This window comes from Diadema antillarum, unplaced genomic scaffold (genome assembly GCF_040938485.1).
Source record: "Diadema antillarum isolate AM-2024a unplaced genomic scaffold, OU_Dant_1.0 seq00001381_RagTag, whole genome shotgun sequence".
In the NCBI taxonomy this organism is placed as follows: Eukaryota; Metazoa; Echinodermata; class Echinoidea; order Diadematoida; family Diadematidae; genus Diadema; species Diadema antillarum.
Window position 1 is genome coordinate 75,570 of NW_027272139.1, and position 72,089 is coordinate 147,658.

The following is a 72,089-nucleotide window of genomic DNA, read 5'->3' on the forward strand; positions in this document are numbered from 1 at the left end:
TTTATGTGAGCGACGGAATCTTACCAAAAGAAAGAAAAACACATAGGCCCTAGACCCTAATTCAGACTCAATCAGAGCTTTTGAGTGCGTTTAACGTGGTTAGACACTAATTAAACTTTACGTTTTATTGCCATTGGCAGTTGTTCCAACTAGTTCCAACCTTCCTAGTTCTTGGATCTATAAGTCATTTCATGTAATTTAATTTATAGATCTAATTTAGGCCCTACTACACTAGTACTTAGTAGATTAGATCTAACTCTAGGATTTGAACTCATGTCAGTCATACAAGGAACGTATTAAACCCCAAACAAAGTTCTGGTACGCCTGCAAAAGTTGTCAAATTTTGCTCTAAAATGTGAACGTATGCCTAGGAAATGTGCGGAATAACGCTGTAATAACAAGGTATTCGATGGGTAACGACGAAAATGGGAAATATTAACCAAAAACGTTCAGTCTCAGAACTTACCCGAATGGGGTCAGGCTAGACTCGGACTCGGGGATAACTCGGCCTCGCTTTGCTTGACGGCGGGATGAGTTGTATTGGTTGTCCCTCTGGATTGTACAGTGTTGTACTATGCATATGTGAGCAGCCTGTATAAACTACATTGTAGCATTCTGGCTACTCGCAGTAACGGTCCGAATGTTTCAACGCGCGCATCAAAAACCTCTTTGGCGCGCATGCAAAATTAATGTGCACCTCTAAAAACAATCAAAGACGCTTGATGAACAACAACAAAAACTTCAAAGACCGCATGTCTCAGCAACTGAGGTGATGTGCGTATACTAGCAGGCTTGAGGACCGCGCGCTGTCCATTTGTTTTGTACAGGATTAGCACGCACTTTCCTGTCTGCTCAGTAAGGCCTCGTTTGGTACTCGTAGTATTATAGAGTACTGATAAACATGGCGATCACGAACTGTGTTTAAATTGTCTGAAATAGGGTCGAGTTTTCCCTGAGACCGAGTTAGTCTGGAGCCTTCTGGAATGAAAGTCGGTCTACCGACTTCTATTATTTTTCTCAAAATACTCCAAAATGACTCATTATTCCGGCAAACCGCGTCAGCCAGGTAAGTTTCTTTGTAGACTCTTTTGATATATTGCAAGCAAATATGAAATGGTGCCAGACGGATTCTCAAGCCCTTACCAGAACTTTGTTTTCACTTTAAAGCAAGCTGCCCATAATTTGACCAAAACCTTGGACCCGTTGCTTTATTCTTAGATCCAAAAAACCGGCACCAAGGTTCAACATCCTGTGCCAAGGTTCCACCGTGCGCAGTAGCATAGGTTTTACATGGACATGATGACTAGCTCTTTATATTAAATGTAGTCTACAGTCAAATTTTGAACGGTGTTCAATATGGCTGAATCATGGGTGGTTTGCTTTAGGCGTAATTAAACATGTAAAATTTAATGAAAAGGCAATAGCAATCACATTCCTCCTATCCCTTTCTCCTCTCAGGTGAACTAATATACAGTATATTTGTAGCTGGCACACCTATCATCACTACAGTGACAGCGTGCACCCAATTTTTTGTCCAAGATGAGGTTTTTATGTGACATCAAGCGTGTGGTTGCATCGTGTAATAATCCCACGAGAGCCTGTACCTACAGTTTCATCAACAGAACTTACTTCTTTTTACGTCAGAGATGGAAGGCTGTACAGCCCGCATCTCATTTGTCTAATGTTTGTCGTGTGGACGTGGGTCTAGGGACAGCCAGCATGAAACCAAGACTCCAGCAATCGGTTTCCTTACCATCTCCCTCATACATTCAGCGTGAAATCTTAACATATTTTTCCCCGCTGATGTCAGCCAGTGCAAGGCACTTCTCAGCAGGGAGGGGTATGCTGTGCGAATCATCCCTGGACTCAGAATCCCACACTCCCAAGCGGGAAGGGGAGCTACTGAAGCACACCAAACTCCTCCGGAGTCCCAAGCAGCGGTTTGTTCTGACGCCAGGCCTCGCCAGAGTGATTCGAGAAGTGATTTGGCCGGACGAGAGCTTGCGGGAGGAAACGGCGACCATCATCACTGCAAATGAAGGTGCGAACTCGAGCAAATATCTTCTCTATCAAGTTCTCTGACCGTAATGAAATCTAGTATTGTATATTGAAAGATGCTGGGTTAGACCTGATTATGTGTGTATGCTGTCATAAAAACAAGGTTGCTATAATTTTAGAAGACCAGTGAGGTGTTTGGATGATACAAATAGGCATGTAAGAGTCAAGGTGTACATTTTGCTCTTTTAGTATTTTCTAGAGAGGACCCCTTATATTTTCAATTCACCAGGCCAGGCACCTTGTTAAAACAAAACAAATAAAAAGAAAAAAAAGGGGGGGGGGGGGTGAGTGCACCCTCCTTTAATTTTGTAAAGGCGCCTCGCCTTTACAGACTTCCTGGATCCGCCCCTGCAATTGGCATACACTTTAAAGATCCAAGGAAAGCAAGGATGATATGTTCAAAGTATTACCTTTCTCTTCTAATCATAGGCATTTGTCATTACAGAAGCAATATGGAAAACATTTGGCATCCAAGAAAGCCTGATGCTTCATTGTTTTAGAAAACACAGATGCTTGACATGATGCAAAATCATCATCTATATCACCTCTTACTAGAGTTAGATTATTCATTAACCCATTGAGGCAGGGGCGGATCTAGCTTTTTATAAAGGGGGGGTTGGGGTCGGTATGCGAGGGAGCGTAGCGACCGAGCCCGAGCGAGCGGAGCGAGCGAGGGGGGGAGGGTGTGGGAGGGGGGTGTCCCCCTCCCACAGTAGGGAGAATTTTTGAAAATCAGTGTGTGAAAATGACGTTTTCTTGCATCTAAAACACCATTTTTTTTGGTATAGAGGTCATTGCCAAATTAACCCCCCATGAAAATTTGTAAAATTTAGTTGCATTTTCCTGCAATGTAAGGCCAGTTGACAACACAGATACAAAGAATTGGGGACCTTGGAATAAGCACTGTCAGCCTAATACTTTTATTATGAACAGCTTGTCACTGATACTCACTGGCAAATCTCAAATAGAAAAAAATAAAATTACAAGTTTAAAAAAGAAGATAAGATTTAAAAATAAATGGTCCCCGGATTTTTTTTTTTTTTTTTTTTTTTTTTTTTGGGGGGGGGTTGCAACCCCCCCCCCCCCCCCTCTAGATCCGCTTCTGTTGAGGATGAGTCCCAAGTATACTCGGGCAAGTGTCTATGGGAAATGCGTGTTGTAGCAAAATTAAACTGTCCTCAAAGGGTTAACAGTACAAATGAGACATTCAGGAAAAAAAAAAAGTAGCCCAGAGTAAATGTGTAGAATCAAACGCGAGTTACAGGGTCTGCATCCAAAGTGCCTCGATTGCATCATATGTTATGTATGATCCTACAATATATTATGAAGTGAAGAATACAGAACAATGCTTTCTATGCTGAAATTTTGCTTGATGTGATATCTTTGCCTTATTGCAGCTTGGAGTGGGGAAATCAGGTCCCACCAATACAAGCCATGTGCAATGGTGGCCTTATCAAATATACTGGCAACCTCCTCCTTTGAATTTGAAAGCGAGTTTGAAAAGCAAATGACAACATTTTATCCATTGAAGATTCCTTTTGCTCTGTCATATGTGCTTGATCCTTAATGCTGCCACTTCCAATTGTTTGTTCCATGAAGGGCCAGGATTCCTGCCCCAGGAGCTCCTTGACAATGGTGCATCCAAGGTCTTGGCCCTGTGCAGGCAGGAGCAATTTGGTCCCGCACTGGAGAGGGTCCGGATGAGTGCACCAGAAGACAGCTTTCAGTGGAGGCATGCCGACATTCACCAAATGCAGTTCACTGGGGACCGGGAGATCCAACCGCCGATTGTCAGAACAGAGGAGGTGTTCCAGGATGTGGATCCAGTGGCCTGGGAAGATGGTAGGAAAGGGGGGGGGGGGGGGGGGGGGAGGATGTCAATTAGTGCTATAGATGCACTAGGTTATTCATCAAACAAATACATTTACCCTTAACCCTAACTAGGCCAGGCTATTTAGGTAGTTGATAGAGCTGGGGGGGGGGCCTCCCAGGCCCCCCTCCAAATCTTGGTCGTCGACCGCGCAATCGCGACGAAAATTGGCACACACATTGCCTATGATGTAATCTAAAATACCATGAAGTTAATTTTTCAAAAAATAGATGCATAATTTATGTGAAATTATGCTAATTTATGCATAACGATGCATGAACACAGACTATTTGATATAAATCACAAAATAAAGCTCAAAACAGGCACATTTTTTGTGTTAATATTCTTTTTAGTGTCCTTAGCAAATGTAAGAGAAAAAAATTGTGATATCAGAAAAAATTCTTAAGTATTTTATTGTTTTTTGAATTTCTTTTGTATTTCTCTGTTTTTTCGACTTTATGTTTTTCATTGTTTTTTCGATGAAATTTGTCCGCGACATCGCTCCGAACAAGAAAATATGTTATTCATTGATTTTAGTCAATAAAACACCAAAATAATCATGCTTTTATGAAATTTGCCTGTAAGCACAGTTTGCATTGAAATTGTACACGAATTCACGTTTTTGAGCAATTTTTGGTCTGATATGCATGTACATATTTATGCGTAACTTTGGAACCGCGCGCCCGGGCGTCGCAAATTTAGTGTCAAAAGATGCGGGACATTCGAAAGAAAAAAGTCATGAAACGTCGCGGCGATAGCTTTTTGCGATTGCGATACATCGCGCGGAACGTCGAGGGGGGGGGCCTCGGAGTAATAATATACAAATAATGCACAGATGAGAGTGCGCTGCATCTTCACTTAGGTCAAAAACTTAAACCTATGCCTTATTTGTTTTATAAAATGGTTTTATGAACAATTTTTCATTTACCTCAAGGGTAAATACCAGTTAGCTACATGTGGCGTGTCCAAAGAAATGTTCCAAACATGCTGAACACAAACATAGTAATTGTTCACCGTGAAGAAGTGATTCAGCACGTGCTTGTAACTGATTGAGTGCATGCTGCTGAAGTATGCAATTGTGACATCAGTGAGGGATATCAAACAAATATAGACAACTCTCTTTGGGGTCATGGTTAAAACCATTTGCCCTTGGTGATTTCTCAACAGTGCTATGCCTCAAGGCTACAGTGCTATGCCCAAAGACTTCGTCTCGAGGCATACATTTGTAGCACTGTTGAAAAACACTTGGGACAAATAGTTTTAACCATCCCCCTTTGAAGCAATCAGTATTTATATATCAGCTACTCCCCCAGTAAAGTACAGCAATCACATGAGAATGCAAGAGATTCTCTTTTGAACTAATTATAAATGAATTGGCCCAACTTGTTTATGTGGGCTTTCAATTTTATAATCAACTTTGCCTACAGTTGACTAACATCCTTCATGAGCTTGCCTGCCTCATTATCTCAGCATGTGACAGAAATATCTCATCGTCTTCATGTCTGTAACCCTTGTCATTATTCATATTGACTTTGTGATGCCCTTGACATTTGAGTTGTGGTCGTGGAAGGAAGAAGAACCCACATTACCAAGACTTTCCCAGAATTGAAACCCGTGCAATAATCCATGTGAAAATTCCACTCTGAAGTTGGCCTGTAGATATCATATTAGTATCATTATGTGCCCCGATGTGCATACCATGTACCAATGTATAAAAATGGTATTTCCTGTATATATGCCAGAATTGCATAGAAATGACTGAAGAAAAAGAAAAAGACTTGAGGGTACTCTATCAACTCAGAGAGTGAGAAAGTTGAGTTGTCAGTCTTTTGCCATCGTTTTCCAAGCCGCAGAAAACAATTCACTTTCAGAGGATCAAGCTTGCAATTGATTAGAGAGGTTAGATGTAGATGGAAAGAGCAATTGTTTTGCTCTAGGGCCTTGCTTACCAAAGTTGGTTTTTGGTCGAGTTTGCTGTACAGTGGTGTGTAACAATGTTATGCTCAATTTCAGATATTCCTGTCAAGGTGATCGGCGCCCTCCCGCAGGACGGAGAGAGGACGCAAGCCTACGTCCTGTCTAGTCTCATCCTTGAGCGGCTTTCCCTCTACAGCTACGGCAGAGTGCAGCTCAACCTCTTCATGAGCAGGAACTGCTACAATGTACGTGGTACAACATATTTTTTCTTTGTTTGTTTGTTTGTTTCATTTTGTTCACTTTGTCAACTTTTTTTTTTGTCATTCATACCAGACATGCAACTGTACAGTAGGAATGATCCTGTGTATTGCACCTTGCCATCTCAATCTTATCTTGCTTCTAATGTGGTGAATTGATTTGAATGACGGTCGAAATATTGGTTATTCTGCATTTTTAGCAGCATCAGGAAATGATGACTCTGTCAAGGCTTTGACTAAGCCAGTGAATTTTTACTGTCCTGTATTAAAGGATCTAGACAATGATCCACACACAGATATTTTGTATATGTATATATGAGATAAATATATGAATATGGTGAATTGCCAATTATGCTGTTTTTAAGCTTCTAGATAAGTGATACAGTCTACTTTGGAACAGATGACCAGGTGTCATATTTATCCTCCCCCCCCCCCCCCCCCACACACACACACAGCACAAATACAAAACTGTTATTTCAGTGAAAGAAATTATTGCACAATATGAATGATTTTGCAAAGTAAGATCAATGAGTTGATTTTATAATGTAGGTGAAGTGGTTGTGCAATTGAGAGGTAAGGAAATAAAAGTTTGCTCTTAGCAGAATATGAGCTTATGAATCTGAATCATTTGAAAGTATCAAAAAGACAATTATCAAAAGAAAAAGTGACATGACAGTTCATCATGAATATCAAGGTCAAATTAGCATACGACAGTAATGCTCTTGGTACCTTTGAAGGGGAAGGAAGATAAGAGGTTTATCAAGAGATGTCAACCACATGATGTTAGAAAGGCTTAGAGCAGTGGACAAAGGACTGTAGAACATAGATGAGTTGTTGATTTGAAGTCACACCGTACTTCTACAATGAATATACATGTTTCTGGTGTTTCAAAAACAGACAATAATACAGCCCCCTGGTAATATGAAAAATTACCGCGCCATTTCTGCCTTGTATCAAGTCTCCTGCGACATCAAGCTTTTGCACAAGGTAAGTGAAAACAACAGTTTCATATTCATCATATTAATACCTTTGATTGTAAGTAAAAACAACAATTTCATATTCATTATATTTAATTTATACTGCTCTTTTTGACATGCTTTTTAGTTTACTGAAGATGATATCATTATTGTTTCTGAGGGGTTTGTTTCCCCAATGGTTGTGGGTATGATTATAATGTCAAATACAATGCTAGTCCTCTTAATTTCTGTCATGTTTTCAATGCCTGCACTTTCTTTGCAATGTTAATTCAAGTGCCTGTTAGTTCAGTACCAATATCCTGGTGCCAATTCCAACAACTGCAAGTCAATTGTCATTGAGAGATTTTATGGGCTCCCTAAAAAGGCTGTCAGTATCTAAACTTTTGTTTGTGGCAGTTTTGTGAACTTTTGATTTTTTTTTTCTCTGTGATAGAGTGAACCTTTCTGTGATGACACTGTTTTAGAAAAGAAACCTCCTGCTTTTGATTAGTCATGGCACCAGTGGGCGATGATTCTCTAAAAGCCTTGGGATTTAACTTACTGCTGCCCACACATATTGCATGGTTTGCAAATAATTATTTCATTGGACTAGTATTCAAACCACTAATTGTCAGCAATAAAAACATTGCTCAGTGATTAAGTGTCGAAGGTGAAAACCAGTTCCAGACTACCATTGGGTTTTCATTTTTGGAACAACTGATTAGAGGCAGGGAAAACCTTTCCCTGAGCATTTACATCTTCAAAAAATTAACTTTATCAGAGCAAAAATGTATTAAAAAAAACAACAAGATGTGAGACTGTTGAAATCCCACAGTTTTCCTATGCTCTGTCTGATGGCAAAGGAACCACTGCCTTTCTGCATGTTTGATTTTGTTCTGTTAAATAATAGTTTACAGATTGGCACTCTAAATTCTGAGAAATATTTGAATGTTTGATATTTGATAATTTTTTTAAAGATAATGATTCACAAGTAAGTGTAGCTGATATTGTCTTTAATCATATGGGCAGACCCATAGATGCCAAGCTTTGTCGCACTCTAGCTTTTATTCCCCCAACCACGTGCTCTGATGCCCAACCCGACCACACCCACTCACACCCAGGAGGATTTAAAAGAGAAGGATTGTTATCTTGAATCAAGAATACTGTTCTTGTGACATCAAAATACATGTAATGCATTATTTCGGGTTGTGATCAGGATTACGACCCAAATTTCCAAACTTCAAAATCATCCGTCCTCATTCCATTGAGGAAAAGCAGAATGACATGAGCTTCGATGCAGCCTCATGTAGACTTAGAGACAGCCCTTAGAAAAGAAGGCAAGGATAACCATTGACTGTAAGAAGTCCACTGTAATGTACATAATGTTTAGGTAGAAGTACTGAAATATTATTTTGTGTCTTCTCCCTCTATTTTCTTCATGGTGTTGCTTTCTTTTTTATATTTGTGTAGGAACCAAAGAGCTCCTTCAAGTTGCCCCCGAAACGGCAAACAAAGATGATGGTATGTGCTTTGTTTGGTTCTCGTGTCTTTCATATTGATGAAGTTCATAGATAGATAGATTGACTGATTGATACAGATACAGATAGGTAGATAGAGAGAGGGCACATATCATATTGATATGTATATACTGTATATATACAAAGGGTGGTACTCTGAAAATCTTCCTAAGTTTCTTCCTAAGTTTCTTCGTAAGTCAGAAAGTTAGAAAGTGCCTAGGAAAGACAGAATTGGTATTCTGAAATTTCTTCCTCGGAACTTCTTAATGCAAATTAGGCCATACTTATCTCTCCCATGTCCTTTCTTAAGCCAATACCAAATACCATATCATAAGGAACCAACCAATGACAATGGCATATTTCTTATGACGTAGGGTTAAATACATGTGTGCGCAGCATGTCCCCTTTCTCATGCCCATTTCGCGCATCAAAGTACATGTTGCGCGCAGTGAATGGCAAGCGCCTATCACAATGTTTTGCAGCTTGCTATATCTTAAAGGGACTTTACAGTACTAGTTGAGGTAGGGATTCATGTTTTGAACATTCCTAAGTGAGATAATGTAAAGCCTCTTATGAAATATGAAAGAGCATGTAATTTTAAGAAGGATTCAACGTTTATTTGATGAAAATTGGTTTTCAGATGGCTGAGATATCCAAAAAAGTGCTAATAATAAAAGGCAACATGCCCCAACTTTATTAGTATCTCTTTCTTTCACCTTGGTTTTTGGATATCTCAGCCATTTCAAAACCGATTTTCATCGAATAAACTTTTGATACCCCTTAGAACTGCATGCTCTTTGACATCTCATAGAGTGGTTTCTGAATATCTCACAAAATGTTAAAAGCTAAATCTTCACCTCGACCAGAACTGTACACACCTTTAACAACGTACTTTGGATAGGGGTGGGGCTTTCCTAAATATCTTCCTAAAATTCTTTCCTAAGTCCATTCTAGAACACCAACTTCTTCCTAAGTCAGAAATTTGCATATCTTCCTTAGTTTCTTCCCAAGTTAAGGAAAAATGTTAGGAGGAAACTTGGGAAGATTTTCAGAATACCACTTAGGAAAAAATCCTGACTTAGGAAGAAATTTCTTTCTAGGAAGGATTTCAGAATACCACCCATAATGTGCACTCCAAAGCTACACCTGCATGGATGCTTCTGTGTTCAACAAAAAGAATCTTCTTCAAATGTATATACATCCTCTATTATGCCTCTGCCATGAAGTGTCGCCAGAGGCACAATATTATCTTCGGGTTGTCCGTCTGTCTAGAATCCATTTTATTGACAGCGTATCCGAAGCACCATTTGAGGTATCCAAATGAAACTTGGCATATGTATGTAAGAATGGACGAAGCTCTGCGTACAAAGTTTAGGTGCACATACTCAAGCGCAAAGGTCATAGGTCAAGGCACGTTCATAAATTTCACCATTTCCCTCTATCTCTACGATGCATGAAGGTATTTTCCTGAAACTTAGTGTATATATGTGTTACCATGCAAGATTCTAGAGAGAAAGTTTTAAGGCCATGGGGTTAAAGGTCAAAGGACAAAGTTTTTTAAAACTTGACCTGAAAATGCAAAAATTTCACTGTCTTCTCCTTATATCAGAAATGGCTCAAGGTAGCTTCATAAAACTTAGTACATGTACATGTATTGCCTGGTGATGATTCTCATGGGAAGTTATTGATCATGAGGTCAAAGATCAAGGGTCAAAGGTCACGTAAAATCGCTAAGATTACATTACTTAATGTTGAAATGACTCTAATTTCTCCTTACAGAAATTTACCTTAAAAACAACTCAACATATATAAATACACTTAATTAAACATGGCATATACATGAATGATGACACACTGATTCTGTAGAGACAGTTGAGCCATGGGGTAAAAGGTGAAGAGGAAATTTCACTATTTTTCACCATATGGTGAGAATAAAAAAATAAAAATATTTTGAAAATGGCTCAGAGTCATGTCATGATAATTTATGTATTGTCAGATAGTCATTATTTGCCAATCATGTGAAACCATTGCCTCACACTGGCAAGATGTTCTGTAGACATAGCTACTGGGAGAATTAATGAGGCATACCAGTTGCCTCATTGACAGTTCTAGTTTTGTTTTGTTTTGTTTTTGTTTGTTTGTTTGTTTGTAAGATGACTTCTTTTCCTCTTGGTCTACTATTGTCAGAGCTCCAAAGAGCCCAAGGAGAGTGATTCCGATGACCTCCTTCTGGTTCAGATCACACCCAAGAGGGAGCTCTTTTCCCGCTACCAGCTGGACCATCAAGTGGCCTTCACCTTTGTCTTCTTCGTCCGGCAAGCATTGGCGAAGAGGAAGGAGAGGCTTAGCAAAGTCATCGAGTGAGTCACGTTTTCATGGTTTTTGACAAACCTCAAGTACCTAAAGTTTCTTTTATTTTTTATTTCTTTTATTTATTTATTTTTTTTTTGGTGATTTTTATTTTAGTTGATATGGGGGTGCTGTGGCATAGTGGATAAGACTCCCCATGTTTTTACCCACAATGTCCCTCTCGACCCAGGTGTATAAATGGATACCTGTCAATGCTAGGGTAATAATAATGGCAGGTCCCTCTGGTAGAAGAGTGGCAACACTGAAGAGGCTACCCTGGATAAAGAAGATGTTGTTGTTGTTGTTGTTATTGTTGTTGTTGTTGTTGTTGTTGTTGTTGTTGGTGGTGGTGGTGGTGTTGTTGTTGTTGTTGTTGTCGTCGTCGTCATCATAGTCATCATCATCATCATTATCATTCACGATGAGAAAGAAGAAATTTGCTTTTTTATTGGGAGGTTCAGCATCAACTTATACACTGTATGATAGCCATAACCGTGACTTCATATGATTTTCACATCCTTGTGGTGTACATGAGTCTGTGCACCAAATATGAAATGGAAATACCCATATAAGGATATAATTTTGTGGCCCTAAGAGGTCCAGTGCCCTTGTTGGTATTTCACACACACTTGTCTCATTTTTACAATGAGAAGGAAAAGGAAAGAAAGAACAAATAGTCACGTCCCTTAATGGCAGCGCTGATTGATTGAAATATTTATAATTGGCGCTCTCTGTTTAAGTTGGCAGTGAAAACTACAGTAACTGATTTTCATGCTTTGCAATCATCGGAAGCACATATCGTGTATGTCTCCGTTTTTGTCTTTTTCTGACATGTGCGCAGAGCCTTTGCACCTGGAAGTGGGGACATCGTTTCCGAGTATGGATACGACAGGAAGACGGTGACAGGGGACGTGACCGGCGACGACCTGCTGGCCATCTTCTGCCGCATCAGCCAGATGGAGAACTTCAATGGGGCGTGGATGGGGGAGGAGGTGATGGGGTGGAGTGCTGTGGGTCGTGCCCAGGATGTGAGCACGTCAGAGCTGAGCCAGGCCTTGGAAGCTGTGGACATCACCACGCCCCATCACACGTCTGGATCATCGTAGCTCCAGATGACAATGACGACGGAGGATCTCCTCTGGTCGAGACATTCGACGGCATTTGCCCAGAACCTTGCCAAGGCCCCATTATATCCCAACACATACAGTAAAAGCTGTTATTTTCCCCATTAAGATATGAAGAGTTCATTGCAAAATGGGCTAAGAACCATTCTTAAACATTTTAAAGTATATTCATCGTCAGATAGAGCAAAATAAAACCTTTTCGATGATATCTCGCTTGTAACATAACAGGGAATATTGTAGACGTTATTAAAGATATCCCTTATTTTCTTCTTATTTTTTTTTCTTTAATCACAAATATCTCAACTTAACAAGAATGGAGTTAGCTCGTTTTGTGATAAAACTCTTCATATTTTCCCGAATGAGAAGGCCACAGACATTTTTGCGAGATGTTGTTTTTGAGGTTTGACACTTGAGGCTGTCTTATGTGCACTAATGCCTGCCTGTTCACTCCGCCACTTTATACGAGCAAGATCAGGTAGCGTGTTCTTAAATTTGCAGTCCAACAGTAATTTGCAACTTTGTGAAGATTAATCCCTCAAAAAACAATAGCTTTTACAGTATTTTTGGGACATTTAACAACCACTGAAAACGTTGATGGTTCCTCCTTGGGCTGGTTTCTGGTAGTCGATCTTGTTTACCCATGACCTTGCCTGTGGCCTGTGTAGCCTCTCCATACTTTTGCCACATTGTAAAACTTAGCAACTTAAAGGACAAGTTCACCTTCATGGACATGTGGGTTGAGTGAATGCAGCAATATTGGCAGAACACATCAGTGAGAGTTTGAGGAAAATCGGACAATCCGTTCAAAAGTTATGAATTTTTGAAGTTTCTGCTCAGTCACGGCTGGATGAAAAGACTACTTTAGCTTGTGATGTCACATGAGTACAACGATATAAAGAAAGAATAAAGAAAAATCAACATTTTTCCATTTTTCTTGCATAACAAAAGAACACTCGACTTCTCTCTTTCAGAAGGCAGGGGGAATAATATTACCCTTAATATACATCAGTAACAAGTCGAAGAAGTGTGCACTTTAATAAAAAAGTAAAGTTTTGTGAAATCCTCTTTTTATTTTCCTTATATCGTTGTACGCATGTGACATCATACACTGTAGTAGTCTTCTCATCCAGCAGTGACTGCACAGATACTTAAAAAGATTCATAACTTTTGAACGGATTGTCCGATTTTCCTCAAACTTTTACTGATGTATTCTACTAATATTGCTGCATTCTCTCAATCCTTATGTATATGAAGGTGGACTTGTCCTTTAACGTGGCTGTCTGCTGACCAGCTAAGTTTTCTATATTTCCTGGTGATGTATTCCTTCTTGAGCTTAACCCAGCTTGACAAAGCATAGACTTATCATTGCTGGTTTGACCAGACCTCATATCTCAATTCGCATATTATTATGTAAAAAACCTATCATTAAAAAAACTTCTAACTCAATTTTGAGTTTCAAAAATACTGATTTGATTTTGAAATATGTCAATTATTAGTGTAAAATGAAACAATGTTTCTACATGATATGACATCAATATTGATATTATTTTGCAAAAAAAAAAAAAATGTTGGAGAAATGAGAACTTTTTTTATTTCACTCCCCAAAATTCAAAATTTTAAGAGTCAAGGTCTTGTCACCCCAGGGACATTATGCCATCCTGTTGTTCATGTGCATTATATTGAACGGCGACATTTACAGCTTTAATATTAAGTCTGGTACAGGGCATTTATTGTTTTCATATATAGACCTCACTTTCTTTCATTGTGTGTGATACTACTGCATGTACATGTGTGCTGATGGTAATCAGATCGTGTAAGTTTACAGTGTTATTTAGAAAACACATGATGATTATCGATCAGTGTGCAGGATAATCGTACCCCTTTCATTATGATGTTGATACATTGGAAAGGGTTTACTGGGATATCTCCATCACCTATCAGGTGTTTTACGCCAATTTCTATGCCATTCGCTCTGCCATCTCTTGTTGCGTGATCTTTTTGTTTGTATATGTGTGTTAGGAGTAGAACTTTCATGTTTGCTGCAGCAATATACTGGAGTTTTATGCATCACAATGCATTCTGGGTATTATAAAGTGAGCTGGGAGAGGTCAAGGGTGGTATCCTGAAAATCTTCCTAATCTTCCTAAGTCAGAAAGTTAGGAAGTGCCTCGGAAAGACAGAATTGGTATTCTGAAATTTCTTCCCAGGAACTTTTAAATGCAAATTAGGCCATCCTTATCCCCGCCCTCTGTTCTTTCTTAAGTCAATAGGAAATGTTGTATCTTGAGGAACCAACCAATTACAATTATATAGCATTATGACATTGGGTTAAATAAACATGTTGTGCATGCTCAGGCCTTGTGCGTGGCATGTCCCACTTTTCATGCCCATTTCTTGAATATTGCGTGCAGTTAATGACAAGTGCCCATCACGAAGTTTTGCATCTTGCTAGGTCTTAGCAACGTACTTAGAACAGGGTTGGGGTTTCCTTAATTATCATCCTAAACTTCTTTTCTAAGTGCATTCTAAGTCAGAAATTTGCATATCTTCCTAGGATTTATCCTCATTTGCATATTTTCCTAAGTTCTGACTAAGGAAAAAAATTCTTCCCGGGAAGGATTTCAGAATACCACCCAAAGTCTTCTTTTCTTGCGAGAATAGTGCACAGATATCATACAACTGTAAAAGTGGATATTTTTGCTCGAGTAATTTGTCGCGCCTGGCCAGGTAAGATGAATTTCGGGTGTTTTTGATTCTGTGGGGTCAAGACATTGATTAGTGGAACATATAACATTCAAAAATATTTGTGTGCGTTTTAATATTTCAATCTAATTTCTTGTCAGCGAAATGCACGAAAATTTCCTCACTGCCAAAATGTCCACTTGTACAGTTGGCCTAATCATATGCTTAAGAAGTCAGTCAGCTGCAGTATATGTAGTCTACGTGGACATCAATGTCATCATATTTATTCTGTGCAATTTTAATCAGACATTGCTATACACAGATTTGTGTCAGTGAACAGGTATACAGTGTCCACAAAAAAAGAAGAAGAAAAGATTCTTTTGAAATTTCATTAAGATTGCATGTAAAAAATACAAATGACTGGATCTTTGCAATCATTTTGACCTGATCCCACATATGCATGATGCGATTATTTTTTTTTTTCATGCCCTGTGTCTTCTCGTGGTATAATGAGAAACAAATAAGCATTGAATTAGCATGCCAATAAACCATCATAATGTGCTTGCAGAGTATTCTCGCCCTGTGACTATTGATACCTGAAACTTTATTCAGAAATCTAATTAAGGATTGCTACGTTCATTCCATCATGTTTGTGCAGAGGAGTCTATCCCACCAATGCACCTTGTGGTGTGGCCTGATTTTGGCTTGATGCTAGCATCACCTCGAGTTGCAAACCCACCAAAGATTTCCAGGGCCCTGTTTTATGAAGAATTAAAATTGATTATAAAGTTGATTTCTATCATAAGTCTATTGCAGCCTGTGTGTGTTAAGGAAATTTAAAATTGATTATATCTTTTGATAAAACAGGTCCCAGGAAAGGCAGTTGTAAAGGACTGAGGATACATGCCATATGGGCAAAGTGCAATAGGATTTCAGCATGCTTGAAAATTGCACATGCCTGAAAGATTTTTCAACATAAATTCAGACTTACAGACCTCTAGTGATACTCCACTTTGGGTAGAAATGATGCAAAAAGGGAAGGAAGACTTTGAAAAACTAACAAACAGATAAGTAAAAATTGCCTTAACCCGTTGAGGACGGATTGATTTTGCTACAACACGCATTTCCCATAGACACTTGCCCAAGTATACTCGGGACTTGTCCTCAACGGGTTAATCAAATGGGAAATAAGGAACTTGTAAATCTGTCAGTTTTATTTTCTCTTAACAAACAGTAATAGTGGTAGCAGCCACACATGCAAATGAGATTAGGCCATGATGTCACAGCTTTACAATTTTCCTGTTGGTTTGTATGATAAAAATAGCAAAGATTTTTTTTTCCCTCAAGAATTTCCCAAAACTCCAACCTCCACCCCCCATAAATTATGTCAATGCTAATTTACAACAGCCCCACAATGATTATGATGCAAAATATGTTTATTCACTCCCTTTGATCTGATTTTAATGGAATGGAAACTTGATGGTGCCATGAATACAGATCACTTGGAGACTCAAGAGACCTCATCATATCTGTAAATTACCTGATTATGTTATCATGAAACAGTTAACTTTAAATTTCATGAAGAGAGGACCTTTTGTCTGATCATTGAAGGGCAAGCTCATCTTCATGTTGATGCAGTTCACTATGAATGGGGCACATAATATGATTGAAGAGAACCGAGACTCTGTCTGCATCAATTGTGAAAATTTTTTAATTGGAGAGCATGACATTAAATGGCACCTTCCCATATAACTGTAACATGGTGTATGACTGTGAAGTCATACTTTGGTAATCACTTAACCTGGCATACCAAAGTATGACAGCACAGTCATACACCATGCATGTTTATGGGAAGGTGCCATTTAATGTCATTCTTCCCAATTGATAAACTTTCACAATTGATGAATACACAGTCTCAATTCTCTTTTATGATATGTGCCCCATTCATAGTGAACTGCATCAACACATGGCATTCATATATGCAAAATAATATCTGTATCAAAAAGGATGGGATTCTTGGATTGAATTAGTTGTGCCTTTGGTTTTCAAAGACAATTGTTTGAATATGCACTGGTATAGATATTTTGTTACATGCGGCAGAGAAATTAATTTTTAATTCCTCAAAAATTGATTGATGAAGGATCGATCTAGTATCCAAACAAGTGAAAATCTATAATTACGATGTTTTCATGTAATTGTGCATTATGTTGGGTGTATTATGAGTGGGCGCTTATGAGCATTGTCTTCACACCCGAGAGTGTGCTACGTGCAGTAAACTTGAAATTAATTTATCAATTTCCCGCTGAGGATGGCATATGCAAGATTATTTCATGAGCAATTTTTTTCAAATTCACCTTCTCGTGTTAAAATTGAAATTGTACAAAAAATATACTTTATATAATTTGTCATTTATAGTATTATATTTTATGTTTCAAGCAATCCCTAACTACATAAAATTAAATGGAAGTATGGATGCTAGTAGGAAAACTAAATCTGATTTTGCAATGACGAAGTCAAGTTTTGTCAGTCTCATATAAATGCTTTTGACGCCATTGTATACTGTTATCTTCTGGGAATAAAAGAGATTGAATATCATGCATAAAAGTGAATCAGATGTCAATGTTGTGTTGTATTTTCCTTTGAAATTTATTACAAAAGTTACGGCATTAAAGCATTTTTTGGCTCGATGTATTCGTGTTGAATTTTTGCAAATGGGCGAGTGTTGACCAACATTTGCAAAATGAAAAACTTGCAAAGATTGCCTCTTGTAACAGAAATGCAGTGTATATATATCATCTTCAGGGTGCAAACCGTGTATTTTTCTTGTGAAAAGGGATGATTCAGTTGTCTTATTTTTCATCCTGTAATTGTGATTCTGGATCACAAGTTCAACCGCTCACACGATTTGCGTCTGTCAAATCTTGATTCACAAAATATTGTGCTTTCATAAAAGGCACGTACACTGTACAGTAATTTTTGAATCCCCCATTTTCACAGTAATGCCAAAAAGTGTAGAAGATTAGAAATCAAAGCTAGAGAGTCGCACATCCAAATTGGTCAGCCACGCTGACCTCATTGACACGCATACTCTGTTTTATTTCTATTTTTACCTCTGCCAAGGGAGGAGGTTATGTTTTCGTTACCATTGGTTTGTTTGTCTGTGTGCAAAACAACTCAAAAAGTTGGGCACAGATTTGGATGAAACTTGCAGGAAAGGCTGAGAATGACACAAGTAACAAATGATTAAATTTCGGATTTTATGAAGGATTTTCGATATTTTGGCAGGTAGGCCAATGAACTTGGGAGTTCAAGCTGCACATTTTTTAGGTTTTCATATGTGCACTAAAGTGCCTGCTCTAGTTTCTGCTAGGGCAAGGCGCGACGTGCAGCTGAGGGTTTATGACATAACAAAGGCTTCTGTATTGGGATTTCGGGCTATTTTTCAGCATGCATAGGTATGGCCTGTGGGTGAAAATCACTGATCTCAATCAAAGAGCAATATCATCGGTGGAAAGTAGCTGCTTTTCTAGTTCTTTCTTCGTTTGTTTGGGGGGGGGGGGGGGCATGGGTATGATCGATTTGAATGTGGCCCAATAGATTTTGACTCCAATTTCTAACAGCGTAGCAGACCTCATGATTCTGCATAGACTTATAAATCTGGCTCTTGTTCGATGGCCTCTTGTAAAATGTACGGTCATTAATATGGTCAGGCCAACCATATTATGACCGTACAATGAACAAGAGGTCATCGAACAAGAAGTAATTTACCAGTCTAGGTTCTGCAAAGCTCTTTGGCAAGTCTGTAGCAAGTCTGTAGTGAATATCAACAGTGATGGACTCTCACTAGATTTTTTTTTTTCTAAGTCAGTTTAAATAGCATTGTGGCAGCAGACATACAAATCCATCAAGTGAAAATACAATTGATTTGTGTTTGTGCTTGCGTGTGAGCATAATGTGTTTCACATGAGAAGTTGATTGATGCATTTTAGCACTGACAATGAAAATTATCCTGGCCATATAAATCACAGTACAACTTGCATAACATTCAACTGCTCTATTAACACACATACACACACACACACACACACACACACACACACACACACACACACACACACACACAATTTGTATCCACGTATCAATTCGAGGACCACAGCAAAACTTGATCATATTGAAGAGGGACACGAATTGATCAATCTACAATAAAAAATGAAAATAAAAAATGTGAGTTCCTGAAATTTGGTCCCCACGTTTTAAAGTGTCTGGCAATTGTTGGTGTTCATGGTTCATGTGTTCATGCATCGGTCCCCACATTGTACCTGTGGAGAGTACATACACACACACACACACACACACACACACTTTTTTTGTTTTATGATATTCTTTATTTGAGTTTCATTCAATATCAAATCCATATTAACAATGAAATTAATATTACCAACAACAAAAAAGCAGCTGTATTCTTCTTTCTTGTGCTGCTAAATCATTTTTCAAGCATACAGTGCAATACATTTGGGTCTTTTTACCAAATCATACCCTGTTTTTATAAGAAAAATGACATGACATTCTGCATAACACACACACACACACACACACACACACACACACACACACACACACACACACACAAATAATATGTCATTAACACAACATCAATATATAATCACGTAGATATCTGAAATGTGATAAAATATGCAATGCAGACTTATCGCTGAAACAGAGAGATATATAGAAAGATAGATACCACAGCAGATAGAGACATTATGCAAAATTATGATATTGGTGAAAGAGGAAAAAAAAAACTGGTTAGGGAGAGAGGTGTATGATCATGTTCATATTTTCTGAAACTGCAACTTATGCAGGAGTGCTACTATTTTTGCATCCTTGAAACAACCAACAGCACAAAAGCAACACATTTGAATTAATATGTGAAATGTTTTATTTCCTCACAACACTGCAAACTGACTATCATTTATGATTATTATGTCAACCTTTATGCCTACTCATAAATAAAAGAGTACCACTAAACTTCTCATGAAACCTACCAATACTGCAAATACTACAGTTCTGGGTTACATGAAATTTCTACCCTGAATACTACAAAAAGGAAAAAATAAACTACTTGTACATGATTTGTATTTTAGTGTCCATTTATACAAAGGACCAAAATAAATCAACAACACAGCTCACAGCAAATGTTACACACATGTATTATAAAAATATATAACTTACTCTAGGTATTAACATGTCTTAAATTCAGTCTCATAGAGACATACCGTCTAAAACTTCTGAGCGAAGAACAAAATGAAAGAGAATTAATTCTCTGTTGTCATGCAGAATTTGCTCACTGCTTTCATATACTAAACTGTACTCTACATCCACACACAAGTCTGAAAAATTAAAAATTGCGAAAGTTCATCATGATTGCCTTTTCTTTTTTCTCATGCAATTGGTCCATTCATTGATCAGAGTGTCAATGACTTCAGACTTAGAAATACGAAGAATCTTGTCACTGGTTATATTCAGTGCTTAAAAAAACAAACAAACAACAACTATACAGCAGAAAATATCAATGTAACTTTAAAAGCATTTGGTTTGAGGGGATGAAGGTGGTTTATTTTAGAAGCCATGAAACTAATCCCTCAATCTCCTTTGCATTAAAAGTATTCACACAGCTGAAATACAGTCTACATCAACAACCTGATCAAATGTCTTCTGTCATAGCCTACGGTCTCATAGAGATTTACTGTACTGACCACAATTCAAAATTATGTAGATTTGTGCATAAGTGACTTAAGGTTCAACAGTTCATCATGGGGAATCCAAGGTATTCCATGTTGTACAATATCTAGTCTGTCAATGAAGGCTATCAAAAATCAAATCTTATGATAGTAGATCACAATCTCTTCAGGTTAACTTCAAGTAAAATGAAAAAAAAAGAAGAGAGAAAACCATACTCTATTACAAATAAAAGGTGGTTGAGACATGGAAAAAAATGTAATAATGTACTGGTACAAACTATGGACTACATACATACTCATATATCCTTTAAAAAAACAACAACAACAAAAGCTCCTCCATAATTACAGGAAGAATTGAATCATGTAGCCAAAAAATAAGGCCTACATACTCTCTGGCAGCGAGATACACAAGGTTCAGCTCAGGGTATTTCATTTGCTACATTGCAGCTTACAACATAATTCTGTCTTGCAAAAGTATATACATACATTTTGTATATTCAAGCATCACATTTTCCAGACGGAAAACATTGCCGTGTCAATTTGACATAAATGAATGAATAAACGACAAATCAGCCAACATCAACGAGACATACTTGATTGTGTCCGACACCACTACGGGACACAAGGATCGGGGGGAAACACAGCCCACTTTACGCTTGAAACATTTACAAATAGAAAAATGAAGAATATTCCCAGTAAATGTCACTGTGCTTTCACAATGTGTCTAGTGGCAATCTCTTCCATGTAGTACACTTAGTTAAATCTGCGACATCACACCGATGTGTCGCAGGTACGATAATTGCTACTAAAATGACTAGCATGCAGAGGGCTGCTTGAGACACAAAATCGACTGTATCAATGGCTGGCAACTATTAATTCGTCTTGCCCTGCAACTCATGAAATTTTTGTATTCTGCTTGTTCTGTTCTGTACAATCTAAACTTGGCATGACTGCAAGAGTTATAAACTATGGTAACAAAATGACCTGCTAGGTTGTATTGTCATTGAAAGACACCACAGAGCAGGGAAATGGATGCTATTTATGGTGACTCCCTTGGTGTGTTCAACATGGAACCTACAAAGATGATGGAATGTTACACTGAAATCCTAACTACTGTAAATGGGGAAACTTTCATGCCCTAAGTTTTTGGCATCATGCCACTCTCAGTGAACTTTACCAGTACTCGTTTACAATTTCACAAACGAGCTCATTTCTATACTTGGCTTAATATCAAATAAAGATTTACGTTCTCGTTTTCTGTACAAGCTCAAAAACGCCCATTGTTCAGTGAAACTTTCACACTACAAAATATTTCACACTTAGAAGTTACTATACTTTATCACAGAATTATTTCAGTGATTATTTTCAAAGAAATAATGAAATCAATAAATACAGATCAGTCATATTAAAGAAAACAGCTGGTCATTCCATTATAACAACAGCTCTTAGTGCATAGTGCCATAAATAACATTTTTTTTTTGTGTTCAAGTCAAGGTTATAAGCTTCATGAGAGTCTCATAGATATACGATACTTGTTTAAATGACATTTGAATACTCTGATTTACATAAGTCAAGGTATATTGGGTACAAGATGATCAACAATGCCGTTTTCTTCATAGTATAAGATGAACAACTCCAGCAAAAAAAGGAGCTGTTGTTCTAATGGGAACTGGACAACCAGGTACCTCACTTGGGTAATGTAGATCACAGAAAAAGTGAACTTTGAGGCACATAACTGGAAATATGAATGGGGTGTGTGCACTACCTTTATAGGCCCTTTTTCCTGGCCAATTGCTGTTATTACCAAACCGCGGGCAGTGTATCACTTCTGGACTAGATAACCCTGAATAATATATATCATATCAATAAATTAGTCTTCAAATGAACAACTTTGGAATAAATATCAAGTTCACACAATGGCATAATACTGCTAATGACCTCCATACTTGCCGTGGATGCATAATAAGGCAGGTTGATTGCATTTCATCAGTACTGTTAAATCATGCACGCTAATTTAATAACTTGATTCTTCAACAATCTATTCATCTACATGCTTCAATCTTGATTGATTTGTTAGGAACAATTCATTATGAATCCATCCAAAATGATTAAATATTATGCAGTGAAATTAGGCTACCTGAACTTCACATCCTCAACTTTGTCACTCCCCAACCCTACATACATATATCACAGTTTATGCAAATATTTAAGTCAGTCAATCATATTCAACAAATAAAATCAAACCAGGAAACCCTATAGACAAGAAGTAACTTATTTTTAGAGACCACTGGTAATTTCTTAGGAGTGGATTCGTTATTTTCATGGGCTGCAGTGAGCAGCTTGAGGTGTCAAACATCATCTAGTTACATGGCTCATTAATGCCTGTGATGTTATCTCCGCAGCACTGGAATAACTGGGAGTACTGCCACAGAGTCTCGCCTCCGCAACAGGTATAGATGCTGCTGTTATAGAGATGTCCACCACAGCAGCCAGTATCAGAATACTGCTTTCTGTGGATCCGCCCATTACAGCACAGGTGCATGTCTGGGTCGCGCACGACTTGAACACCACAGCACTGGCCATTTGCAACATTTAAGTGGAGCAGGCCATCGCAGCAGGTGTGGCGCGTGATGTCGTAATTTCCCTCCTCGCATGCCACGGGGTCCTCATGGTTGGCATCTCGGAAGAGGAAGGACTCACCACGAAGTTTGTGACAGGTGTGAGTAGAGGGGTCGTAGCTAGAGCTGCCACAACACTTGCTGTTACTGCCAATGTTGAAGAGGGAGGTTTCGCAGCAGAGCTTTTCTGTGTCCCTGTACGGGACTCGGCCACAGCACTTCATGTCAGGGCTCGTCTTTTCGTACCTGCACAGGATCACACCAAATATTCAACACTTTAGCTACAAAAACTCTCCAAATTGAAACAGGTACTCCTCCAAACTTTGGGCTTGGCTGCAGGAATCGGACTGATATTGGTACACAAAACTGAATCAGGCCTGACCTTGGCTTCTGAGACAGGAAATTAACAACTGCCCATTAACTGTACTTTAAAAACCAGATGAATGAGTGATGATGTACCATTTCCCTCAACTAATGATTGCAAACATCCAAAACATGAACCATATGGCATCATCTTACCGATGCTTTAAGAGGTAAATTTATTCAAACACTCCAATGGTGTACTTCAAAACATGTTCTGGTGTCTGAAAATATTAGGGCCTGCTGATAATTTAAAAAAAGGGAACACATAATTTGGATTATGCAAAATGTTACGTCTGTTATTGCAGATCAGTACATTTCAACAGCATTGGTACAAATGGCCTCTCTCTTTTTCCTCAGTTGGTCAAAAAGTAAATTCGTTTTAAAGCGACTTAATACATAAGCCTGCTTGATGTAACAATTCATGGAATTCATTAATCATGCTCAAACAAAGAGTGAACTTGCATGCACCAGAATGGCCTGTCAAATAGCACATGGGGAAGCATATTTTTCATTATTTTTCATGAATGTCTTTACAGCATTTTAATTCAATATTGCCAATTACCAGGATTGCTGTCAGGTGGATGTGATGGCAACCGCCATTCGTAAGGACTTCATAAATAATCATAACTGTAAAACCAGAGTAATTGCATTTTGGCCACAAGGTTCATGAAATCAAATTGTACGCGAAAGTTCTTGTCTACACTATATTTATGCATTTAATGCCTGTGGCATTTCACAAAAATTTCACGCCGCAAAACTAAGCCATCAGCTCCAATTCCAGAACATTTCATGCTGCGAATATTTCTGGTATTGGAGAAATATCACATATGCTTCTATCTTGGTGAATTTAAAAAATCCAACATGCCTGTTGGTACGAATGACCTTTTCCCACTCAAGTGACAGGTGGAACTCAGAACTGGCTTATTCCCATGCAATGAACAGTGGACAAAACTCAAGAGGTAACCCACAAATCCCCCATCCACTCACCCTATGCCCTGGCAACAAATCTGCGACGCACTGTTGATCAGACTGCGACCGCAGCACACTCCGTTTGGCCTCGCTGCGTGTTTGACACCATCACACACTACCTCTGAGTGCAGGTGGGCGACGCCGCCTGTGCAAATCAACTCCCGGCCTTCCCGCTTGTAAAGGTTCCCATCACAGCACAGGTCCTCTGAGTTGTTGTACGTTGTGTCTCCGCAGCACTGCTCATCTGCAGCACACGAAACAAAGCAAGTTTACCCTTTACCAATACATTCATGATACAGACACATGCAACTTTGCAACATGCAACATATCACCTCTCTGCACAATGTGAAAACATAGCTACCAGCTAGCCTGCATAATAGCACGGGTGTTTGTTCAGAAATACTTCAGAGGAAGAATTGTGAAATTTTGTGGGACAAGCCATTTCCAATCCTAGAAGTCTCCCCCTTAACACCCAGTCAGTAGTTGTCACACAAACCAATTCAAAACACTTTTAAAGGTGTTGTTTACCATTGGGAGCAGTGATTAAAAAAATGTTTAAGTTATCACATTTGATGCATATGTATAGATCAGTTGTATCACAAAACATCCTACTATATAAACATCTTGCAATGAGATATCACCATTTATTCTGAGTTAATTCTAGTATAACTGTTGTTCACATTTTGTACATTTAACAACACTTAACACTGACTATACTGATTGATATTTTTACATTTGTTGTTTCTCTCTCTCGCTTAAGATTTAGAACTATTTTGAAGTACTAAAGATGGGTTTTTGTTTCATCTGCAAATGGCAAATAATGCCTTTAAAACCTCATCTGTTCCCCCAAAATAATCTTCTTTTTAGTTTTGATTTAATTCTAAAGGTAAAGTGATCGTATCAAGTTCAATGTAATTGTTTGCTTGTTTGTTTGTATTGTCTGTTTTTGTTTCGTGCATTTATATCTTTTATTGATTATTCCAGTCAAGTTGAAGGGTAGGCTGTCTTCAAGTATATGCAAACAATCATAGCAAAGAAACTGCCTTACTCTGCCCGTTTCTTGGATGGACGTGTCCATTGCAGCATAGCTGACTCTGGTTGTTGTAGCCGACAGAGTGACCGTCTGGTCGCAGGCAGCACGCCCCCTCTGCTAGGGCCGTGCCTGGAGTGTACCAGCTACTGCCATCACAGCAGGTGAGGTCGGCCCCGATGAGCTTGTCCCAGCAGCACTCATGCTGATCGGGCCTGTAGGGAATCAGCGCCCCTGCCGTGACTCCGCATACCTCGGGGTACTCCAGAGCCTCGCTGCGATCGCGAATCAGGAAGTTTTGATAGCACACGTGCGTCCTGTTGTCAAATAGTTTGTCTCCGCAAGGGCTGGTGGAATACAAAGGGTAAGAAAATGAAAACATCTTTGGAGACAATGGTAGAGAGGTAGTGGGGTGAAGGGGGATACAGTCTCCATTCTCACATTTGCAAGGAGTATCGCATTTTGCCTCTTGATACTCCTGACTGAAGAAAAACTATGGCTGGAGTCTGTGGACACTTTACTTTTACATCAAAATCACTTTTTGCACACTTGGCTAGAAAAAAGGACACAAAAAGCAAAGGATTTCAAATTCCACATCACATCATATCCTACATTCCACCGGAATAAAAAGACTTATTAAATGAATGATGAAGACACCAATCAGGATAAACGAGTGTTCACTTACTGCGCATACATTGGGTTGACATCAAACACCATGTCCAGGAAACAAGACTGGGAACGGCTGTTGTAACTCAGCACACTACAGCACTCTGTGTCTTGGCCCATTCTGAGGTGGAGGTGACCATGGCAGCAAATACTTGTTTCGATGGTGTAGCTTCTGCCCGAGCATTGCGGTGTAACAGGCTTTATCAGCACACCTTCTCCAGTGCATATCTACATATCATAGAGTACGGTATAGAGGTTTTCAATTACATTATCAGTATTTGATACTGTGAATGATGATGAGAATACATACACACACACACACACACACACACACACACACACACACATACACATATCTAAGTGTGAAAATGATAATGATAAGAGTTAAAACAAGAGACACGGGGGCCTTGTGCTCACCTGAGTATCACAGTTCATGTACCACATAGTCTTGCAGACTATTACCTGAGAACATAGCAAACTACAGCTCTCTTTCAGCACAGCGTACCATAACTAGAGTTACCATCGATCAATAAATCTGCCTCTTGTTAACTGTACGGTCAGTAATACAATCGGCCCCGAACAGACAGGTAAGATACCATTTACTTCGCTGTGCCACTCTCGTGTTGTACGACGACAAGAAAGAAACACGAGGTAGAAATTCCCCTTTTCCACTAAAAGAGATCACAAAAATTGGAATACCTAGTAATTTTACGTACAGGTGAAGCATGTCCAGCTCACCAGTTTATGATCCATCCCACTTATACATCATTTTGCATGCTCTATCAGATAGAACGGCCTTTGACCTTTGCTCTCCTACATTGCGGTGAAACCGCTGAACATGCGTGTAAGTACATGTGCGCAGATAGATCGCACAGTCTCCACAGCGAAGTGAATGTGAATTAAGATACCACAATAAAAATTCCTTGGGCAAATCTTGTATCGCATGACGTATATGTTGTATATTTTCTGATTGGACCATAGCATTTACTGTGTACCAGTACTCACCTCTGTGGTCGTGTTGTATGTGATAGGGTGTTGAGGATTGCTGTCGCACACAGCGTTGTCATTTGAGGATTTCTTTTGGACTATTATATTCTCAGATGTGCATAGTTCGTCTTCTTCCAGGAGAGCGATTCCGCAGCACATGTCGCTGGCCTGCCCCCTGCCGTGCACTCGTCCAGTCACTCCTACATGCACACAAAAAGCACACAGAATCATTGCCTAAATGTTGCCAGTGAGAAAATGTGAATTAGTGAGATTGTGTTGTACATCCAAAAATCTGACTCTATAAAATTTTCACATAAGAGACATTCAACAGGCAGACACCCTGGATGGCACTTTTACAGTCCCCAGTAGATGCTTGATAGATGACAATCTAGTGTTTACACTGCCACAAACTCCCTTAGTATTTCCTCAGTTGGCTCATACTTATCTAACAATATATTAAATCATTTTCTCTTTTCACCTATGATAACTTTTCTATTTCTTACTTCATAAAAATATAGTGAAAAAGAAACAATCAGCAATAAGGGAAGAACTCTCTAAAAGCAGCACTGTGTACAGAATTATCTGTTTCATTGTTAGAACAGAGGTTAGATCATCTGTTGCTGGCAGCCATTCAGTTTGCAGTGAGTGCAAAAAATTAAGCGGAATGCATTGGTACACATTTCGGGAGTACATAATGCAAGACGCAGACAAACAAGACTTGGACTCACGGCGAGATTCGGCGTCATAGACTTCGCAGCAGGTTTCTGTCTCGCTGTTGTACAACCGTGTTTCCTCATTGTTCACATAGCAGCACTCGCCCTTTCCAGCCTTCACAGAGCCACCACAGCAGGTCTGAGAGAGTGGGTTGTAGCTGTCCAAACCACAGCACTGATCATTCTCTGAGCTCTTTTCTACAACAGCACTGGCACAACAAAGCTGAGTGGATGTATTGAACATCACTATAAAAGTCCAAAGGGGTAGAGAGAGAGAGAGAGAGAGAGAGAGAAAAAAAAAAAGTCAAATAGAATGAAGCAATCTACTGTTTGCTAATAACAAGGAGCTGAAAAATGTTGCATTCATTTTTAGATTTGTTGAGACCAGATATTGTTTTTGTTTGTTTTGCTTTGATATTAAAATTATGGGTCACTTTACTTTGTGGAATTTGTTGTTCTTTGTCCTTCCTCCTTTATCCATGCCTGCATTCATAGTTCATAAACATGTACTAAAAGAAAGTGTGGAACAACAACCCATACTTTTTCATAGCTTGACATACAATTGTGGACAGAAATACAAACATACACGCAAGGTTCTGTGACATCAAAAAGCTCTGTACCTGAGAGGCAAGAACAAATGTGCATACAATCTAAAGCGCATAGTACGCAGTTTTTGCCCCTCAGCATGACTTGATGGCATCATTGAGACCTTGTCTATATTTTACGAGCATGACCTAATTTAAACATATTTAAGTCGTCAAATGCAACAACTGTAAATCTTGCAACTCTTCAATTCTGTGTCATTTCCTCTTCCTTCCCAGGGTGTTAAAGGGTACTATACCATTTGCACAGCATTCAACACCAGGGGCCCTCTTGTAGAGATGTCCGCCGCAACACACGTGTGACGACTCCAGGTAACTCTCCTGTCCACAACATTTGGTGATGCCTCTGATGTAGGGGATGTCGTTGATCCTCCTACAGCAATGTTGGCTGTTTGGGTTGTAGGCCCCTGCCCGAGCACAGCATTCTCCATGCCCTATCAGAACACAGACACACCCAACATAACTTTCAGATACCGGTATACTGTGCATACTATACACCAGAAGCGCAATACTAAGCTGGATTTTCTGAATGGGAAAAGGACTGCTTTTACACATCTTACACATTTCTTACACTGTACTTGCATTCAGTAAATGCTGGTAGATTAGTGAAACACTCAGTGATCATTGGATGAAGATCAGATACTGCATTCACATATTAAGAATTAGCAAATATTTTGGTTAATGCCAAAAGCAACTCTCTCCAAATGGAAACTGCAATTCTTGAACAACAGAAAGAAATGTAAAAAGAGTATAACAAATCTTTGTTTTTCCCTGGAAGTACACATTCCTTTGACCTATTGATATTCTGGTGAGATTCCTTTAAATCTTCTCTCTGTTATCTCAGTATTGTGAAACTACACTTACAGTAGAGTTCCTAAATAGTTTGGAAACTTGAATAAATGACCAACTCCTGAGTGGATTGTTCACTTTTCTGCAAATTTGCACTGCAAGGACTTTTAATCTTTCCACATTCACTGAAACCACATACATTTCGGCATCCCCCTCCCCCAACTTTGAACTTGAAGAGGTAACTTATGTCACAGTACTGTAAAACAAGGAATTTTCGTGTGCACTTTAATTTCGCGAATTTCGCGAGCACCAAGATTCGCGAAATTAAAATGCATGCGAAAGTCCATGTTTACATTATATGCATTGAACGCCAGTGGCACTTTGCGAAAATTTCATGCCACGAAAAAGGCTGTCGGCTCCAATTCGCGAAAAATTGATGCCGCGAATATTTCATGTTTTACAGTATTTGGGTGTCTCTACCTACCAATGTCATGAACTTCCCCACCGCAGCAATGCTGGTTATCTGGATTATAGGGAGTTTCTCCACACAACTTTGCATGTCCCTTTGTCCCGATGTCAAAAACACTGCCACCTGAGCATACTTGTGCACTGACGTTGTATATCTCACTGCCGCAGCACTCATAGAAGGGGTTTCTCTGACGCTGAACCTACATATATCAAGTGGGCCAAAAACAAAACAATGAAAGTAATGGGTAAAGCATTTACATGCTCTGCATTGAATGAAAGCATAAACCACCACAGTGAAATAATAATAACATCTGATGTGTAAGCAACAGATTGCTTGGCATAAACCTTGGCATTGAGTCACGTATATCATGGGTAACTATTTTCTCTCATCTGCACATCATCTAGAATCTTAGAGGGCTTATAGGATCACAGTCCTGCCTCAATTTGTTTTGTTATGTTTTGTTTTGTCAGGAAATCAGAAATCCCCAAATACAGTAGCTATTTGTGTACCATTGTGCCAGGGTAAGCATGTGTGTGTGTGTGTGTGTGTGTGTATGTGTGTGTGTGATAATATCACAGAAAAGTGAATCTTTGGCCTGCTGAGTAAGGGCTGATTTTGTTACAACACACATTTTCCATAAAACACCTGGAGAGTATGACATAATCTGCTGACAATTATAGATTCTAATTATTGACTCACCCCATTACAACACATAGTGTCAACAGAGTTGATAACATTCAGTCCACAACACTGGCTCTCTGTAATGCTCGTCTGCCCAACATGGCGGATGACCGCTTCTCCGCCTCTCGACTTGCAACACAGCTCGCTGTCAGGATCATACGGTCCCTCGTTGCCGCAACAATCATGATGAGAGGTGGGACTGATGTCAAATGGTTGCAGTATGCTCGATGGGCCAGCAGGGCAACATGCCTGACTGTTTGTGTTGTAAGTGCTTTCCCCACAACATTCAACACCTGTATTTGATTAAAAAGAAACAAGATTATCAAATAGACACACACAAAAAAATGAATAAATAAATGGATATATAAAACAATAAATCCACTGTAAAAAAAAAGTACCAAAGAGGACCTACCTGGCACTCATAGATATTGTCGTATATAAAATTGCTCCTGTGATAAGCTCTACAACGTATCTCTCCATCAATTTTTTGCATTCTCCATGCAAAAGGATCACTCCCAGAAAAAATGATCATGTCCATGGACTATGTGGTAGATGTTTAGATTCTCAACCCATCACATCAGTCCCACATAGCACAAAATACAAGCAGGTGTTGATTTTACAACCATGTGACACAGCCCTGGCCCCTGTTGCTGTATTGTAGCGCTGATTAGATGAGACTAGTACGAGTAGTTTATAGAGTTCTCTGGGCTTTTATCTTATTAATGTACTTCAGAATATGTAAACAATACCTTTAATATGATGCTATAATTGTCATACTCGTAATTGAGCAATGTTGAGATTGCCAACCATCATAACAAATAATTGGGCCTACGACATTTGTATCATTGAAAACTAACACTTATTGACTTAAGCATTATTAAACACATATGTCATAACAGTGAACAGTCCATAAACACCTGGCCCAGATTTTCTCACTGGCAAAATTAAAAGTTAATGAGGGGCTCTGAAGATGGGCAAGACAAGTCAGAGTTGTAGCTCAATTAAAAACTAACTGCATCTAACCTTGATCTTACACAAGTCTGATCTATATAGTATTTTATTGTTCATGAGGAATGAGCTCTCACCGTGACCCGCAGGTCTGACCTGCGCTCCGCAGCATACTTGAGTAGTGTCATTGTACGGCGTCGAGCCCTGGCAGCATTTGAGTTCGTTGTTGTCACTGTCGCCGAAACGAACTATGGTGTTTCCACAACAGAAGCCCTCTCTCCGGTGAAAAAATGTATCTGTTGGAGTGAATTAAAATCTCGATTAAAATGATAACCCTCTGCTAATTATGATTTCTCTCTCTCTCTCTTTCTTTATCTCTCTCTGACTATGGGGTTATCACGGGCATCATCATTTCGGCTGAAGCTTCTAAACCGTATGAACCTGAAAGGTTGTCAGCAACGGTACCGTCGACCACTGGCATTGACGCCTTGTCAGGATCACACGCGACCGTTAGCGCTGGCCCGCCCCAGACGGGGCACCGATGGCCGACTTTACTGGCCGGCGGCGCCGCCGGCTGGCGCTCCAACACCAAGCCCTATCGACCATCACAGGCGTCGCCCGCCTGCCCTCCCATCACTTACGTACAGAGGAAGTGAACGATCCCGTTATGTGCGTGGTGGTGGTGTACGTACGTGTGTCCACCTGATAAGGCGCACACCCACATCACATGATTATGTCTATGGAAATATTCCATAGAGATCATCAGTGGCGCACACAGGTGGTCAACTGTCGAGCTTCCTACACAATCAATGTTGCATCTTGAATACTGTGGTCGTACATTGTAATCTCATTGCCCAATGTGAACACCACCGATACTCCGATTGCAATCAGATACTAGTAATCAACATTGATTGTCGCCAGCGCTGCAATTAAAAAAACCCATCTTTTTTAGGGGGTGGGGATGGAAATTGGTAAGAACTTTATTTCAAATAGAAAAAGTGGTGTAAAGTTAGCACATACCTCCGCAACAGGCCAGGAAACCTCTGTTGTCGTCTGCGTTTTGCACTCGGACCCTCCCTCCGCAACATACATGGGTGTTTGGGTTGTACTCAGGACCGCCAGCACCACATTCCCCTAGTTGTGTCGCCATGCTGACGCCTAGAAAAAGTGATCCGAAAGATGAGACATGACAATTAGATTTTTTAAGGAAAAAAAAGTTTGTATTTCATTTTTTTTTCAGGTAACCTTCAAAAACTTTACCGGTATAGATTAATATGTGCTTGCATCGTTTAGAGCTCATAGGACCCTATACTTGCCTTTGGGTGTGTTTACAAAAAACGGGTGAGGATGGCTATCTTATAAAAGAGATGACTTTTCTTGTAAATACTATAATTATATTTCCTGTATTGAAATAAACATTATTTATGTTAGTGATGTTATTTTAAATATTTATGATAACAGCATCACCATGTGAAAGCAGGATAAAATTCTTATATACATACCTGTTGTTACATACAGTGTAGAATGCACATTGTGTAATGCTGTACAACCCCTTAACGGCAGAAAAGTGAAATTTTAGGCCCTCTTTGTGATATCAAAATGGATGATATAAAATCAATCAGTATGACTAACACGAACACAACTAGTATATTAGGTCTCTAACTGCTGGGGAAAGGCGTCGTTCACTCTACCTAAACACATTGCATACCAAATAATTATTTAACCCTCTATACCGACGCATCATCTCAACGTCCTCAACTGAATTTATTCAACAGTATACTCAATGCCTTATTACGTGTATCAAAAAGAAAAAAGATAGATAAATCATTGGCCTGTTTGCGGCAACTAATACAGTCATTTACTTATAAGCATTACCAACAGGGAATGCGTGGGCCAAACTGGCATTGACACCTATAGAAAAGTCTCAAAGTTTGATCTTAAAAAGTACAATGACGATGGTACAGAGTATCAGCAGGACGGCTTATTGACCAATATAATATTGTGCTATAAAGTAAAAAAAGAAATGATGAAATTCTAAGCTTGTAACGAATAAATAGTAATGATGATAATGATAATAACTAAAAATGATAATAGATGATAATAATGAAAATAATTGAAATAATAATAATATAATGACAATTATGATAAAAAGGATTATAAACATGATAGTTATAACAATGATGATTATGATAATCAATATGAAATAATGGTGATAAAAACCACTATAGTATAGATGTTTATAAAGGGATACTGGAGTTTTTCTGTAAACTTCTCGATACGGCCCTTAACAGGGTTTCATTCGTACTCCCACATAGGAGACGCTCTTTTGTATACGGACTCTTTATCAGTTGAACTGGAAGTGTTGAAGTAGAGAGAACATTATTATATGTTTTTGTTAAACTCTTCCTCTTCACGTAGCAACATGAATTCCTCATATACCTCACCTTTTCCGTCCAATTCTCCTATCTTGGAATCATATACATTTTTTTTAATTGATCTAGTATCTCACTGCTGCATGGTGGATCTTATGTTAATTTCATGAAAGCTTTGACCAATGGAAGCGTTGGATATGAGAGTATATCATGTGAGTATATAGAATGCATAATCTCTCTGATGATGGTATTATAATCAACTGGCACAATCTCATTCATTTTCCTGAAGGCATACATTATTTGCGGTGCATGTCATTGGAATAACACATTAATATTGTTTTAAAAAGAGAAAAATATGAATAAAGGGAGAGATTATCTCGCGTTACCTGCTGTGGTCATTAAGGAAAGCAAAATATAAAACATCATCCTTGCGTTGAGTGGTGTACGCCTTGGTGGGGAACAGCAACTTGATTTCCGATGTAAGTAACGAAGCAGATATGAATTTATAAGTCGAGCGAAGTCTTCTCTTCGAAATGGCTTGTGTTGAGAGATGGTTCATCAAGATGAATGATTCCATGATTGTTTCTTGGAGTTTATATATGTTCCCGACAGATGCAACAACTCTTGGCCAACGATTACCAACCGTGTTTTCGGTTTTCATGATTAAAGCGCCCGCCACAGCGAGTTACGCTCCAGGACGGTTTTCCCCACTAGGGACGAGCACGCTTACGCAATGCTTTCAACCACTGGCTCGCACTCACAATAGCATGCAAAGCACATGGAGCGGCGATATCAACAATCCAACTCTATGGCATAGCATTGCTTCACAGACTTCATATGTAGAGATATGCTACATACTGGTGGTAGTTACTCGTATGTTTCAAGTGGGCCTGATTGATTGCAAAGAGCGAAGGATAGTAATCGTAATATTTCCGCCACGAGACTTAACGCATCTTCTTGTTCGTTTTGCGTACGTCGTACTCGCTATTCAATAACACATTTCTAGAAAAGGACGAAGGTATACCCTCTAATTACTCAATTTGTGAACATTGAGCGGTAGTGCTGCATTAATAATGAATGTATACGAAAGAGTAAATTGTAGGCCTACAGTGTATCTGACAAGTCATCATAAAGAGTTTCTTTTTACGAGGATTATTCCTCTAGATTGCATGTATTTTGGAGCGTATGAAAAATGTCTATTTTGTTAGCAGTCAATTGAATTGAACGGACTGAATGGGATAAAACATACTTGAAAACGTAAAGGAGGCACAATATGTATCTTTTATTAGTGCAATCCAAATGAATAATATGCGTATATATACACATATATGATTACTATGTAATATACGTCTATATATATATATATATATATATATATATATATATTATATGCATATATATATATATATATATATATGCTATTTATGTATGGATTACAGATCGATAGAGAGAGAGGGAGAGAGAGAAAGGTGCAGGTACTACATGCGTGACTATTATGTTTGAAATCCTATGAAAGGCCTAAAATTCAAAGAACATGCGACCATGAAGTTTTAAGCTTCACGTCTTTTCAGGAGAGAGAGGGAATGTCGCGATCAAACATCCAACTTATCAGTCAATTCAATAGTGTTTTATTTCCAGCCAACTGCAAAAGGTGATGAATTAAGTATGCGTTGAATAAATTAATATGACATATTTGTGGACAATTGTGTAACGAAATACAAATTTGATACCATATACACGAACAACTTATATGGTGTCCTAATTTCGGGTTCCTCCTGTTGGATATATAATATGTCTCTTTCGGATTTTAAAAACGATAAGGTTATTGAGTTATTATATCGAATGTTTGGTGAACGAATGAAAGGATGACTGGTGAAAAGATGACACCATCAAGTCATTATAATTCGTTTAATTTTACAATTGTGTCCGTATTGCATAAGAAATAATTATAAACTATATCCCTGACGTGATTGAAAAATTAGGCAAAAAAAAATTAATTCTATAACGGATTTCAGTGACATTTCATTTTTCATTTCATTTATTCATTGTCCATAAAATGGAAAATTTTTGTGATTCAAGTGGTATACAATGTACATAGATACACATATATAAAACACATATTTCAGGATGAAGTACAGAAAATAACAACACACATCATTAATTCATATAAAGTAACACAGAGAAACTTAACACTCAGTAACAAAATATACATCCATGACATCCAGCATTGCACCTGTTTTTTTTTATATCTGTCCAGGCATTATACAGTTCTAAAATACAATGAAATACAGCAACAACAACAAAAAAATGCTTGTATACCCCATTTTTTTTTTCTTTTTGTGATTTATATGACTATTTGTCATTGAACACGTTATAATATGAGATTATAGCGTTACACTATCTTGCCCATGACTTGAAATAAAAAAAGGGGAAAAAAAGAAAATGAGATCATGCGGTCTATCATTACACACACTAATACGCCTCTTTCCCTTCTCGATCTGTTTTGGGACCCTATTCACTTACCCATGATTATCAACGTTTCCAGTTTCTGCTGTGGTTTTCTTATTTCTATTGTTTTATGCCGAAGATAATTCATTGTACAATTCTCTCTTAACTTATGCCTACTTTATTTCATTTTCATGGCTTTCAGGGTGATGAGGTTTCATGTTTATTAGATACGAACTTTTATCGAAAAATTTGTCCAATGCTAATAGTATTATCACACGAAAGTTAGAATCGTTACTTTTCTGCATTAATGGCTGTAGACATGACACACGTCACGACAGGTTAAAATTGATGGTACAGTATTGGTGGAGATGGGAATTGGGCTTTTAATTTTTTACGAGATACCAAGAAAACACTTATGAAATAGTACAGAGCATACCATTTTGAGAGGGATTCAAAGTTTATTTGATGAAATCGGGTTTAGCATGACTGAAACATCCAAAAACAAAGTAAAACAAAGCGATCGTAAAAAAGTGTGGGTCCCACACTCATTAGAATCGCTCTGTTTTGGATATCTCAGCCATTTCAAAACCAATTTTCATCAAATAAAGTTGAATTCCTCATGGAATTACAAGTTCTTTCATATTTCATAAGAGGTTTTTCATTATCTCGCCAAAAAAAGAGAAAATGTTAGAAACCTGAAATTAGGTCTCAAGCAAAACTCAGTACAATCTCCTTAAGAAATAAAATTGACCGATGTATAGCATTAACGAAATATCAAGACAAGATGTAGGGTCTAATCATGATCATCCCTTTAATGTTGAAACAAGAGCTGCATTGACAGCAAAAGTGATTGTAGTTACTTTCAAATAAAACAATAGCATTGTTATATATACCTTTCCCTTTCAACATGTAAACGCACTGCGGACGTCAAGGTATTTTTAGATATTACGAACTAGTCTCGTATAGAACAACAGAAATGCAAAGGAGCAAACGAGGCGATTAAGATTGAATGAGAGCTGTTCCCGATTTCACTCTTAAATGGGAGCAACAATGAGAGGACCGTAATTTCGCTTTGATAACCTCGCGATGGGAATTTTATTTTTTTTTTTCTCGAGGTGTTGGTGGCGACTTAACATTTCTATACCGGATGGGCTGTGGGGAGGGAAAAAAAATGGAAGAAAGTGATACCGACTGAAACTTTTAAAGCACTCCCGACATAATGTCGTTTCTGACGTCAGCATTGTTCGAGAGTTGAAAGTTGATACCAATTTACTTCGGAGAAATAATCACATTAGTATCATCATCGTTGATTTCACCTCTTTTCTTGCCATATCATCATTTTTGGGTGTGTCCTCCGGGAATGGCTAAACTGTAAAACAAAACAAAATAAAACAAAACAAAATTATAAACTCGCATTCTCTAAAGATGCAGACAGATCCGATAAGCGTTGGTGTATTGAATGATATAGGCCTATCTACAAGTGCACTTATAATATACACAATAAATGATTTCAAATGAATTCGATATAATTATGTCGTATATGTATCGACAATTAAACATGAATGACGTATGAGATCAGGGACTTTGGGTGGTTAATGGCGGGGGTGGGGTACGGGAGGTGGAAGTGAGAGATTTCGTCACTGGAAGACCACATCTTACCTCTTTCTTTCTCTCCTCCTCTTCCTTCTTTGATGCTTAAGATTTATTTCGTTGTTTTTTATCTTTTATTGTTTGTTTTGTTTTTATTTTAGATCAAAACTAGTTCGGGTTATTCGCTTAAACCGCAAGCGTATTGGGCGACAGAAACTGATAGCTCACATTCATGAGCTTATCAACGCAGCTTCTGATGTAAAGAGAGAGATGATAATTACTATACTTCCGTAGAAACTTGACGTATACCCGAGCAACAGCACGTGATGGTATTAATTCGTTGTTCTTTTCCATTCTTGCTCCATCTGTATGTGCTCGTTTTCCCACCATGCTTTGGCTATACGGAGCTAATAATAGCTCTGTGCTGACACCATTCATCCCATGCACAGAGGTTTGATTATGTCCTTTTATTATTTTTTGCATTATAGTTGAATTATAAAAGTGTGTGATCTCCTGACCAGTAGATAACGCTTTCTCTAACTTTTTGTTGTTGTTGTTGTTGTTGTTGTTACTTAACTTTCGATTCAAGCATGACCATGAAGACCGTCTATATCGAGTTTTGATTTCCACAAATTTCTTTTGTATCACTTTGTATATGATATGTATTCTTTTATTGCCATCTTGTTTTGAAGTGTTCATCCACAGCAAGAGCTCTCATAGATTGTATAGCCCTACATACTTCGTTTCGCAAACCGAAGTGACAATTCTAATGTTTGCCGTAAGTTAATGAGTCATAGCAGTAGTAGTAGTAGTAATAATAATAATAATAATAGTAATAATAACAATAATAATAACAATGATAATGATGATGATGATAATAATAATAATAATAATAATAATAATAATAATAATAATAATAACAATAATAACAATAATGTGCCTCCAGACATTTTCAAAGACTACATTCAACATAGAACACAATCATCGAATAATTGCATTCATATTGGCGCCCCCAATCAACTCTGTCGTACTTGCAACAAAGTAAAATAAACATAAATAAATAAAATTATGTGACAAGTTATGAGATGTTACATTTCCATGAAACAGTGATTACGGTCATACTCAATATCTTAAGGCACATCAGACAAGTGATAAGGTCATTGCCCTACAAATCGGGTGCATTTCACGAGACACCCACGAATCATAATATACGGCCTACAACGAGTCATACAGCCCATGAGTTCGATACTCAACAAGGCCCATGAGTCCGATCACACTAAGCAAAGAAGGCCCACGAGACCGACACATGAAGCCTCATAATGCAATGTCGAACTCGTGGGTCGTTTTTACTTAGTGTCGAACCCGCATGCCGTGTTTACCTATAGTATCGGACTCATGGGCCTTATTTGCCCAGTGTCGAACTCATGAGCTGTATGACTCGTGGGTTATACTATGACTTATGGACCTTTATTCAATGTCGAACTCGTGGGCCATATGACTCGTGGGTGTTGCTCTCGTGGGATGACCTCTACAAATCTCCCACTGACTTGTATACACCTACAAAATTTAATGTATATCTTCAATATTTTTATTAGTAGTCGAGTTTCACATTTGCATAAAAATCATTGCAGGTCTGTTGTATCTTACCAGTGATGATTATCATACAGGGGCAACGGAACGTTTTTTAGCGCGTGCGTGTACGTCAATTCAATGGCATACCCCCCCCCCCCCCCGCACTTCGACTGGAAGCGAAACCCATGTTAATGTTAATGACTTTGTTGTTGTTTTTTTATCATTTTCTTTTCTTTTCGTAACAGCCAAAGGGGAGGGGGATTACAGGTCCCCCTGTTCCTATGCCCCTATAGATATTACACCTCATGACTTGTTCTTCTAATAAATATTTAGAATAATGTAATTTGTGAAAAATGTATACTTTGTATTGTGTGTTACCTTTTGTTCAATGAAAATACAGTCATTGAATTAAAGTGAATTGAAATGAAATAGTGTCGAACAGGTAAATTATCTTAACTCCATTTGTTTTGTTTTGTTTTCTGTTTAGCTAAAACACATTGAACTCTAAAATCCTGTACTTTCTTGGTCTTATTACTCCGACTGTTAATAAAAAATTCTACTGTCAATTTATTTTGTTTTGTTTTGTATGTATACAAAGTAACGCTTGAGCATAGAGCTTCTATAACCCTTCACCTAAAACACATTGAACTTTAAAACTCTGTACTTTCTTGGTCTTATTAGGCCCCCTACTCCAATTGTCATAAAATACTTCTATTGTCGATAAGTATCGTTTTGTTCTCTATATACAAAGTTACCAGCGGTAACGCTTGAGCAAAGAGCTTCTATGTATAACCCTTTAGCAACTGCAGATTCGGTATACATAATGGCCTAGTTCTAGTGTTCCCCATAAAAGGTACAGCGATATTACTCTCATTTTGACAACTTTCTGAATTATGCAAAATAACTCACAACATGTTTATTTTTGTCTATAATAAGTTATGTTAATTTGAAAGCCTACTAAGACAAGAGACTTGTGTGTCACAAATGTAATTCTGACATACTTTTGTTGACCTTTGACCTCTTTCAAATTATGTAATCACATATTCTAAATGAAAACAATGAAAAAAAGCATAAAACAATTTGAAGCGGACGGGCAGTTTCGGCGGTTCAGGGAGTAATAGACGGGCGATTTTGGGCGGTTCAGTTACTAAATAAGTGGAATAACCTAGCTCAGGAACGCTCGTTCGCATTATTTCCACATCATGCCCATTAATGGCAGGATCAGTCGAAGATGATTATGACGTATACCATGTGGAGTACACTTTCAATTATGACTCTGCAGTTCCGACGTTTGTGCTTTAAAATTACTCTGAATTTACTGAAAGGCGGAAACACGACGGTTATTTTGTCACTCACCTTTGATTATGGATGCGTCTTGTCTGAGGCGAGTGGTATTAGTTCCTAAATTACGAGAAAAATAATCTTCTATTTGTTTTTAATGTACAAAATGCAGGATATGTTGTGAACCGAATGAAACTGTACCCTCATTTGATTCGTATGTGGGTGATTATAAAACAAAGGCGTTTTTAATGAAATCTTTACTCCCTTTCTTTTGTTTTTGTGGGTGCACGGTATGTTTCATAAGATGAAACGGAGAGATTTTTCACAATTTATAGAAGTTGGCGGAAGAAGACATAGAGACAATAATATAATGATAACAGTAATGATAGTAGTAGTAGTAGTAGTAGTAGAAGTAGTGGTAGTAGTAGTAGTAATAGTAATAATAATAATAATAATAATAATAATAATAATAATAATAATAATAATAATAATAATAATAATAACGATAATAATAATAATGGACAATGTGTTTATTATAAGGTAACGAATCGCATTGCATGTAATATGTATATTGTAACTGACATATTTTCACATCTCGCTATAAAGAATGTCCAACCGCGGTGTAATACAAAACGTGCAAGAGCTATATAGGTCCAATATACTTGTATTATTGTGCCGGCTTGGAAATTCAGCACATTTTCTTTTAATATTTTCACTTCAGACAGCCTACAAACCATATATTTTCATCTTAAGTTTTACTTTTCTTGGTTGATTTTTCATAGGGTATAGTGCAAACTCAGTTTCAACTGAGCTCCGTTTAGTTCATAATTTATATGGTGGTTTTTTTTTTTGGGGGGGGGGGTATAGAATTTTCATAAACCACTTTATTCTTAAATAAAAAAAACCTGATACTAACAAGTACTCAAATTCGCAAGTTTTTTATATCTTTTTTTCAATTCAATTCAATGTTTTATTTCATTTTTCGACAAGAACATATAAACATCACTTCTTTTTTGGTAACAGAAAATCAGGTGCGTAAAACTATGTAGGATGAAAAGAATATACAATAATATTTGTAGCACCTTGCAATAATTACACATTATCATAAAACACAAGTGATTTGAAGTAAGTAAACATTGTGGATAATTCGAAAAATGGAGGGACCCATCTTTTTCTGATTTGGTGCAGACTCAGTGAATTCAACCATTTCCATCTGATTTCTCTCTGGATATGATATAGGATAAATAGTGTAACTTCAGAGATGCCAGGTGAATGTTGACAGTATATGTTAATTTCTGCAGCTTAATTCCCCCAGGAGACGATGAATGGATATTTTATCAAACTGGATCCACGACACACATTGCTCAGGGGACATTTTAGTGGAAGGAGAATATTTTCTCTTCTTTTAAATTTTTCCTTTTTTTTGAAACTCCCATGACTTCATTCTTCAACATTCTTCTTCCCCGAGAGTGTCAGGAGTTACAAAATGCAAGATAATGTATTCCCCCTCTCTTTCTTTTCCCACTATTGTTCAGCAAGCAAACGCGAAAGTGACCGACGGTTTGAAACAATCACTGCACATGGTCTCTCGGACAATCACTCAAAAACAGGGACGAAAATAGGCTTTAAAAAACCCGCTGGTGAAGCCCATATACTGAAGGAGAGAATATCGTATCTTTATGTTATCAACATTGCTCCTGGAATGATATCAGGCACTCATTGTAAACATAACATGAAGTGTATAGGCCCTACGTCACGATCTTTGGTTAAAATGAAAGGTCGCACGCTTCTCTCTTTCTTTTTTCCGCACACACTTTTATGCACAGGCTTCAGAGGGCAGCAACTTGCGTCATAATTCTTCCACTTTGTTAAACGATCATAGTGTACTCGGCAATCAATGAACTAATGTAAAAGGCAATGCAGTGCGCTGTTTTTCTGTCGTTGCGTTGTTTTGTTTTGTTTTCATAATTCTGTTTATTCTACGGGCACGGAAGGGTTTCAATATTGCTGCAACCTCCTTTAGGCGAAGCGATTGCAATGGCAAGGAATCTTGACCAGAATCAGTGACGTCACTACACACAAAATGCGGTCTGTCCCTTAGACGAATGAATCGATGGAGGGACTGCAGAGCGATTTCGATAACAAAATACGTCAATCGTATACTTTGGAACACAAATCGACCATCCGGTAAATCATTTTCTCCTGTCACTTTGTAAGATTGCGTCACTTGTTTCAATTTTACCAGTTGAATCTTGTGCAGTGCCTTTAGCAAAGATTTGGTTTGAGCATGAAGCCAGTAGCTCCATGGTTTGAGCTATGAAATGCATTGAATATGCATTAGTTTTGAGCAAATCCTCTTTCGCTTTCGTCCTTGGTGCATCACCTTGTTACAATAATCAAACTTCAGTGAGCATGGAATTACAAGGCCGGTATACTTTAGCAGCGATCGAATGGCAACAATAATACTAATCGTGACTACTATGAAAGGAGGTAAGGAACCATGTAAGGGATAGGGATTTTTTATTAGACCCAGATGAAAGGATTAAAAACAATCCATCAACTCAGGGAAACTTTGAAGAAAGTTGGAGAGAAATGTTTGATTTTCTGTAGACTGCAATGACTTTTAATCTCAAAAGTCATCTTTGTATACGCTGATGAAGTCACAATTCTTTAATTAGTTTTTGCTTTTCACCAGAAGATACCTGTATCAACTCGGGGTTTTCATTCTGTCTCAATTATAATTTCATGAACTAGAAGGGCTTTGACATATTTTTGACATTCACGGCAACCAGACACAATTAATAAAGAAACTATTTCAGTCAGTCAGGAAGTTGTACTCTGTGTTTGCGATCCCCGGGAATACCACTGCTACGAGAATAGAACGATGAATCATTTATCGCACCGAGACGGAAGTTGTCGGAAAGCCCTCCCGCCCTTTTGTTCAGAAGTACCGTACATTAGTTTGATTTTTCAGCCCTTTTGTTGCTTATCTGAATCGCAATGATCATATTTCAGCATGTTGTGCTTCAGTTGTCAACTTTTTAAGGGTAGAAGATTCTAATGTAAACAAAGATGTAGGCTATATATCGTTAGAGAGGGAATTTTAGCACCGGCAGTTCGTATGCTTGACGGTGTATAATGACAATGGGGTTCGAAATTGAGACTACGCCTGAATTAGCGAGGGCAAAGATCGATCTATGGTCTATATAGTCGATATGTACGTCGTCTGTCGCATATCGAGACCAGTGCAATTAAAGAGCCGTCGCCGTGGGAAATTTCGGCACCTCGTGGGAATTTAGAAGTTTGCACTTGGATATTTGCAGTTATATATGCCACAACTGGAAGTTATTGATGCATGATTTTTGAATTTCGAGGCAATTAGGAATGTTCGCTTATTTAATGGCATTACGAATGTAAGAGATTTATTTCCCAGTATAAGGATCTAAAAATAGCTAGCTGTCTATTTCATTTCATGCACTGATTTCTAACGTATTGCATGTCTTTATTTAGGGTTAATTTGAAATTCTGGCAAGCGTTTCGCACCACAGAACTTAACCGTGTTTTATCTGATTACATCATAATTAATGATGGTAGCGGAAAGTTTAATCAGAAGCGATCACTGCAAGTTGGGGAGGGGCCAAGTAGTGACCCCCAGGATGACCCTTCCTTACTCCCATCAAACCTCAGACTCTTTTGCTTTCTGCTTAATATTATGTGGACAATTTCCGAAGTACATAGTGCGCTCAACGTTTCATTCTTATTAATAAGTTTTGTAATACAAAGTAGGCCTAATTGTCCCTGACACAAAATAAAGACAAAACAAAAAGAGTACATAATTCATAAATCCAAATAAGACAATAGGATAATACCACACTAACGCCGTCGTCCTCGTATAAATAGGGAGTTTTAGATTTTCGCGACGGGGACGTTCAGATGAGAAACAACAAAAACAAAAACATGTTCTGAGCATGCGCAGAATCGCGTATCAAAAGTCGATCTATTTAGACCTCGCGTCGTCTGAGTTTCACTACGCGTTCTGTGCTGTTTTTACGTCCGCTCATTTTACGACGTAGAGAGCTACTCCCGATTATGGGGGGGGGGGGGCATTTTATTACCCACGCCGATGAAAATCGGCAGGGGGTTATGTAAAGGGTTCCGTATGTTTGTTTGTTTGTTTGTTTGTTTGTTTGTTTGTTTTTTTGTTTGTTTGTTTGTTTGTTTGTTTGTTTGTTTGTTTGTATGTTTGTTTGTTTGTTTGTTTGTTTGTTTGTTTGTGTACAAGATAACAAGAGAACGGGTAAACGGATTTGCACGAAATGTTCAGGGAATGTTTGGATAATGACAGGAAAGAATCGATTAGATTTTGGTGATAATCGGTTGACCCTTGCAAATTCTGTGTGACCTTGAAGTTTTGACCCCATGGTATAGTGACCATCCCGAAAATTTCCCGTTTCTCACTTTGCGATTTTCCGCTACCATACGAAGACATAAACTCCCCAACGATCCGACTTCGCTGCTCAAATGTTCGTAAGAATTCCGAAATTTACGTTCAGGCCTATTTGAGGGACTATGTCCTTCTAGATTTATGAAAGTTCGTTCTCCGTCATCACAAACTGGCCCGTATTTTGATGATTTTTCAAATTAACATTGATTGTTTTTTTCGTTGGAGGAGCATTTTGCTCGGTCGCAGTCACACTGCACGATATGCGTGCTCAATGTCAATGCGTGTGCAAGGCCGCTGAAAATGCATCGCGCTCTACACTGTTGGTGCAAAATTGCACCGGGGACGTTGCGGCGCTCGTTGGTGGCCGAATACTGGTGCAGTAGACATTTGCATTCAACCCTTGCATTGAATAATTCCCGTAGACACTAATCATAGGGGTAATTGCCTAGGGGGTACGTAAATTTTGTTTTTCTTTTTTGCTTTTGTGGATACCATCAAAGATCGTACACTCATACGACCTTTGATATTTGATGATTTTTCAAATTAACATTGATTGTTTTTTTCGTTGGAGGAGCATTTTGCTCGGTCGCAGTCACACTGCACGATATGCGTGCTCAATGTCAATGCGTGTGCAAGGCCGCTGAAAATGCATCGCGCTCTACACTGTTGGTGCAAAATTGCACCGGTGACGTTGCGGCGCTCGTTGGTGGCCGAGTACTGGTGCAGTAGACATTTGCATTCAACCCTTGCATTGAATAATTCCCGTAGACACTAATCATAGGGGTAATTGCCTAGGGGGTACGTAAATTTTGTTTTTCTTTTTTGCTTTTGTGGATACCATCAAAGATCGTACACTCATACGACCTTTGATATCATCACACTCTCGGCTTGCTATAATCAAAATATCCCGCAAGAAAACGGCGTATTTCTCGATTTTTAGCGCTTTTTCCGCGACCCGTCGCGTAGACAATACTCTTAAAACTGGACTTAATTCGCGCGCGCTTGGAAAAGTTCCGATTCTGCACTTTTGACGGTGGAATTTGGGATTTTCGATGGATTTTTGGAGGAGACTTAAGGACTTTCCTGTACGTGAATGAGTGTTAATACCGTATGTGTAATTATGTGATTTGCGTGTGATGTGACTGTAGAACCAAAGATCGTACACTTCAGTGTACGATCTTTGGTAGAACTCACTGGCTGGTGATAAAGCACACTGGCAATTAAGTGGCCGAATTCTGGTAGATGACCGAATGCACATTATGTTTACCCCGACTTTGTACTTAGGCGTGGGTCTGCCGCCTTTGACGGCCCCTCTCTAGTTTTTTATAGGTTGCGTCTCCGCGTAATCTAAAGCTACTTTTCAGCACGACGAAGGGAGAGAGGAGAATGTCCAATGCAACTCAACTCGTCGTCTCAAACGTCCGTGCCGCAAATATAAAGCTCCCTATATAACATGAATATAACGGTATAGATGTCATCTATGCGGTCCATTTGAAACAGCAAGAGAAACTCTCTGAGGCGAAGTAGTTTCATCCTACCATGTGACATGTAATTCAGAAGACTTCCCAGAAAGCGTAGGTCCCGGATGTCCGAATACTATGCACCACCAAAACCACCGAGCTTTGTGTTAGGCCCTTCATGAAATAAAAGGATGAGGTGAAAGGGATTGGGAAGTCAGAACAAGACCGCAAAACGAAAAGAATCTGTTGTATTACTTCTCCTCTTTTTTGTTCCCTTGGTTATGAAATGTTGATATGGTAATGACTTGCGATTAGATTAATCTGACATACTTTTTTTGCATCTTTTCCGGACATGTGACTGGGTTACTATTGAATGTGATCGTGCGGTAAACCGCTGTTTCGACATTTTCTTTTTTATGTATTAAAAGGAAGAAATGCCCTTCTGAATGAAAAATGAAATCACTTTTGACCAGATTCCATCGGAAAGACCACTCCAACGGCATTCTTCTGACGCTAGGACGGCAATTTCTGTATCACCTGCGCCTTATACATCCCTTGCAATCGACTGCATGGCTTAGTGTACTCAAATCAATGTATACTTTCCCATGAAATGCCCTATACAGTCATGATATAGTAATATGCGATGAGTTTACCTGATCCTAGTAAATAGAGTACGATATGTTGAAACGGCCAGGGGCGGATCCAGAAATTCCGTAAAGCGGGGGTGGGGTGCCCTTACAAAATTAAAGGGGTGACACGCCCCTCCTTCCGTTTTCTTTTTATTTCTTTTGTTTTAACAACAAATAAAAGGAGTGCCCCCCCTCCCATCCGCCATTTGAAACCCGTTTGCATGCTTTAAAGGACAAGTCCACCTTCATATACATAAGGATTGAGAGAATGCAGCAATATTAGTAAAACACATCAGTGAAAGTTTGAGGAAAATTGGACAATCCGTTCAAAAGTTACAAATATTTTAAGTATCTGCGCAGTCACTGCTGGAAGAGAAGACTACTACAGTGTATGATGTCATATGCGTACAACTATATAGGGAAAATAAAAAGAGAATTTCACAAAACTTTACTTTTTGAATAAAGTGCACATTTCTTCGACTTGCTACTGACGTATGTTATGGGTAATATTATTCCCCCTGCCTTCTGAAAGAAAGAAGTCGAGTGTTCTTTTGTTATGCGAGAAAAATGGAAATATGTTGAATTTTCTTTATTCTTTCTTTATATCGTTGTACTCATGTGACATCACAAGCTATAGTAGTCTTTTCATCCAGCCATGACAGAGCAGAAACTTCAAAAATTCATAACTTTTTAACGGATTGTCCGATTTTGCTCAAACTCTCACTGATGTGTTCTACTAATCTGCTAATATTGCTGCATTCACTCAACCCACATGTCTATAAAGGTGAACTTGTCCTTTAACAACGTTTAATCATGCATGTAGTTCTTCCATCGAGTTGTTTATCATGTAGGGCAATTTGTCAATCAGTCGCAACCGGGCAAGTCTCTGGTAGACTCCTTGGTCATCAGGTATAACCTCTAATGATTTCATAATGGCTGCGATGCATTATCCTCAATGGCTGAATGAAAAATATGAAAATAATTATGCTTGAAATGTCTCAAATAACGAGTTTAGATGCAGTTACTTCGAAGACAAAACTCTTCATGACGATGCAATATATAAGATGGTGAATAAACGATGGCTAAAAACCATTTATGTGCCAGGAGAATTATGGAATGGAAAGGAAACGTCACTCGTTCTGTACATGACCGTCTTTATCATAATTTATGTGTGATGCAATGTATGTTGATGATTGAGTACATGTATTTTTCTTTTGTTTTGTGCACAATTTTATGAAGAGTCATACGTAGCAAACCAAATTTCAGAGATACTTGAACGGGAAAATAACAAGTCAAACAAAGTATACATATCGAAATAATTTGTGTGGACAATGGGCTAACAACAACAATCCTTCACGAATGTAATTAATTATTTCGATGTGTGTAAAATGTGTGTGTGTGTGTGTGTGTGTGTGTGTGTCATAACCGAACGACATGGGTAGTATTTAGCAGACGTCATTTGTCTTGACTCCAAATTAGACTTTATTTCTACATTTTTACTAAACATAACGAACGAAAGTATATGATTATTTGACAAATCATTAAAATTGAAAGGAACGACAAAATATGAAAATATGAATGACAAGAAATTAATGGATGGATCAACGCGTATACAGTGACTCTTATTTGAGAGGTTTGATATATTTGGTGACTCCTCTGGATACACATAAACGAGATAATCTTGTTGGATCAGAAGCTTTTATCTCAGCTGTTATTTTTTAAGTAGTTTGAGATCTATAAAAGTGTGAGGGGTCTCTCTCTTTTCAAAACCATCTATAGCTCTCCTTTTGTTTGAGTGTGTTCTCTTGAACAGATTAACATAGAACAAACAGAACGGTATACAAAGTATTCTTTCACAAACGTGGGCCCATCAAACATTCGAACGTTATGAAATTTCCATATTACAAAACTGTGTTACGATTACTACCAAACAAATAAATGCAAGTATAAGTAAATTGGGGTGATGATGATATAACCTCAAGGTCTCAAGTCCACGTATGTATAGGGATTCTAAAGTAAATACATAAATTTCAGAGATTGACTATATAATAGACTAGACATTCTGTGGTATATATATATATACATATATAATATCCACATGGAGTTGTCTTGAGATAGGAAATAATGCTCTACTAATTTTAACTCATTTCACAGTTAAGACATTACCAAGACCGTTGTCTTAATCTCTCCTTTTGTGATGTAGGCCTAAATGAATATTTAGGAAGAGTTTACAATGATAATTTTGGAATCTTTATACCAGATGGCCCAATATAATTATAATACACATAACTTTCTTTTCTTTTTCAACTTCAATTTCAATTTTATTATTTCAAACTTAATCTACAAACTGCATATAATTTTGCTGCAAGATATTAGTAGAATCTCAATATCTTACTAAAGCTTGTTTAGAGCCGGAAATATAAAAACAATACAAAACAAAACAGACAAAGGGGGCGATGGCAGGCAGGTAAAACCCCCACCCTTGTGTGTATGTGTGTATTTGTGTGTGTTTACCAGGAAGTATAATATATCTGTCTGAATTAGCTGTATTTCGAATCATTAGTCATTTTCTAATGATTTAAAAAACAAAACTAAAGAAAATGGAGACCACTCACTCATGAATAAGGAGCATGAGGGGGAGTAAGGAGAAAGAGAAAGAGGGGAGGGGTTGGAGGGGGAGGGGCGTGTCTTTGATGTTTTGTTTATAGTGCTGCTTTTTTTTTTCAAGCAGATGTACTTTTATCGCAAGGTGTATTCATTGACTTTGGCACGTAATCCGGAATGAAAGTGAGAGGGGACGTGTTTACGGAGAAAGTGATATTCTATTGTATTCCGTTACGTGAAGGAAGATGTAAATGCTTGCATACTTTGTGTGTGTGTGTGTGTGTGTGTGCAATGAAATGGGGAAAAAAAGATAAAGATACATGAAGACGGTCTAAGGGGTATACCGAAAGTGTTTTCATGGTATCAAAGATTGCAACAATTTTGATAGTAGAAGTAATACAAGATATGTTTTTGATTTGGTCTCCCCCACTTTTTTTTTGACGCCAAGTGTTGCAAGTGACTTTATTAGTACATGTATTATTGTATTTTTGTACCTAAAAATGAACAAAATATTACTGTACAGTAATAATTTGAATAATCATTGTAACTTTGCTATCTTTGTCTCATACTTTTGTGAGCACAATGTAGAAATGAATTCAAATCAAATCAAATTAAAATAAAATCAATGGCTTCGAAGAGAAAAATCTCCGGAGGAATAGTTTTTTCCCCCCATTTTTTTCTAATAATATTACAGAGCCTAAATCCTGTGTATTTGGGCTGCAGCAAGCCCAACCCCTCCCCCTTCCACGTTCATGAGCTATATACCTTTACCCTCTCTACAGACAATGTTTCTTGGATGTTACAACACTACAACATTTGAAAAAAAGGATACAACTTATCCAAATAATTGATTTCAAGTAAGAAAATTTGATTTTGAGAAGAAAAATGCACCTTTAACCTCAAAATGACCTTTTGAGGTAAAAGCCTATATACTGATATTGCTATCTTGATCTCTCCCAATTTTCAAATTTTCATAGTTTTTGGGGACTGATTTATCATGTTTCGTGAAAATAATCATGTTAAAACTTCAAAAGTAAATGAAAATCCAGTTTTAGGTCTAATTTTACTGAAATCAACTGGAACTAGGTGTACTTTCATTTCGCCCAAGCATGTGTCACACTGCCACTTTTGGTCTCATTAACACCTCCGTGGTCTCATCTTACGTAAAACCGGAACGACGATTTTGGCTCTGTGCTATTTTTAACTCACACGCCCATAATCGATGGCGGGCTAATTACCGAGACGCTCCAAGTTCGGCTTGGACGATCGAAAGCATCTGTATATCCTTACCATCAAGTGTCTGTTCTCTGAAATGTCGTAGAACCACTTTTCAGAGCCCGGATCGCATCATTCGCGAACAATAGCATCGAAAGTACATGACACAACACGCAATGGGATGTCGGCACTTTTTCCTTTTTTTTCATATCTTGCCAACCAACCTTGGTGAAAGTTTCGCAATCGACATATCGTGCCATTTTGCGTTCACAATACTCTGCATTCCCCATATTTCTCACAGGTGATAATAATTGATAAAATAGGCATGTAAAGGTGACATTCAAACCGCCGGCATAACAATTCAATACTATGAGTAGATATTATATATATATATATATATATATATATATATATATATATTATATACACACTATTTTCATTTTCATGTGCATGCTTATGTAATGATTTTTGTACTTCATTACTCACTTTTCTTACTGCGCCTTGAGCACGTTAGTTATGTGGAATGGGCGCATTATAAGTACCCTGTATTATCATTATTATTATTATTATTATTATGATTATTGTTGTTGTTATTATTATTTATACTAACTACAATGTCTACCATATGATATGTTTGATGTGTGTGTGTGCGTGTGTTGTTGCGCGTGTTGGACTTGACCGGTCATCTCACGTAGATCGAGATATAGTCGTACACCTATAACAACAGTCCGTTGACTAATACTATATAGTAACTGTTATAGCTGTTACACGAATTTACAAGGAAATTTCTCAGATTATCTAGCGAGCAAACTTTGCCTTTGAATGATCCGTATGATTATGTAAAGGAGGCGGAAGCAGCCAGGAACAACAGCCGTTTTCGACATAAAAGTAGGGAGCTTTAGATTTTTGACGCGCGGACGTTTGAGACGACGCTTGCGCTGGACGTTCTCCTCTCTCCTGCGTCGTGTTGAAAAGTAGCTTTAGATTACGCTGGGACGCAACGTATAAAAAATAAATTCGCGCCCCCATATTATGATCGGTGCATGAAGTAGCTCTCTACGTTGCAAACTGTGCGGACGTAAAATAGCGCGTAGTGAAAAACTCAGGCGACGCAAGCTAAAATACAGTAGATCGACTTGACGCGCGCTTCTGCGCATGTTCAGAACGTTTTTTTTTTTTCTCTGAAAGTCTCCGTCGCGAAGATCTAAAGCTCCCTAGTATACTTGGGTGACCCGCACCTCGTCATAGTTAATGTTTGCGCATATTTGAATCACATTTCGCCACTGAAATTCTTTGAAACCCAACTCACATACAGGAAAAATACTGAAAATTCCAACGGAATCACAAGTTCACTGATCGATATCGAAAATTTGCTGCTATCGTCGCCAAACGCGAACGATGCGAAAAAGTTGCGCGCTAAGGAAGGGGCCCGCAACTCGTCACCCGCGCTCCCATAGACAAAGCACGTAAAAGACGTGTGCGATTGACCGTGATGCTCCCATAGACATGCACGTAAAAGATGCGTGCGGGGACAGTGGTGATACTTATAACACGTATTCCGATTAAATTTCAGATTTTCGCGAAAAACTGTTCGGTTTTCACCACAGTTTGCTTGGTTTTGGTAGCCCTGCCAAGTTTCAAGCGTACTGAACACAGTCCCGAGCATAAATTTTTGTTTAGTGCGCTTAAAACAATTTTAAGCGGGGTGACGGTATTCGGGCCCCTGACGAGGTGCGGGCACCTCGCTATATATACCAACTGCACGAATCGGTTTTACTAAGTATACGGATGTTAAAAACATGGCAGATGAATAAAAGTAATGTGTGTCCATGCAACGACTCCCTCTTTAAGCCTGCATAGGTCAGTTTCCCCTTTAACTTTCTAGCTTATCAATGTGTGTACCTTATTGTATATGTTTCAGTTTCGTTTTTATCACATGAGAGACGCTCACCCGCCAAGCTCTGTCTTCTCAAAGTTGTTTTTTTTTTCTTCCATCTTTTTGGTTGATTACCAAATTATTATAAAATACAAGAAGGGCAAATGTACTCTTGAACTACAGTCCTATAGCGAATGACAACGTGTCATGATAACAAAATTTAGCCACTATCTATAATATTGTGAAGCTTTGGTGGTCTTTTCTGTACGTGTCACAGCTTGTTTACGCATGATTATAGTATGCAGTGTCACTGTTTTCCTGTTAAGTCAGGTTATTGGGGGACAATCTTGCTACGAAATATAAAATTCCTTTATCAATCAATATCTGTATCCTTTGTTCACGTATATACTCTATGTCCAATTATTTTTTTTTTTACTGTGGGACCCTATACTTGAAAAAAGGGAATTATAGAAATCGAAACCTCTATACACCTAAATTGGATACCTGCATTCTTTGTTTCAATTCTTAATAAAGATGCTTGACGGTTTCTCCGAAGCTGAGAACTCTCGACATCGCCACTGCCCCTTTTTATGGGTTCCCTTGGCGACCTGCGTTTCCTCGGTCTTTTCTGACGTCACTGCACTTTATACCCATCACAGTCGTTTAATCTGAATGAGATGAAAGGACTGTGCGTTTTCCTGTTAATTTGTGTCTTGTTTTGTGTGTGCGTGTGTGTGTGTGTTTGTAGTGTGTGGGTGTGTCTGTCTGTGTGTCTGTCTGTGTGTCTGTGCTTTGTAAATTGGCGCCAATTATAATCTTCCCTCTTTTACTACGATATCAGTAACCATTCACTGCATAATAGTAGTTTTTGTCCGCCATTCGTTCTGCTTGGTTGAAACACTTTTCAATTTCAATCTTAACTTGTACAAACCATAACTCAAGAACTTTGTATACGGCCTGCAAATCATTACCATAATTATGGACCTAATGAAGTTTACTTGTTGTTTTTCCGCAATTATTTTCTTGTTGTCATTTTAAGAGATTCTTAAAGATTAACAAAAAACGGAAAAGTTCCCATAATGATAAATTATGATTTTTGCCAAGAGTTGTCTTTCGACGTCTAATGATGTGATTAGTTTGACATGAACAATCGCGTTTAATGTGTAGTCCATACTCTTCACCATGTATCGGTAACTTTACATTGTACAGATCAATAAGAGCCCTGTAGTCTAACCTAATGATCGCCTGATTAAGGAATAAAGTTAAATCAAGTTCAGGGTGAGAGGCTTGATATGAAACTACTCACAGAAAAAAAAAGGAAGTTTTGATTGTGCTGAAGTGCCTTATGTCGCATAAAGCTTACTCATAACTTTGCGGTAAACTAGCCGGACAGAGACATAGTCGTACCTGCAAAACCTGATCATAATAAGGCCGACGCAAATCGAAAGTACTTGTATCCCAATTAAACAAAACCGGCGATGAAGTGCACAAACCTGCAAAGCATTGTGAGTTATCGATCACAACTAGATTTGACTAACGGTGCTTAAAGTGCATGTTCAAGGTTACATTATCATCTTCAGTGTGGGGCTGAATTCATAAATCGACTGGTAGCCGATCAAACAGATTTTTCATCGGACATAGAATGAAGTGTTACATATTATGATTTTAAAAAGAATAAGTGATACATCTTTCATTGATTTGCCCTCATATTCTGCACGAAATTATCTCTTGGTATGAAATTGAAAAGAAGTACTTGAATCTGTCGCATCATAATATAACAACACACGATCATGGGTGGGTTTTTTTTTTAGGAGAAAGCAGAACTTGCGAAATTTTTGACCCAAAACACGATTTTTTAACTTTTCAAAAGAACAGGAGAGTCATGATGTGAAGGCATCACAGTATTAATCCTCGAGTAAGTTGCACATGATCATTGTGCTCGCAGCTAATGCCGCTGTTAGTTGAAAATCCATAACGATTCATCATGACGGTTATGTCTGATTCTCATTAGACTTCTGTCTTTCGGTGCGTGTGGTTCAAGGTCCACTTTGATCCGAAATGACCTTATCCTCTCATAACTAATTAGAGCAGCGCAACATCACCAAATGAAATAAACGTCCTTCAGCAGTGTAAACACACAAAGAACTTCACTAGGTGTTTTGTTTTGTTGTTGCTTTGGGGATTCGTTTGCATTCTGAAGTGATCTGAGAGTATACTAGTACCTTGCCATCTACAATTAGATGTTAATAGGCGAAGATATGAACAGTGGTATCTTTACTCTTCCTTTCTCTCTGCAGCTCTCTCTATGTTTCTCTTTCTCTGTTGTAAACGATATATGAATAAATTGTATCATGATTAAAGTATATATATATATATATATATATATATATATGTATATATATGTGTATGTGTATGTGTACACATATGTGTGTGTGTGTGTTTGTGTGTATGTGTATGTGTATGTGTATATACCATGCCTAGCGGATATATGCTGTTAGAGCGGTCCACTTGATCCCTTGATCTGTAATCTGAGTTGTCTAAATTCATCAATAATTTAAAACTTTACAAAAACTTTAGAATTTTAGAGCTTCGTTCATATTTCATAGGTAACAGACATCAATCTGTAGTCATAGAATAAATCAAACTCAAATTCAGAGACAGTCCATTCTTGAAGGTAGCAGAGCATTTATTTCATTTTGATCTCTTCAGTTCTGCTGTCATCGTTTGAGATAATTATAATCATCCCCAGTTATATGACTATTACATATTTCATACTTCTGTCATCAACTTATCTGAGCATCATTAGATACTTGTTTTTTAATTTCAATTCTTGAAATATGTCATCAAAGATTATGCTTTGTCGACTTCTTTTCATGAAACGAACAAAAAATCCATTGAAAATAAATGCGCCCAAGCCCGTAGAAGATTACCGTTTAAAAGTGAGCAAGCAAAGAACAAAAGACGATATTTATACCCTTCTCGAAACAGGACTCGGGAACACAAATACCATTGTCTCGAAATCTCAATGCCTGTAATATGAACAATCACCATTTGTAGTAATTATGTTGGAACCTATTATAAAGTTACTAACATACTGTAAAGCTTATCTTAATTAATTGTAGGGATCATGCAGAAATCAATAGGTAACACAAAAATTATCAAGAAACATCGTGTAAGCTCCAAATTTGCGCATAATTTCGTTCAATGTCATTGCTCTGATTTGACAACATGGATCTCTATCAGTGCGCTTGTATTATGTACCTCAAGGAATAACGAATGCTGCCTTTGGCTGCTTCGCTGTAGTGAGAATTAAAACAAGGCTAGCTTCGAGTTATTTCACCAATAATAATCTACCAACAGTCCGAGTTTACTGTAGGATGCAGACGCCCTCTTTGGCAGACCAAGTGAAACCATTCTTGCAAACGGGGCACTCGACCGTTCCGCAGTCAGATAATTCGACGCAGATGGCGTGATCCGGTGCGCCGCAAACAACCATGCCTGCATAGACAGGAAAATAACAAGAATGCATTGTGCTTTGTCGCTGACATAATTTTTATGCATTGAAAAACAAAGCAAACAAGCACACACATTATAAGCTGAATATAATGAGTATAATGAATATCAGTCAGCTGTTAATAAAATGAATACCTGAACACACATACACACACCTTCACACACCCACATGGATATAAATGATACACACACACACACACACACACACGCACATATATATATATGTATATATATATATATATATATATATATATATATATATATATATATATATATATATATATATATATATATATATAAAATAATGCTTTTGCACATATTATTCATTGTTTCACTAAATGTATATTTCTAAGAGAGACCGAACGAACGGTAAAGACATACTGAGCTTTATAAGGGTTTCCATTTTTATGCAACTCTCCGGCGTGTAGACCTATCTTTATCACTATGAATACCCCATGTTTTAACTAGGCTTTACTGGAGGCCAGTGTATTATGACTCCTACAAGCGCTTTACTTCCCTAAGGGACCGTTTAGAGACTATTTGAACCAGTATAGTATAGTGTATAGTTCAAAACTTGATGGACATCACAGAGATCAGACCAGAGAGTTCACCGACATACCCTTAAAAAATGTGTCATTTCTTGTCTTTTAGGGGTCTTTTAAAGGTTTGAATAGAACTAATGTATATTTAGAATTAAACCCATTCTAATATATCCACATTGACATTGATGCACCGACACTGTGCAGGAAATCAATACAGGAGATTATCTCGTAAAGGGACTTAAGTATTTTCTTTAACCTACAGCTTACAGGAAGCGGGCATCAATATACTTTTTGGGAAATAGTTTTTTGTTTTGTTTTGTTTTTGTCAGAGGCAACTTTAGCTGTTTGGAAATTGCTGAAGCGTGAACAGCAGGGAGTTGTCACGGTGCCAAACTTTTATTATGGGTAATTGTTTGGTGTGTGTTTTTTTTTCTCTCTCTCTCTCTCTTTCTTGCAACACTCTTTCTTTCTTTCCAGTTTTCCTTCTTGTCTGCAGTTTCAAGAGTATTAAAGACCATGGTCATAAGATATTACAAAAGCAAAAGGAAAACAAAGTTTGTTATGCTTAAAAGCTTACAGCACACACACACATACCCCCCCCCCCCCTCACCAAAGTAATGAAAATGCAGGGTAGTAATGGAGCTTAAGATTTATCATGTTTTCACAATTCAGGCATAATCGGTCACATACATAATGCAAGCTATTATGAGGCGATGTTGTCATCATCTCAAACTTGTCCATTGGTCTGAGCAAAATGAAGTGATATGAAAATCGTCACAGAAGTCGATGATATTATACAGTAACAGCACCACCATCCCCTTTGAAAATCATCGTTGCAAAGTTATCATAGTCCACACTAAATACGTTCGTCGTATCTCGACTATTTTTCTTGGTTGCACTTCAGAAATATGAGTCACAGCCAATGGTAGACTTTACGTCAAGAAGTGGAGGATATGCATTGCGTGTAAAATATTGTATATTTGTGACACCATTTGTGTGGGTTTTTTCTTTTTTCTTTCACACATAAAAGGTGGCACCGGTGAAGTATTTCATCTTATCACACAAAGTGCATAATGAAACAGGTGCGCGTTATATCCAGGCGAAGTAACGATCGAGTGGCCACCAGGTGAACTGAATAGTGTGTACTATGTTGAAACCATCAATCGAGGAGCCAAACGAATGCTGAACCTGGTATGTTCAAAGTCTGCGATTCCTTTTATTGGGAACCTTTGTCAACACATTGGCGATTTAGAATGAAATGAACTGCCATTATTGGCACTGCTTCTACATCAAGATAAAATATTACACTGCTTCAAAAGGAATCCTCGCAGCATGTCGAGCTGTGCCAAAGCGGATGTTGCCCGAGGCACTCCCCCCCCCCCCAAAAAAAAAAAAAAAAAATAGACAAAACAAATCAACGCTGCCAAGACATTTTTGGTGGAACAAAGTTAAAAATGTAAACATGTTGAAGAGCATACGTGCTTTGTGATCCACTATGAAAATGAGCCAAAACAGGCTAGGGAGCGGCCTCTTCTCGTTTTCTGATATTGAATTCGCGTTATTTTTCTATATATTCCTCCGCTTCAATGCGATACATGACACGATTCATAAAAGAACTTTTGTGCAAAGATATCGATGGTTGAAGAAGAGCAGCTAGACTGGTCTTTGAAATTAGTGTTTCCAAAAAAAAAAATCCACCTTTAAAGTTTTCATTCCGTCACGAGCGCGACAAAGGACAAAACAGTATAGAATTTCCTCGTGACTAATATATACTAGCAACGACCACAATGGCCTCGTTAAGTAAAAAAGGATGAAATCAAAGATAACTCATAAAATCAAACGTACATCAGGTATCAACCAATAAAATTAGAGTATTCTGAGACTTGCGTTTGATGTTCTGATTTGCGTTTTATACCAACTTTTATGCTATACAGGGCACAGGTGTCTGCCAAACGGCCAATCAATGCGAAATTAATGTTGCGAATACCGGTAGGAATCAGATGGCGCTCTTTACATAAGCATGAATTGTGGTGATTGTATTCGCCAGGGGTTAGAGCGGGGAGGTGGTGGCAACAACATTTCCGATCGGAATACATGAGACAATGTACTGCGGGGGCTAAAGTGTTTTAAGTTTCGCAAAATTCTACTTCTGCAGAGTGTTGGTCCCCTGACATTTTCCTATCTGTTTTTATCCTGAATTCTTTTGAACTTATTTCTGTCAGTGTCGGTTCTCTCTGCTTGAAGAAGGATAAAATATTAATGTTTACGGACTCCTTTCGATACAACTGTGGATCCTTTTGATCATGATTGTGTCGTTATCTATACCTGTTTTCTTTCATTTGTGACTGGGTTTAATATCTCCAGTTTTCACTTCCCTTGGTATTCTGGTAACTAAGAACTTACATAAGTTAGAACCTATACATGTACCAAAATAAAGTTTGTTGCTCAAAAAAAAAAAAAAAAATCCATACCTGATGTAAATGGACCATCCAAGATATCAGTGCATTCTCTTTGCGTTACTACTGGCAAAAATTTAACCCACCCCCTCCTTTTTTTCAACGCACTACTTAGTTAATATCTGAGCCCAGTTTGAAGATCTCTGCATTTTCGTGGAGAAGTACAATTAATCGGTTGCCGCGGACTGACGGAATATCTCCTTTCAATTTCCATTGTTGCTGTAGCCATTGTACTTTGCTCCGCCTCTGCGGAGCAAAGGGTTAGGGGGTCATCCTACGAGCTAGGCACCCGCGAGTCATACGACCCGCGAGCTAGAAATGGGAAAAAAAATCTCTGGGTGATACATTTGAGATTCATATATACAGCACATGAGCTAAACAACAAGTAGAACAGACATCAAGTATAAACAGGCCCACGAGTTAGACACTATCAATACGCAATATTTCATAGTGTCTAGCTCGTAGGCCTAGATGTCGAGTCCGTGGGACTTGTTCACTTAGTTTCTAGCTCATGGGCTTTATGACTCGTGAGTTGTATAACTCGTGACCTGTGTGACTCGTGGGTATACTGACTCGGGCACTGAATGACTCGTGGGGGTCTAGCTCATGACGTGCACCCTGTCTTTGTGTATGACCGCGTTCTTTGAAGAATTAGATGTTTAATTACTACGTAAAGTATAAAACGATGTGAGACATGACTATCGGCTGAAACGCAATGAATCTCTAAGCAAATCTGTACTATGACCATTACTCTCAAACATTGTCCCCTCAGATCTGATACTGTATAATGATAAATACACACTTTAGGGTAAAACAGCAATGGATATGCATAGCTTATGTTAGTGTTTTATGAATTTACTTGTCAGAATGTGGTATGTCGTCACAAGATTAACGCAACTGTTTTGAGCAAAATCATTTCCGGCAGAAGAGTTACACAAACCAAACGGGTGCCTTCGTTTGTATTAAGTGAACCAATTCCCTCATCTTGTACTTGAGAAGAACGCCATATTCCGCTAGGACGGAAACCACATCATCCATACATTCTATATGATTCCATTCCAAATAGTAAAATTTATACATTTGCATAGTGATCTCATCAACACATAACGGTTTTTGTTTTTTACTGAATTTAGAAATGTCTCCATCTAAGAAAGTCCATCCACTGAGAATGAACAGAGGAAAACAGCGTACGCACGCGCACGCGCGACAGTAGGCTATTTATGGGCATTGCACGAGTTCTCCGCTTCGGTTTAGCAGCAACCGGCCTATTGCACAAAGAGAATGCTCCTCTCGTTTACTATGGGCGGAGTCTATTCAGAGCGGTAATTTGAAGCCTTGAATTCGTTTCTAACCTATATTGCAACCTCCGAAAGCATGCCCCAGAAAAACGCTATTAGCATTTTGCCTTTCCGTCCATCAGATTGTCATGAGGTTTCTACAGATGGATGAAATCTCAGACTTTATGATCATGCCGAGAACAGAAAATCAGTTTTGATAAGTTCATGTCAAATGCGATTTTCTCGGCTGAGCTGTGTGTTTTCGATTTTTGGCTCCTTTCGTCGTAGGCAGGAAGTGGCGAGCAACAATTTTGCTTTTCAATCTCTGCGGGGGCTGAATGTTTCGGTGCATTCCTTTTTTTCCCGGTGTGCCGGGAATTTCCCCGCTGAAGACCGCGATCTAATGTGTCGCGCTCGTCACAATGTGTTCCCTCTTGGAGCCCTATTCAAAGGCAAGTACTCCAGCTGTATGAATGTGTAAATCGAAATCATACTCAAGAGGGGTGCCTATAATGGAGGTCAGAGGTTAACGCACTTCCAGCCGTGCATGCTCACAATTAGCCGTGAACATGTTTTTTTCATTAGGTCTAGTATTTTTTTTTAATCAGGATGCACCTAAAGTATTGTCATTCTCTTCTTCCAAGAGGAGAGGAATGTTATCATCTCGCCTTCTCTTGTATTCAGACCTGATTGACGAATATGATCACATTTTTAGTTCATGTACTGAGTAGTCTACATGATGTTTTCAAATACAAATGGGAAGAGAGAGAGAGAGATTTTAAAAAAATCATGTCTCAGTTAACCCTCCTTTCTGCTATTATCATTATCAGAATTCAAAGTGGAACTCTGTGAAGGTGTGGAGCAAGTTTAGACATATCCGACTTTAAAGTCCAAAGTTGCCCCAAAATTAATGTACATGTGGATTGACTGAATGCAGCAATATTCAGAAAAGAAGACATGAGTGAATTGAGGAAGAAGTTACAAATCTTTAAAGTTTTGCTTGATGAGAAGGCTACAATAGTTACAATACAATAGCAGAACAAGGATATAAAGAAAATACTGAAGGAAAATTCCACAGAATGTCTTTTTTAATGAAAAATACACATAGTCCTTTGACTAATTGTTACTGACATATTTTAAGGGTAATGTTAGGTGCACATCACGAACCAGACACCTTACACAAGTCATACAACCCACGAGCTTGACAGTAGTGAACAAGTTCCACGAGCTGTACGGCCCGCGAGACCGATTCCAGGCCGTATTGGCCCAATGTCTATCTCATGGTATTCTTTCACTCAGTGTCTACAGCTCGTGGGCCTGTTTCACGTGGTGTCCGGCTCGTGGGTTGTGTGACTCGTGGGCTGTATGACTCGTGAGCTGTATGACTTGGGCATGGGTGTATGACTCGATCGTGGACCCTTTTTTCAATATCTAGCTCCTCGTAAGCCGTACGACTCGTGGGTTTCTAACTCGTGGAGACAACTCTTATATCATACACCCTGTTTCTAAAAAAAAAGAGGAGTTAATGATGGCCCTTTCATAAAGCTAGAAAAACTAAATTTTTGCGGAATTTTCTTCACATTTTCTTTATATGGTTGTTCTGAGGTGATGTCAAAGATAGCGATGCAGAAATTTTAAAACTTCATAACTTTTAAACGGATTTTCCGAATTTCCTCAAATTTCACTGATGTATTCTTCTAATATTGCTGCATTCACTCAATCCATCACATGAATTTTTTTGTTGTTGATAATATCCCCTCTAACGCGAGCTTGCAAGTCATACATTTCTATAATCCGAGTGCAGATGGCCACTTCAAACTTTTTTACCTGACAGAAAATTGTGGAAAAATCCAGTGGTCTCGGGTTTGAATCCTGATGAAATCACATCTTCTTTGCTCATTTTTTTCATTTTTGTTTTACACTAAAGATTGTTTAAACTAAATTGGGGTGGGATCTCATTTCAACCTTGCCAAGTAATCCAACCCACCGTCGGGGCAGAAACAGCCCGCGCTGGCGGCTCTGTCGCAGCCGATGTCTTCGGGCATGGCGCATGACGGAGAACCGCAACCGGGCCCGGATTGGAGATAGACCAAGTTGCCGGGGCAGTCTAAAGCTTGGACGTTGCCACTTCCTGCAAAGGATAAAGAAAAGCAGTTTTCATCAACTTTTTTTTTACAATTCCTGCTAGAGATATACCACTGTAAGTCAAATAAATGCATTTGCTCCATATGACTATACAATTTCTCGTTTTACGAACAATGAATATAGCATGGAGTAAATAACAATAACGATAATGATAATAATAATAATAATAATGATAATAATGATAATAATGATAATGATAATAATAATAATAATGATAATAACAACAATGATAATGATAATAATAATAACAATAATAACAATAATAATAATAATAATAATAATAATAATAATAGTAATAATAATAATAATAATAATACTGATAATAACAATAAGGTCTTATTTACCCAGGGTAGCCTCTCCAGTGTTGCCACTGCTCTACCAGAGGGCCCTGCCATTATTATTACCCTAGCGTTGCCAGGTACACATTTATACACCTGGGTCGAGAGGGACACGGTGGGTGAAAACATCTTCTCCAAACACGTATAAAGCACTGATCGGGAATCGAACCCGTGTCCTTCGATTGGGAGTCGGGAGTCTTATCCACTATGCCACAGCACCCCCTCCCCCATGATAATTATATTGATATAATGGCACACCACTTCATTTACAAGCTGACTGTGATGAATAAAGCAAGATTAAGCAACCAGGATGGTTGAAGGTCCATCGATATTTGGATGATTTTTTTAAAAGTTGAAATCTAAAAGCAACTGCACAGCTCTTCATGTTTTTCAACGAAACAATGACAGTGGTCACTGTCACATTTCATTTCTACATTACCGACAAAAAAGCCTCAAATTACGCAATACAAACCTATAGGGATTTTCAAGACGGTCGCTTTAAACGCTCTACTATTCTACTATGGCTAATAGTCTCTGTGGACTTGATCTTTAATGTATCGATTGATCTATAGGTTTTTTTATTGTTAGTTGTCTCGTCTCTTTCCTCCTCTTTCTGTTTCCTCTTTCTCCCCCTTTTCCCTATTTTTCTCATTTCCCGCACACTTGATGTTTTAAGCTATTCACCTATTTTTTCCTTTTTCCCTATGAGGTGCTCACATAGTATACAAGCACAGTCTTTTGAGTAGGTACCTCCATTTTTTTTTTCACAGAATGTATAAATATATTTGTATGAAAAATTCCTTACTTCGTAATGACTATTGACAGGTACATGTTATTCCTTGCTACCTATGCATCATTCTTTAAAATGCAATCATGTCGAACTTTTTGTACATTCTGTTGAAAGAAGTGAAAATAAAACCTTTGAATTGAAAAAAAAAAAGACAGTGGCATCATAGCTTCATGAAACTTGTAAATACATGCAGTAGCAACGGTGTCATTGTTTCGAGAAAACGTGCAGCGAAACTCCAGACTTTAATGATTTCATTTTCTTTCTATGTTAATGTCTGATTTTCTTTAAACTTCTGTCGTTCTGTTTCATTTCAGCTTCACTCTTCATTTGCTCTCGCACGTGTATGTGTGTGTGTGTGTGTGTGTGTGTATGTGCGTGTGTGCGTGCGTGTGTTTTTAGCCAGCTGTAACATGGAGTGGCGTTCCACTTTAAGCAGGTGAAATTGTTAACTTTCAAAATTCCCCGTCCGAAATATTTCCACTGTAGAACTTCTTTCAGATCTTACAACCGAGCACAATCCATTTCATCCGGCTGCTCCTCACTCACGGAATTTCAACGCATGAAATCCAGTATGCATAAATCGAGTGTTTCTTTGTCGTGGGTGAGCTTTATGATTATGGTGGCTAATATAACCATCCATGTTTTGCAAAGTTGTACATGTACCGTGAATATGTCATCATGCATTTCTCGATTAGAAAAGTGTGTATGAACTCCATGCAGGGGAAGCACTGCGGTATTCTCTACAAGACTCAATTTCAACTTCAATTTATTTTAATATTTGGCAAAAAAAAAAGCTGCTGAAAACTGCTTATCCAATAAGGCGAGCCAATGGAGTAAAATGGAGTCAAAAGGGGCCTGAGCTTTCGATCCTAGCAGAATCTTCGTCAGAGACAAAATGACAAACAAGCAGGGAAAGCAATCACATATAAGGACTTCACACAAGAACAGACAGGTACAGGCTGGGTACACAGAACAAAGAAAACAAAGGAGAGGGTGGGAGTTCATGGGCAAGGAGCCCAACAGGTAAAGAGAGGGGGGATTAGAGCAGGAGGGTGGACAGACAAAGGGCAGAGGAGAGTGGACAGACAAAAGGCAGAGGAGGGTCAGTGGTGATCAAGAGGATCAAGGGGGCAACCAATGTAGGAAAAGGATGAATAGGGAGGCAACATCAAAGAAGATAAGGAACACCAGAGGGATAAAGAAAGGGAAAGAGTGAAAAAGCCAACAGCAAGGGGAAGGGGGGGGGGGGGGCTGAGCAAACAGTGAACCCTGAAAGGAGTGCCAGGAGGAGGCAGCAAAAGGAAGTAATCAAATAAATCAAAGTATATATACACACAGTAATGAAAATGATAATTGAAGTAACAATAATGAAAAAGATATTGATAAAAGAAATGAAATAAAATACATATGAAAAAACTGGGGGAAAGAAGATTGTATACAATGTACACTGTATGTGGATAGGCAGGCAAGGCATAGTAAGCACAAGTAAGTATAAACCAACAAAACCAAGTGCGTGTATGTTTAGGTGGAAAAGGGCTGTATAAAAGAGACTCGGACTACGGTAGAGGAAGGGATTAATTGGGAATAAACAGGTCTGCAAATGGAAAAAGCGCAAAGAAAGAACAAAATGAAATTCAAAAATGAAAAAGAGAATAACAATAGTAATAAAAGTAAAAAGGAATAAAAGGTGGTTAGTCATTTCCCTCCTGGATGTTGAGGCCATGGGGTTGGATGGTGTGAAGACGTCTCATCCAGAGCTTCTCTCTGCTGGTTCTGACTGTGTCTGGACGAGTGCCTAAAGATTCAATGCCCTGTAGAGTCATATCAGTGATGGAATGATCGGGTAGATTGAAATGGTGGCCCACTGGAGTGTCGAGCTTGGCTGTGTTGACAGTAGATCTGTGTCCATAGAAGCGTCTTTTGAGTGTTGTCTTGGTTTCCCCAACATACTGGATCCTACAAACTCTGCAAGTGATGAGATACACAACATTAGTGATGGTACAAGTGATGTTTCCCTTTGTGTGGTGAGAGAGGCCGGTAGAGTTGCTGGTGAAAGAGTCACTCTCGTGGATGTGTATGCTACAAATGATGCACCCACTGGCTGAACATCTGAATGTGCCATGCTGTAAAGGAGAAGAATTGTCAGTGAGGGAGGGTACTTCAGCACGGACGATGAGATCCTTGAGGTTATGGGGGCGTCGATATGCCAGGATGGGAGTATCTGGGACGGCCTGTAGGAGACGATCAGAGGTATGAAGAATATGGTGGTTATCACGAAGGATATTGTGGAGAGAGGGTAGATTGGGATGGAAAGTGGTCACGAGGGGTATTCTGTCAGTGATGTCCTGCTTGTTGGATTTCGGTTTGAGAACTTCAGATCTGGGGAGAGAACGAACTTTGTTGATGGCTTGTTGAAGTCTCCTGGTACCGTAGCCCCTGGCTGCGAGATGTCTCTTCAGGTTCCTGGCATTTTAATATTTCTCACAAATAGCACAGAAAAAATAAAATTATACAATACAAAAATTGTACAAGACATAAATTAGATGAAACATCGACGGAATGTACAATAGTTTGTCTCGTTATAAACACAAATGTCTGTATACATTAGAGTTGAGCTATGGTCATAACTGCGAGAAATATGATGGGGCTTGCGTAGAAGAAAGCTTGTACAGCCGCAGGTCCCGTGATAAATCAGATTATGGGAATTATGATATACAGATATCTTTTAGACCATTTTATGACTGGGAGAACCGATTAAAATAAAGAAAATAAAAACCCTATCGAATAAATATTACTAAATAAAACACAGAAAGACTCTTGAAGTTCCACCTTGAGGTGCCAGCCATGAGTTTGAATCCAGCCTGGTGGACAAGAGGTTTTAAAGGACAAGTCCACCTTCATATTACACATGGGGATTGAGTGAATGAAGCAATATTAGTAGAACACATCAGTCACAGTTTTGGGGAAATAGGACAATCCGTTGAAAAGTTATGAATTTTTACAGTATCTGCGCAGTCACTGCCGGATGAGAAGATTACTACAATGTATGATGTCACATGCGTATAACAATATATGGGAACTATAAAGAGAATTTCATAAAATTTTATATTTTGAAAAAAAAAATCATTGACTTGTCACTAACGTATGTGAAGGGTAATATTATTCCCCCTGTCTTCTGAAAGAGGCAAGTCAAGCATTCTTTACTTATGTGAGAAAAGTGAAAATATGTTGAATTTTCTTTATACATATATTTTCGTTATATCGATCTACACATGTGACATCACAAGCAGTAGTGGTCTTCTCATCCAACAGTGACTAAGCAGAAACTTTAAAAATTCATAACTCTTGAACGGCTTGTCCGATTTTCCCCAAGCTTTCACTGATGTGTTCTGTTAATATTGCTGCATTCACTCAATCCACGTATCTCTGAAGGTGGAGTTGTCCTTTAACGTTCCTATCCATATCATACAGATGCAGGAATGGGTGTGGCTAATTATGACGTCCAGGCATCTATTGAAGATCAGCGGGAAGAGCAGTGCAAACACTGATAAAAACATTATTACGTCATGTATATCGTATTATGTCTATGTATAGCGCCGCTGTAAGATTCAATCACCAACAGTACCCGCCTTTCGCTTCCCACCTCCCCCATTTTTGTCTTGACCTGTTTTGTTATTGCACTTTTTTATCTTCATACGGCACATCGCTCTGATCAAAAAAAGAAAAAAAGAAAAAAAAAGAGCAGCTATAGCATACTCAAATTTAACTCGATTCACACTTCTTCTTTTCTGGAAATGTGCACAATTGCATATTCATAGGTTCTGATGTTATCAAAAGTTTGATGTTTGACGTCGCCTAAGAAATGACAAAGGGTGTGGGAGATTGCCTTGTTGTTCTTGATCTTTTTGGTTTGTTTGATTGACCTTCAACTTTGGGGAAAAAGTTGCAAAGATTTTGCAATGGAAGACGTGCTAAAGTAAACACATCAGACCAAGAAATTCTGACAGTCAATAATGCTGTTCCATATCGGAATTCCCAGTTTGTCCTTGTCGGTGATATATTCCATTTTTACATCATGAATGCATGACATGTTTAACACCAAACTAAAGGAACTAATCAGATCGTGCTCCGGCAATCCTCGTAAATAAAATGTGCCCGAGTAATACCACGGGCGTAGATCATTTCGTGCAAAAGTCATTTAATTTAAGCTGAGATCACTGTACTTTCCAAAGGTGACAATTTGGGTAGGGAGACCAATTCAATAATAGTTTCTTGTACTTGCATCGAGTAGTGCTCGGAAAATGAAATACTTTTATCCTTTGCACACCTGTGGACAAAACCTCAAAGATAGACACAGATATGATAAATTCAAAGTTTTTCTTTTTTTTTAAGTCAGGCATTCAGTTACGTCTAATTTAGTTGTGTAACCGCAGAACGTTAAATCTAAGCCAACACATAGATTTGTCAATAATAGATGGTGACGGTTTAAATACATACTTGATTATATGTAACATATACAGATACGCATTGATGTTCCAATATTTCTTGATCAACTCACATTTCGCATGATTTCTATAGTGCTTGAAGCGACATAACTTGATGTGATTACTGCATTTTTTGGAGTAAAACAAGAAGCTAATGACAGAGTGTACAGACATAATGAGTGATACGAATTTTATGGACAGACTCCATTATGTTAACATTTTTGACATATACTTAATGCATAAATGACGGTTTGTAAGTACACATGCATAACAAAAAGGCATGATATTCATTCATTCTCCAAAGCCTACATGCTATACATATAAAGTTAGACAGTTATCAAAATAAAAGTGATAAAGGCACAACCGACCTGTCGTGCGTCCAATGTGTGAGAGAGCACAACATAAGGACAGGATGACCGCTGGAGCAATGGACAACTTCATCTTTGGATCTGGGTATCCTACGAGCGATTAACAGAAACCACTACTGCCGATGTTAAGTGATGTCGTTATCAGTATGGACGTCTCTTGGTTGTGAATGTGCGTGGTAAGGCTAGTTCAGAGCTTAGAGGGTTAGAGCCGTGCAATTGTGTTGAAACAGGGAGGCCACTGGCCGTTTATAAAGTGTTCAGAACGACCTCTTGATATTTACTAACTTTGGCGTATACCTCCCAGAGACTCCAGTAAGAATGATGGATGGGCGGGTCCTGAAGTTGCCGGTAAACATGATAGCATGAATATTCTTACACGTGAGTGCATGATGGATCTGACTGTGAAACTATCCTGCGAGGGAGGAATTTTGAGGCGGAGAATCACTGGAAAGAAGAGAGAATAAATGTTAACAGAGATGTATACACTTCTGCATAAATATAATCATGCCACTTGAAATTTTCTATGTCACTCTGACACTTCCTAACTTCTTTGCACTTTTTTTTTGTTTGAACCTTTTTATCCCCAGCATTATAAATGTCAATCGCTCCATCGATTCTTGCCTCTGTGATGTATCATAAGTTATGAGGATAACTCCCGGATGGTAGGCTATTTGCACTGATTTGTGAGCCTGTCTATCTCTCCCTTGAATAATTATTTTTACCGTGCGTCATCTGTCCATTTCACCCTGTGGGGTGGGGTGGAGTAACTTGAACTAAATCATTTCTGATCTTAAAGTTATTCAACGTTGTGAAAGTTTGTTATTAACCTAGGTGCATTGCCTAGTCACGCGGTGCCATGAATATCAAAATCAAACCCCCACCCCTCCCAAAATGATAATGATATCAATAATCATAAAAATGAAAACGCTCCTATATTTGCTTTGCTAATCACAACTTGCCAGCCAGACATGGTTTGGGTCATTGTTCTTTACTGGCGGCATTTTGGGTGTCGTGCAAGAAATTTTAAGCCGTCTGCATTCATTACTGTTGAGATGACTTTATTGATATGATTCCGTGAAGCAGAAAACAAGGACGTTCATGTTGGCCTTCAGTTTACCTCTGTCAGGGCTTGATTCTATAGACCTTGGCAGACGACTCGCACTTATCATGGGTTTACTGTATGGCTCGTATATTGAGAGCTGCTTGTATTTGCAATGATCGTCCTTGTCTGACTAGTTTGACGTGCACGCTTTGGGTATAGGAAGTGGCTCCGTCTGGATCTACCGGGCGCCACCAATCGACACGTTCTGGTGCTCATGGGGTCGTAGCAGACTCCACAAACGTCAGATATGGCAAAAAAAAATCTATAATATATATTTTTCTTTCTTTCTTTTTAAGCTTGGTTAAGTCAGTTCAATTTTACTTCTGCTTTAATTTGCATTGTCAAAACAATGTAACAAAAGACTAACTAAAATCGCTCCAAAGTATTCCCTTAAGTAATCTGATCATGTGAAGTGTCATTACTGAGCAATTTTCATTTTGTGCGAACTTCTTGCTTTGCTAACTGTAGCATTATTGTGCTAACTTAGCAGAAATGTAAATTTCTCTGAAATCGGAAAATACATTTAATGTCCACACTTTCATCGCCTGTGGCGCTCTTTCAAAAGTAACTTGTAATGACTAATAAGAAGTCGAGTGCCAATGCCAGTGCCAATGGACCTGCATGAGTTCATGAGGCGACTGAACCTGAAGCAGGAACTTTAGCCGATAACTTTAGCCTATAATGCCAAGTCTGACACTACAACGAATCGTCGAGACAGCTTCTTGAAAAGAGTAAATAATGAAGCCTATTTCTTTTATAGCACACAGCCCAAACACTTACGTAAGAAAGAAATCATCCCACCATTATGTCGCCTTTCTTTAGAATGCATGTCCGGTAAAACTGTAAACTTTATATAAAAGTAATGGTAAAGTAATGTAAAATGATAGAGCCCCATCAAGGGCAAGCTCTACTCATGATGACGGACCTCTGTATTGATTTTTCCGTTATTTACGCGCCTTTACAGTATGCATTCCTATTTTCATAATGTTAACAGGGATAGCAAATATTCCTGTATTCCTAAATTGATTTTTTTTTGCATGATTTATATCAATTTGTATCGATTTGTCACTGCTCCTGGAGAAAAAAAAAGAAGAAGTACAACAAAAATAGAATAACACCAAACCAAACCAAACCAACTGATAAAGAAAAATAAGACAAAGTTTATTTTGTGATAGGAGGTGCTGGGCTTGTGAAAGTTGATCATAGTGCGCTACGAGGTACATCCAAAGAAGCGATGCTGCATGTCGCCTCCTTATTCCTGGCTGTCTCATCACCAAAGTTTGCCATTCTGGAGGAACTGAAACTCTGTAAAGTTGCTGTGATTGAGGAAGATACTCACAGGTTGGTCATTTGCATGTCCACATTACTATGTTACACGGGAAGCGCTTGATCTACTCAAATTAGGCTGTCTTCGCCGATACCGTGGTTCAATCTCTTCATTGCGAGGGCTTCACATAATAGTGTTGCATTCCTGCGACAGTCGGGTAGGTTCTTTATTTCCTTCGTATCATCTTCGGAAAAAAAATCACCCCATGACACCGATAATCACATGAAGTATAGACTACGATGACACGATTTGACATGATGCCCTCACGATGGCGTAACAATGGGCAAAATGGACATCCGAATTCAACACGATTACGATCCATCGCAAGGACTTCTATCATTTTTTTTTTTTGGGGGGGGGATGGAGGCTTGTTAAAGATGTTGCCACCACTTAAGAGATTGCTGCCGGAGCCTGAGGAACTTCGTCGGCGGTCACGCCGTCACAAATGCCCCGATGTTTGTACGATCAGAGCCGAATTCAGGCATTTCTTTTTTCGTGTGTTCATCTTTGCTCATTATTGATCAATACATAGACACTGATAACACATACACGAAGACTGGTCGCTGATCTCCCATAACCTAAAGGTGGTGATGACTGTTGACATCATGTCGGTGACCAAAACCGCGAAAATCAGTTGGCAATGGTTGGCGACCGGCTGTCGACAGTTTGCAAACCATTTGGTGACTGCATGGTTGCCGAGAGTCTTCCGAACGTTTTGCGAAAAAGAAGAAGAAGAACAGCAACAACAACAAAGCCTGATGATGAATACTAGAGTTTCCGCAGAATGGTTATTAAATGGTCGGTGACTGATCGGCAACTTAATGAGGACCACGAATTATCGGTCGTCGATTGGTTGCTAATGTTCGCTTGGAGCTATGCAGCAATTTAAAGATTATCACAGGATTGCAAATGTAGGACTGCTCAGAAGCATTCTACAAGCTGTCAATGAG

At 38.5% G+C, this 72,089-nt stretch overlaps 3 protein-coding genes across 3 annotated transcripts; 1 reads left to right on the forward strand and 2 right to left on the reverse strand.

Moving 5' to 3' along the window:
- The first annotated feature begins 1,803 nt into the window (after window positions 1-1,803).
- On the forward strand, window positions 1,804-12,030 carry LOC139708878 (dimethyladenosine transferase 2, mitochondrial-like). The gene is made up of 7 exons (XM_071620840.1): window positions 1,804-2,041; window positions 3,658-3,900; window positions 5,942-6,090; window positions 7,000-7,089; window positions 8,529-8,579; window positions 10,763-10,935; window positions 11,766-12,030. The coding sequence occupies exons 1-7, from the start codon at window positions 1,804-1,806 to the stop codon at window positions 12,028-12,030; spliced, it is 1,209 nt and encodes a 402-aa protein (XP_071476941.1).
- A 10,800-nt stretch (window positions 12,031-22,830) lies between these two features.
- LOC139708880 (uncharacterized) lies at window positions 22,831-32,456 on the reverse strand. The gene is made up of 11 exons (XM_071620842.1): window positions 32,327-32,456; window positions 31,444-31,602; window positions 30,377-30,651; window positions 29,693-29,876; window positions 28,659-28,853; window positions 27,833-28,063; window positions 27,123-27,304; window positions 26,137-26,345; window positions 25,470-25,798; window positions 24,440-24,665; window positions 22,831-23,335 (listed from the first exon to the last, which is right to left on the reverse strand). The coding sequence occupies exons 1-11, from the start codon at window positions 32,454-32,456 to the stop codon at window positions 22,831-22,833; spliced, it is 2,625 nt and encodes an 874-aa protein (XP_071476943.1).
- A 23,014-nt stretch (window positions 32,457-55,470) lies between these two features.
- Window positions 55,471-68,952, reverse strand: LOC139708884 (mucin-6-like). The gene is made up of 3 exons (XM_071620847.1): window positions 68,711-68,952; window positions 62,573-62,716; window positions 55,471-56,295 (listed from the first exon to the last, which is right to left on the reverse strand). The coding sequence occupies exons 1-3, from the start codon at window positions 68,781-68,783 to the stop codon at window positions 56,165-56,167; spliced, it is 348 nt and encodes a 115-aa protein (XP_071476948.1). The 5' UTR covers window positions 68,784-68,952; the 3' UTR covers window positions 55,471-56,164.
- Window positions 68,953-72,089: the final 3,137 nt, after the last annotated feature.

What these genes read in the sequence shown, in the direction of transcription:
- LOC139708878 (XM_071620840.1), top strand. Translation starts at nt 1,804, where the DNA reads ATGTCAGCCAGTGCAAGGCACTTCTCAGCAGGGAGGGGTATGCTGTGC. An exon ending in CATCATCACTGCAAATGAAG is followed by an intron (nt 2,042 to 3,657) that starts GTGCGAACTCGA and finishes TGTTCCATGAAG; the next exon opens with GGCCAGGATTCCTGCCCCAG. An exon ending in TGAGCAGGAACTGCTACAAT is followed by an intron (nt 6,091 to 6,999) that starts GTACGTGGTACA and finishes TTTCAAAAACAG; the next exon opens with ACAATAATACAGCCCCCTGG.
- LOC139708880 (XM_071620842.1), bottom strand. Translation starts at nt 32,456, where the DNA reads ATGGCGACACAACTAGGGGAATGTGGTGCTGGCGGTCCTGAGTACAAC. An exon ending in GGTCAGACCTGCGGGTCACG is followed by an intron (nt 30,652 to 31,443) that starts GTGAGAGCTCAT and finishes AATCAAATACAG; the next exon opens with GTGTTGAATGTTGTGGGGAA. An exon ending in GTCAACCCAATGTATGCGCA is followed by an intron (nt 25,799 to 26,136) that starts GTAAGTGAACAC and finishes GTATTCCACCAG; the next exon opens with CCCTTGCGGAGACAAACTAT.
- LOC139708884 (XM_071620847.1), bottom strand. Translation starts at nt 68,783, where the DNA reads ATGAAGTTGTCCATTGCTCCAGCGGTCATCCTGTCCTTATGTTGTGCT. An exon ending in ACACATTGGACGCACGACAG is followed by an intron (nt 62,717 to 68,710) that starts GTCGGTTGTGCC and finishes TATCCTTTGCAG; the next exon opens with GAAGTGGCAACGTCCAAGCT. An exon ending in GGGCTGTTTCTGCCCCGACG is followed by an intron (nt 56,296 to 62,572) that starts GTGGGTTGGATT and finishes CTGTCTATGCAG; the next exon opens with GCATGGTTGTTTGCGGCGCA.